This window comes from Anastrepha ludens, chromosome 6, assembly GCF_028408465.1.
Source record: "Anastrepha ludens isolate Willacy chromosome 6, idAnaLude1.1, whole genome shotgun sequence".
NCBI lineage: Eukaryota > Metazoa > Arthropoda > Insecta > Diptera > Tephritidae > Anastrepha > Anastrepha ludens.
The window spans coordinates 14,179,737-14,251,825 of NC_071502.1; the positions used below are offsets into that span (position 1 = coordinate 14,179,737).

At 39.3% G+C, this 72,089-nt stretch overlaps 2 protein-coding genes across 2 annotated transcripts; one reads left to right on the forward strand and one right to left on the reverse strand.

Moving 5' to 3' along the window:
* The first annotated feature begins 30,091 nt into the window (after positions 1-30,091).
* LOC128867920 (cuticle protein 1) lies at positions 30,092-31,135 on the forward strand. Its single transcript, XM_054109544.1, has 2 exons — positions 30,092-30,285; positions 30,426-31,135. The coding sequence occupies exons 1-2, from the start codon at positions 30,271-30,273 to the stop codon at positions 30,870-30,872; spliced, it is 462 nt and encodes a 153-aa protein (XP_053965519.1). The 5' UTR covers positions 30,092-30,270; the 3' UTR covers positions 30,873-31,135.
* A 5,981-nt stretch (positions 31,136-37,116) lies between these two features.
* LOC128866827 (histidine-rich glycoprotein) lies at positions 37,117-53,663 on the reverse strand. Its single transcript, XM_054107827.1, has 3 exons — positions 53,555-53,663; positions 46,484-46,551; positions 37,117-37,968 (listed from the first exon to the last, which is right to left on the reverse strand). Exons 1-3 carry the CDS (start codon positions 53,573-53,575, stop codon positions 37,740-37,742), a joined length of 318 nt encoding a protein of 105 aa, XP_053963802.1. The 5' UTR covers positions 53,576-53,663; the 3' UTR covers positions 37,117-37,739.
* Positions 53,664-72,089: the final 18,426 nt, after the last annotated feature.

A 72,089-nucleotide genomic window follows, 5' to 3' on the forward strand; every position in this document is an offset into this window, starting at 1 on the left:
GGAAGTATGTGGTATGGTTGGGTGAGTCCAGTCCAGATACCACGTTTCCCGAACCGATTCATGGTGCCTGGACTAGAGCCATGTCGTAGTTGACCCCCTCTAAATTTTGAAGCAGCTGAACTGAGGCTTCCTTGCTTTTGTGAAGGTTAATTTGAAAGACCTTCAGCATCAGGCTTTGGTTCCTTCACGGGGTTGGATACCTGCTCCAGCTCACCTACCTTCTCGTCCAAGATGTTAAGAGAGGTTTCGAGGATGTCTTCAATGCCATGATCCTTCTCCACCTCCCCAGTTTTGAGCGTGTTTTCGTTTTCATCCGTTGGGTTGCGTTTTTTAAGACGAAGGAACACGCTTCCAATGCCTCACGCCATTTTCCAAAATCGTTCGTACAAGATGTCCTGCGCCATTTTATATATCTGGAGGATGTAGTTCTTCTGACTTCCATCTGCGTTCGCTGATTTAGTCCCTTTCAACACCTTCCAGTTGTCGGTAGGTATATCTTTCTGCTGCATGTGTAGCAGACGCAGTGCATACTCCGGGTTTATCGTGCGCGGTATTAACACCTTCGCCTTTGGTATCGAAGGTACACAGCTGCGATCCACTATTTCAAGAGCGGCACCTTCCCATAGGCCTTGAAGCTTCTTCATAGCTTCCTTAACCCAAGTGAGGGAGGGGCCGTCCTTGCATTTTATGATTTTGCCGCCGTTGAACCATCCTGCTCCATCAAATGTAGGCACAGATGCGCTCAGATCGCCGTCCATTTCGAAGAGAGCTTCCAACAGCTTCATTTTGACTGCTTTCCATTGCTTTTGCCCATTTGCCCCAGCGGGTTACCACTATCAATAAGTGCCACAGTCAGGTGCTTTTTGGCAATCTCATTAGCCGCGCGCCTCTGCTTTGGACGTTGCCGGCTTATCGTCGTCCTTTTTGCTGTGCTTTACGTTTGGCTTTGCAACAACATTTTTGCACTTTCTTTTTGTGGTGGGTATCCTATCTTCACTTTCGGTCGATCGCTGCCTTTTTTCGGCCAGTCTCCCCTCAACCTGATTGGCGAACTTCGGGATTGATGCAGCACACCCAGCGCGATTTGAAAAGTGAGCACGGTCCCTTTCAACTTCCTTTTTAGCTCATGCCAATCGTTCCACTTCAGCTTACGTCAGATTTGTCATGCCACTAAACTGTTCGCAGATTTAGACCGCAGCCTTTTAGCGTACTTGCGCTTTTATCCCCTCCTTGGTTGGCTTAGCTCTGGGCCCTTTCTCACTCAAAGAACTAGCACCATCAAGTTTCATTATTGAGCGAAGTAAAGCTTCTTCCTCTTCAGTATTCACGTTTGCAACACTTTCCAGGTCAGAGTCTTTGCGGACTATGGCACTTGTGCGTTGCATACCGTTATTCGTCTTTTTGGCAGTAACATTACGACCACTGTAACCTACTCCCGTTATAGTAGAAGTTTGGTTTCTTGAGTTAGTATTTGAATTCATCTTTTTCGTACGACCATCTGCTCGACAAGGCAAGCGCAGTGGTCTAAGTAGTATAAAGGGGAATTCAAATGGTCCACCACGGCAGCGCCCCATGCCGTGACAAGGCCACAGTTACTCCCTAAGGCGGTCTGGTGGTGTTAAGATACAGCCTGTCTGGTAAGCCCCTGGCTGCAGAGGTCAAGCGTTTTACGTGAATCGGAGGGAATTTCGACAATTATTATTATTGTATTTGTTTGTGTTTGTGTGCCTTTCCATTGGTCGATATCTGCTGTGAACATAAAACATCAAACTACAGAAGAAAAGTTTTCTTCAATATCAGCGGCAACCAATGGTAAGCCTACGAGTGTATTAGTTAGAGCATTTCCTAAAATACCTTCAGCTCTTCGGTGGCGTCCTAGAATGGTAGGTACTCCATTGCAGTACAACACCAAGACACATACCACTAACATTGTCACATTGTTACACAACTGATAAGAAACACCCGCAACCACACCGAAAAAGGGCCATGGAACACACGCTGCTGTGACAGATTTTATGTCACGAAATGCAGCGAACATAAAATAAATAATTCGGAATAGAGAAAAATCAAGCGGAAAATTGCTGTAAGACAGCATAAAAAATAAATGAATTAATGAAATGCAACTGAAAATAGAAGAACAATAAAAATAAAAGTATAAAAGTTATGTAATGAGAATTAATTTTACAGCTATGGCTAAAGATATGCGCACATACACACGTACGCATGCGAGTGTACACATACACTTGCTACAATTTTCAAGCATACATACATACATACATATACGTGCTTAGGTATGTAAATATATGCTGAGAACAACTGTAATGCGCCAAAGCTAAAGAGCCAGTCTGTGAGAGGGTAATAAGCGGCAAGCGGCAAGCGGTGAGCGACAAGCACTAGCACCAGCACTTTTCGTACATATATGTATGTATGTATGTATGCGCATACATACAATACCAGAAAAAACGGAAAGTTACCATTGGAATCAATGCATGCGTCAGTCGCCACCGTCATCGTCAACGACACCGACACCGACACCGTTGTGGTGGCAAGAAAATTATAACAGAAAAAAAAAAAAAATTGAAAAATAAAGAGTGTTTTTCTCGCGCAACTGTTGCCAGTTACTGATATGGGCGACCACAATGGGACGTGAATATTTTTCCGCACTGCATTGATCAAGGCTAACAGCAACAACAACAAGAATTTAATACAATATTAAAAAAAAGTTATAAAAAGTCCAATAGAAACACCAAACTTGTTAACAGTCCCAGAAAGTCCACTCAACCGCATTACGAACACAACCACACACACACACATGCACACACAACCAACTGTTGCCACCTACTCGCTGTGGTTGCTGCTTGCCGATTGCTGGAGTGTGGTAAAGCGCCTTTGGTCAATCTCAATTAGATGTATGACAACATACTCACAAACGCTGGTCACAGCTTCAGCATCAGCAGCAGCCGCAGCAAGAACAACAATAGCGCCGTCACACGTTCGAGCTGCTGCTGCTGCTGGTGATGGCGACAGAGGTGTTGCCGCATGTGCCGTCCTGACCACCAGCAACTGCACGCCACTCAGGAGCAGCGTCGACAAGCGCGCCGGTGGTAATGGTGATTACAGCAACGCTACGACATTCTTTTGTTGCTGCGTAACAAATTGACCAGTAAGTGATCACCGAGCGGGTGAGCCCCGCAATTGTTGCTGCTGCAAGAATTCAATTTGGCTGACCGCAATGCGAAGTGTGTGGAGGTGGCAAGCGTGTGTAACCGTGTCAAGTTATTGCTCTGGTGACCAAATGCGCATGCAATACAAAGAACCACGGAATGGAGTCGGGGTGGGAATGTAATTAGAAAAAAAAACAAAATTGAAGCGTAATATTTGTATGCACTCAGTGTTCAATGGGATCCTGTATATGTAACTAGTCCGTTTTAGATGGCATTTGTTATATAGATGGAAAACTGCTCTACCTCAACTGGTAGTGTAGCTACTCATACAGATAGCTCAACGCTGGATGGCAGTGAGTGAGATGACCCAACTTTGAGGTACGGTACACTAGACACGGCTAGTTACTGGGGCGGCAGCTTTTGGCCGGGAAAAGCCCGAGTCATTCCGGTAACGTAGAATCGGTTGCCATGGGAATGCATGCTCCCTGTAAATAATAAACTGCTCAGCAAGCAGTTCCTGTTAGGGTGTTACCGCAGGTCCCACCTATGAACATTTGCTTGAGCCTGAGCCGCCTCCCAGGCACGTTAGGAGACACCTCCTCAATTACGTGGACGAGATCCAGCACAAAACAGACCGACAATTATTGGATCGGACAGTGTACAGACAGACAATTAACGACATTCATCGGGAGATTCTTACCTCCTTCTTAAGCTCTCGACCCCCGAATGCCGTCAGCGGAGTCCAACCACCTCCCATTGCCGACGAAGAGCTCCAACTTCCCCGAGAGTGCCGCGTAGGTAGGTATAGTGGTTGTCAGTTGACACACCTAGGCCTGCTGTAGGCCCATTGTGATACCACCAGGGCTGTCCCCTCTCCTCACTCTACATTGTCCTCATTGAATCAACCTGTGACTTTAATATATCTAATAAGGCGTGTTCTTTTTATATTGGCTACTTCTGCCAAGTTATTCAGGGAACTTTTTCATAAAATATTAAACCTTCTATCGAGAGCCATGCACCCGCATAGAAAGTGTTCTATAGTCTCTTCTTCTTCAATATCGTTACAGCTTCTGCAATAGTCATTATAGGGTGCTCCCAGTCTACTGGCATGCCTGCCAATCAGACAATGCCCTGTTACGACCGCAAGAAGGTTTCTCATGTTCTTCCTGTTCAGTTTCAACAGTCGGTTTATGCGGCCCATGTTCCATTCTGGCCACATCATTCTACTTGTTGCACAGATCAGGGACTGAGTCCATAGCCTGTTGGCAGCTTTGATAGTGTGTTGGTCTATAAGCATCTTACAAGTTGCTAAAGGTATAGGTATATATGTTCGCTTTGTCTGGTTGGATCGGCAATGTGGTACCCAATCTCGCTAGTTATCTGCTTTGCAGTTGCCTTCTATGTCCCTATGATCCGGCACCCAGAGCATGTTTATAACAAAGTACTGTGATAGTTCTGTCAAAACGTCGATATATTCTCTTACTGTCTTCGAGTTAATATTAGGCGATTGTAAAGCTTTCAGAGCTATCTGAATATATATTTATATCTCTTGTGGTGAGGACACTTTTATTTAGGGCTAGTAGGCCTTACCTGATAGCCAGAATTTCAGCTTGAAGTACACTACAGTGATCCAGTAGCCGGAATTAGATGTTGGCATTAATTTACTCAGAGTGAAGGCCTCCACCCACTTGTTCATTTGGCTTAGAACCATCAGTATAGATCCTGACTCCACTTCCCCACTTACCCCATTGTCCCAATCTTCTCTTATTGGGAAAGTTGTGGTAAAGGATGTGTTTACATGCAGCTCTACTGAGTTACAAATTCTGTAGTTTGATATAAGAAGGGGTATTCGTCTAGTATTCTTGCGTGGCCTCTTCTGTTAGTGGCTAAGCTAGAAGATTCCCTTAACCTTTTCTTCCCCAATTGACAGTGTGATTCCCTCAAGGGTAGGGGGGCTTAGAACAGGTATCCTTTGTTTTCTGGTAAACATGATTAGCTCTGTTTTGTTGGGATTTACCCCAAGATTACTCGATACAGCCCACCGGCTTACATCGTTCAAAGCATTTTGCATTATATTGCAGAGGGTATCTGGGAATTTTTATCTTATTAATAATGCAACATCATCTGCGTAACCTTGCCACAATTACGTTCTGGATATTGTAGCAGGTTAAACTTCTACTTATCCAGAATTGACACCGACATACTAAGCGTATTCCCCGCATGTGAAGGCACCCCACACAACACTAACCACCTTTTCACATGACCTATCAAACCCACTCATCTAACACTCCTCTCCCTCTGGATCCATCCTGTCGAAACAGCAAGTTTCCGGGGCCTACCGTTAGATGAGCTAGACGAACATGATCGGTGATTTACACTACACTGACAGGGCAAAGTTACTGCTACAAAAACAACAACAACAACATGACCCAACTTTATCCTCCTTTTTGGTTGCGAGATCAGTGAAACGTGTGCCAGTCTGAGGTCATGGTGTTTGTTGAGGCTTCAGACCAATTTGCTCTGACCGCTCGATCTTCTAGGAAGAGATTTATTCATCTTTGACCATAGTTAGACTGCAATAGGACTATGGGCTCGTTCACGTTTAATTCTGAACTGTCGCTAGGCTGGTTAAACATAATAGCCACCACCTCACTTCGGTCCGGGTATCTAAGTTAATAGAGGGGAAACTGCATGGCAGAAGAAATTATATGTGACCAAGTAGATTCTTTCTGGAAAATAATGCTTTGCTTTGTAAATTGCAATTATATAATTTATATAGATATTCTGCGTAAATATGGAGTCAAAATACTTGTAGGATCTACAGGTAAATGTACCTGGAATGGCAGCAATTGGATCCGAAACGAACACTAAGCTTAGACTTCTTGAAGAGGTCGATTATATACACTGACGTTGATGTTCTAGTGGCGCCGTGCCTAATGGGAAGTCAAATAAAAAGGCTGAGAGTGCCTTCTCGAAGATTATATAGATAGCGGCGATATCACAATGTGTATTTATTTTTGGTCTAAGCTAGCCATATTTTCCAGCTCCTGTTATTCCCTACCTTTTTACCCACCTTCTCATCTTCCATTATAATTCAATATCCGTTAGGAACTATTAGATCTCATGCGAGCGTAGTTGAACATAGCTATTGAATCTAGCACTGGTTCCGAGCTATCAGCGGAAAGACAATTGACACTTTCAAGTACATCACCGCGTGAAATTTATCTGCAATATAATGAGTGAAGGTCGCCCGCGAAGGCGACTAATGGACTGCAAAGAAGACGACCGACGAACACTCGAAGTAACTGACTGGAAATATTGTATCTAGAAAGAGGTCTGGAAGAATATCATACAGAAGGCTAAAACCCACCCCGGGTGGCAATGCTAAATGACGATGATGGCATACGAGGGCAGTTCAATAAGTACTAGTACGGGCATTCCTGAAGGAAGTTGGTGTTAGCATCGTGTACTGCCATCTATCAAGCGACGGCAAAACAAATTTCAGACTAATTGACAGGTTAGTTTGTATTTGGCAGCTATTCGAGTAAGACGTCTTTCGCTAAGATGGAAAAAGAAAAAAGGAGGAAATGTAATTCGCTTTTCGTTTTTGGATTGGAAGAAATACGAGGAGATGAAGCCAAAGTTGGATGCTGTCTATGGGGACGCTTTGCGATCGATGATCACAGTTAGATATTGGTTCAACGAATTTAAACGTGGAGCGAAAAGAACGCCCGGTAGACGTGGTTACCGAGGAAATCATTCAAAAAGTCAACATCTTGATTCTCCCTGATCGACGAACGAAAAAAATATTTTATATGATAAGTTGGCGATGAAAAAATTGCGATTGCTCAGAAGTAACAACAAGCGGATGCGGGTGTTAACTTCGAAGCAGTGCTTGGAGTAATTTAAGCGAGATCCGAAGGAATTTTTGCATCGAGTTGTCACCGATGAAAGCAGTTGTTGTTGTTGTTTCACCACGATAACGCACCAGTACTTGCATCCGGAGTTGTTGCCGCCAAACTGCATGAATTGCGTTATGAATTGCTGCCGCCCCTCCCGTATTCAACCGATCTGGCTCCATGTGCCTTTTTCTTGTTGCCTGCCTAATATGAAGAAATGGCTCACGGGAAAAAAATTTAGTTCAAACGTAGAAGTCATCGCCGAGACAGAGTAGTATTTTGGAGAGTTTGACAAATCCTATTTTTTGGAGGGGCTCAAAAAATGGCCGGAGCGTTGGGAGAAGTGTATCCTTGTAAAATGGGACTATATTGAAAAAAAATGGTGTCCTCATTTTTAATACGGGTACTTATTGAAGCCCCTTCGTATAACCATGTATTGAAAAACCGTTACTAACCTTGCACTGTTGTCACACTTTGACGCTAATTTGTAAATCATTTTAAAGACTTTACTTTTAGAAAATGGGCCGTAGAGAACTAGTCCTCACATAAGACTTGTCTACTTTTACGGCAGGGTAATGGAACACCCACCCATATAGTCAAGCGGGTTGGGAACCAGTGCGGCAGTATTGTGCAATCCGAATCTTACTTCAATGAATTTGTTAAGTAACGATGCTTTTATACATACATACATATGCGAGTATGGGCAAATAATACATATGAAGATACCTAAAAACGTATGTATGTACATATGTACGCATGCAAATCTGTAACTGAACTATTTCGCGAAGTGACACACAGTTCACCCCTTGGCTCATTATGTCAAATCGAGACACGCCACTTGAAATTCTTGCACTTGCAAATTTATTTACAAACATATATACATACATACTTACAAGCCTAGTATATGGTATATTCAATGCGTATACGAGTGTATAATTTTATTAGTAGTTACACGGTTAGATGTATATACAGTGAACTCTCTCTTAAGCGGACACCTAAGGGGCTGACAAATTTGTCCGCTCATAAGAGATGTCCGCTTATGAGAATATATATTTTTCTCATAAGAGTTCATAAAAATGTGTAATAGGAAGTTAACTTAACTTCAATCTTATTTTCTATTGTACAAAGTGAAGTCCAAAATAAACAAGACTGAGCTAAAATAGAAACGACAGGAGCTTTGTTCTGATAACTTCGAGTTTATTTATTCAAAATAGTCCCCTCTGGCTTCGATACACTGTTTTGTGCGATCTAAGACCTTTTCGAAAGAGTGTTTCAGGTCATTGGCCGGAATGCCCTTCAGGATATCGGTACAACCCTTTGGATGGCTTCTACGGACGAAAATGTTTTCCTTTCATGGCCAAAGGCAATTTCCCGAAAAGTTATCAGGTGAATACGGTGAGTGGTTGATGGTTGAAATGCGATTTCTAGTCAAAAAATCAGTCACAAGAGTGGATCGATGAGATGCCATAAGCGCCAGCTTTCTTCTTCGCGGTATTCAGGGAGAATTCGACGAATGCGATGCAACAAACGCTTCAAAATGCCGAGATAGAAAATTGCATTGACGGTTTGGCCCATTGGCCCTTGATCGACTTGATTTGTTTTTTGCTTCTCCAAACGCGATTTTTTGGGTGGTGGCTCGTCTGGAGCCTTCCATTCAGCACTTTGACGCTTAGTTTCGAGTTTATGTTGGAAACACCACGTTTCATCACCAGTTACACCAGAAGTTCTCGCCTTTTCCCGTCTCTTTTATGAGGTATTTCGAACGTTGTATTCCGAGCAATTTTTGGTCCTCAGAATGAAACGTGCACAGACCTTTCGTAAGCCCAAATGATCAGTTAAAATGCGATAAATCGATGTTTTGGAGATATTCAACTCCGATTCCATGAATTCTAATTTCAATGGAGCTTTCGGTGATCATTGTTCATTTTCATTTATGTCCTCACGACCATCTCTGAAATGTGTAAACTACTCATGAACTCTGGCACGAGATAGACAATCATCGCCATAAACTTGTTTCACCAATTCAAATGTTTCGGTAAACGTTTTACCGATTTTAAAACAAAATTTGATATGAGCTCTTTGTGCGAAACTAATTTTTGTACCGATAACACAAACTTACTGACACTTTAGACGCAATAGCTTCGCTTCCACTGAACCGAATGTCAACAAATTTTCACTGGAAGTCTGCTAGGTATGTAACTCCAACGTACTAACTCATTAAAAAGATTGCGCCATCAAAAACATTTCTATGACACCAGTCTTGTTTATTTAGGACTTCACTTTGTATTTCATCTTCAGACGAGATGGCCAACGATTCTTGGAAAACAGTTAACACTTCAGTCTTGACATTTTCCAAATCTTCATCATTAATGAATATTTCATTATCTAAATTAAGATAGTCTTCCATGTCAACTAAGATTTCGCTCTGAACTCGATTTTTAACGTTGGAGAACTGAGCAAGTGCTAATAGCGGAAGCTCATCTTCTGCGGTCCAACCGCTAACGTTATTGGGCATATCTGTTTTCCCAAACCCAGCTTTAATGACAAGTGTATTACCTGTGGGCTCACTTGCTCTCCCGTTTTGTGCATGAAATAAACAACATTTTGCCAACTCCATAACAGAATTTGTCTCTGCCATCTGAAACAAAATGTGTTTTAAAAATAACGATTTATATATGACCTTAAAGTTTCTTATAACGCTTTGGTCAAGGGGCTGACAAAATGCTTAAGCATTTCTTAGTACTGAAAAAACTGCCCATTTATGAGAAGTGTTCGCTTAAGAGAGGTGTCCGTTAGGTGGGAGAGTACACTGTACATATATTTGTTGAAGAAAACCAAACAAAAAAAGAAACACAAAAAAAAAAAACACAGATGTAAAAAGCATGAAAAATGCAAAATAAAATCACAACCAGCATCTAATAATTTCAGATTATTTGCACTTACTTTGAATGAAATGCTTGTGCTTAGCAATCAATAATAATGCCGTTAAATAGGAATACGAGCATATGCATTTATGTATATGGGTCTGCCCTTATATGTGTACATATGTATGTACATGTGTGTGTATTTATTCACATAAAAATGTATGCACGGCTGTTTGCGGGTGAATATTCAGGTAAGCGCGAGCATGATTTGCAGGTTTCTTTTCTTTTTTATTTACTTGCATATGACATTACATACACACATACACACACATATGCATACATGGATTGTATAATGCATAATAAGCACATACATTTGTAACGGCTTGTATAGAATGATTGAATACTCATTAAAATGTCACGGAACTTCGTTGAAATCAACATTTATGGCCGTAGTTTCTTTTAAATGACAAAACGAGATCAATAAGAATTGCCTTTATTTAAACATTGAACTAAAAGTAACAAATTCTTTCGATTTGGTGAATGTAAATAAAAGGCGAAGGTTAAGGTTTAGATTTCTATAATCATAAATACATACATATGCACAAAAAAAAAAAAGAAAGAAAAATCAATTATATTCATGCCTATTTTGTAGTGTCAAGCAGACTAAATAGATTATATTTTGTTTTCAAAAGAAGTGGTACAATAAAATCTGATTTTTTTATTACTATAACAAATAATAGAAAACAACATTGTAAAAATAAGTTACAAATAATACGTAATTGAAGCACAGAAGGCCCTAGTAGCCAGTGTGCTAATTAAGTAAGGGTTATATTGTATATATCTCCTGTAAATAATAATAATAATAATACATAATTGAACAACAAGTGTAATTATATCATATTTACATATAACATGGGCAAGAATATTTTGGTATCGCATTCACTTTCTTAAATAATATTTTATTGTTTGTTTTTTTCAATATACGAGCGTTTGTTGCTTATGGACTTAATAGTGAAATACAAGGTGGCGCTAAATTAACCTTGCGATGTTTTTTGGCTGTAATTAAAAAAAACATTAAAAACTTTGATTATTCTTGTGGATTATTTTAATTTGGTCTTTAAATTTTTTTTACATCAAGTCGAGAATATGATGTCATGTAAATGGCTGCCGCCACAGTTCATTGCCATTTGAGCCCTTTTTATAGCATTTTCCATCACTTTGGCTAAAACTTCCGGCGATAGGTCCTCACATTCTTGACGGATATTGTCTTTAAGAGCTGCAAGAATCTGAGGCTTGTTGACATAAACCCGCGACTTCAAAAAGCCCCACAAAAAGAAGTCTGAAGCGGTCAAATCAGGCGATCTTGTTGGCCAGTGCAAATCGCCAAAACGGAAGATTAGGCGCCCGGGAAATGCATCCTTCAGCATATCGTTTCCCAATCCCAATTCCTCAAGTTGCGGCAAAAAGAACTCGTTGATCATTGCTCTGTAGCGCTCACCATTCACAGTAACCGTTTGGCCCGCGACGTCTTCGAAGAAAAAAGGTCCGACGACTCCTCCAGCGAAAACAGCACACCATACAGTGACTTTGAGCGGGTGTAATGGCTCTTCGTGGGTTACACGCGGATTTTCAATGCCCCAGAAGCGTAAATTTTGCTTATTTACGTACCCGCTAAGATGGAAATGGGCCTCATCACTCATGATTATTTTTGATGAAAAATCATCTTCCTCTTGGTGGTGATTAAGGATGGCTTGAGTGTATGTTAGACGCGATTGGCGGTCAGCAGCTAACAGCTGATGCACCGTCTGGACTTTGTACGGAAACATCTTCAAATCTTGCGCCAAAATTCGCTGTAAAGACCGTCGACTGATACCCATTTGCGTGGCACGTCGTCTGGTAGATGTCGACTGCGCTTCCATGACATCTTCGGCTACAGCAGCAATATTCTCTGCAGAACGGCTACTCCGGGGTGTGCCACGCCTGACAGCATCTCGTGTTGTGCCAGTCTCTTCGAGGCGAGCGGCTAAACGTCTCAGTGTTTCACCAGTAGTCGTTGGACGGCGAGGAAATCTGCGCCGAAATTCACGTTGTGCCAAAGTCACCGACCGATTATTGGTCAAATAAATAGTCAGCAATATTCCGCGTTGGACCTTTGCACGTTGGCAACGGCGAATATCGCAGGCGATGGAACGATGAGCTGTATGAGCTTTACGGCGACATAGACATAGCGCAGCGAATAAAGATCCAGCGGCTTCGTTGGCTGGGTCATGTCGTCCGAATGGATTCAAACGCCCCGGCTTTGAAAGTATTCGATGCGGTACCAGCTGGTGGTAGCAGAGGAAGAGGAAGGCCTCCTCTGCGTTGGAAAGATCAGGTGGAGAAGGACTTGGCTTCACTTGGTGTGTCCAATTGGCGCCGGTTAGCACGAGAGAGAAACGACTGGCGCGCTTTGTTAAGCTCGGCCAAAATCGCGTAAGCGGTTATCGCGCCAATTAAGAAGAAGAAGAATATTCCGCGTTCTGGAGCAGTGTAGCGTAACATTGTTTATTAACGTGTATTTCGCATGTGTTTACTACACAAATGTCAAAACAGAACTGACATTAGGGGCCAATCGCAAAATTTATAGCATTTTCTGATAGGAGAATTACTTTAGCGCCACCTGTTATTTAACTCCAGAATTTCTGGCTCATAAAAAAATAGTTAACATTTTTGAGTGCTATAGGTTAGGTTAGGTTTGACAACCGCATCGCACATAGAGACTGCGATGCCACCTATACTACAAAATGGATCCGTTGTGAGTCGCAGGGGCAGGGCTACATTTCCCTCTTCATATTGAACCATCCTGAGCTTTTGACAAAGCGTAAAAGGTTGTTGATACCTAAAGTGTATAGATTTTCTATATTCATTACGAAGTAGGGTCGTAAATATCGGTTCCTGCTTCTGGCTAGAGCCGGACATGTGCAAAAAAGGTGTTGAATTGTTTCCAACTCTTCCTCATTCCTGCAGTTACGACAGAAATCATGCATGTAAACCCCTATACTCCTTGCATGATTTACTATGAGACAACGTCCTGTGAGAGCCCCTACTAAGGTCCTAATTTGAAGTCTACTCAATTTTATAATATTCTTGGACAGACGTAGATTAAGCCTTGGTCATGTTTGCCTAGCAATTTCACAGGTATTGGCACTAATCCAACTTTGATTTACAGAACTGATTAGTGCGTCCATAACAAGAAGCTTACAAGTTGCGAGAGGTACCCCCATAAAATTACTTATGCTTGGCATGCAGGTACTCTTGCAAGTTGGTCAGCTCTACAGTTTCCTGGTATATCTCTGTGGCCTGGAACCCAGCATAAGATGATACGATATTGTTTGGCCATAAGAGATTGGCGACAATGTAAGACACTCCAGGGCAATGCATCCAGGGCCCGTAGGGCAGCTTTGCTGTCTGATAGAAATCAGATATCTGTTGATGATATTCTGTTTACCTCTAACCATTTTAAGGCTTCATGAATAGCGTTTATTTCCGCTTGAAAAACACTACAGTGTTCCAGTAGTTTAAAGGATTCACTGGTGAAAAGCTCTTTGCAATATAATCCTGATCTTACACCGGTGCATATTTTAGATTCGTCCGCGTAGATCTTAACGGGTGTGTTGGGAGATGAATCTTCTTCAAGCCATTCTAGTTTAGAAGGGATTTTTATTAAGAAACTCCTTTCCAAGCAGAGAATGGGAGGGTGATAGTCACAAATCTTTCATGCCCGAAGACAGCACATCTGGATGGTAGTCACACACCTAACCATTCGGCAAAAGCGGCCGCTCGTTAGTTAGGTAGGTAATTTTGGCCATTTTTCGGCTTCAGCAGCAAAAAGAAAAATGGAAGACAAAATGCCCGATATGGGCAACTTAATCTTTAATCCAAGAAGTGCTATCAATTGAAGACGCGTTAAGTACAAGCAAATTAATTTGTATGTTCTGAGGTTGCCATAAGAATGTAGAAATTTTTAAAATTAAAAATAACTCATATCGCGGAAAGTATAAGTATCTCCCGAAATGAGCGTAAAATAAAGTATCTTCCGCAAACTGGCAAAAAACGGAGCACTTTGGAAGTATACGGATCAAAATAGTAACGCTTCTTAGATTATATTATTTGAGTAAAAACGATGATGCAAATATACGCGAACCCATGCATAGCAACCTTTGATTCGTCAAGCGTTAGCAAGTGGCATACTATATACAAGTAGATGAAGCAACTGGCATAATTAAACATATCGCACCCTAAATACAAAAGGGTCACAACTCAAAATGTATCTTCTGCTCAAATATGAACGAGACGTTATCAAAAAAACGGTCCCCGGATGACATATGGCAAAAATAAATTTTTTGTTTTTTGGTAGGTCTATTATAAGCTTTCATGGCAAATTTCAGCGTGATATATCACATAGTTTGTTTTCGGTGCTACTGTAAACAAGTCAAGCTCGAGTGTGGAAAATTTTGAGTTGTGACCCTTTTGTATTTAAGGTGCGATATGTTGCTAGCACGGGAGAGGAACTAAAGGAGCACCTTTTGTTGTTTTAACTCACTACTTGTAATGCTCGAGCTTTGTCAACATCCTTTGTGCTGTCATTCTTCTTAATGTTATGGATTGTTGACTGTAGACGAAAAACTAACAATTACAAGGAACTTGTTCACACACGACGGGAACACCAAAAGAGAATTCGCAAAATTGAAGCAACAAAAGCTTCTCTGTATGAACGCTGTCTAATGAAACTTGCCTAATATCAGTGTTGGCAAAACTGAAAATACCAGAAATTGGCAGAAATGAGCTATACCAGTTCTATGAGCTGTAACCATACTCGCTAGCGGCGAACCTTGCTCGAGAACTTTGTTGCTGCTTCCACATTCAACTGCCTAACATGTGACCATATTTTTGTTTGTTTTGTATTGCAAAAGCATTGTGTAACAGCAGGCGCCCCGATATCGGGGTTAAGAAGTTGTGAAACTCACCACCCCCGTTCCCTGAGGCTTGACCTCACGCTTTGTCGATCCAGGAATACACGGACGGATCGGCGCTCACCCGGAGTAATGCGAACTACTAGGAATACCCGAAATGGCTGGTTTCTGCTGCTTGCCGCTGCTAACACAGCACACATTTTTCGTTATTGGTTGGAAGGACCAGCAGCGAGTGTAGCGACTTCCAACGCTCCGCGACAAGGCAGCGGTAAATAAATTCATCTTCCTTTTTCGTTTCAAGTCAGCGTCAAAATCATTCTCGTATTCTCACTACATTCCAACCGTATACCAAATTCCATTTCCTTTTGCATTTTCGGTGCTTGTGACGTAGCTCCTTCTATGAAAAATAGGTGGCGTCTACTCGCTCGACGCATTAGCTTCTTAGCATTTTCTTTTCTTTGTTCACTTCTCTCGGGAGCATAGGGCCTCGACAAGACTCTGCCATCGTATACGGTTCTGTGCTGTTGCCTTTTCACCGTCCCATGAGATGTCGGCATCTGCTAGTTCGCGCAGCATCGACCTTCTCCAAGTGTTTTTTGGTCGACCGCGAACTCTGCTCCCTTGTGGGTTTCAGTCCAGAGCCATTCTCGTGATGCTATCTGGTGGTTTTCTCAATGTGTGACTTATCTATCGGCACTTTCTGCGTTTGATTTGCCTAAGGATGGGTTTATTGATGGTGTTTGGCCAGAATATTCTGCAGATAATGCGGAGGCATTTGTGGACGAAGGATTGTAACCTCTGTGTGATGATGTTAGAAACCAGCCATGTTTCGCCTTCGTACAACAACACGGACTTCACGCATTAGCCGAATACTCGTATTCGTAGTTTAGTGCGCCTGGAGATTTACGAACTCACCCATACTGTATGTATTCGCCCGAATGCCGCCCTTGCTTTGTTTAGCCTGCAATTGACATCTTCACCTGCTCCACCATCTGCCGTGATGATGCAGCCGAGGCATTTGCTAGACTTTTAATTTGCATCCTCCACTTATGCCGCATGTGGTTGGAGGCTGCTTATTTGTTTACTGTTTCAGATTCCACCCTCTATGACCACTCCGGAAGCCTGCGCTTAGCCTCGGAAAACATATAGCGAATATCGCTATATCGATCATCTCTATTACAAGTTGATCTGCGGGAATAAATGCACTTGGATCATTTAGTATATCATCTGCTGGTACTAAGCGCCAAATCATTTTATCTATATTAACTGGAAATCTTAGCCGCTTCACCGAAAAAAGAAAAAAATCAGCAGGAAAGCTGTAATCAACGTAAAATGAAATTTACCGATTCCTCTTCAAATATTTCAACGCTATGCTGCTTTTCAGCGTAAACAACCACCAGAGCACATATTCTGCCTTTCATACAAATAATTCACGTATGTACAGACATTCTCACTTTTTTTCAATTTTTGATTAGTCATTAATTTTGGATAATAATATTAAATACAATAATACATATTAGGTTATATGTCAAAATTCTGGTCACGGTTAAATTTGCATGGAATTCAAGCCAGCATATCACAATTCTAATCGCGCAAAATCCGTGCCATAAGAGCCAAAGCAAGTCTGCATAATCATAGGAGTTAAAAATTTCAGGGTAAAGAGTCGCAGAAGTAAAGTTAAAGTTATTATTTAACCGAAAGTAACTAGTTAGCAACAATAACCCGATTCAGTAATACATATGCGCACATACGTGCACTTGGAACGCATGGAGCTTAGCGCATGCGCGCAGCTACCATCCCAGCTGCCATTGCACACTGGTGCTGCCGCCGCTGCTGCTGCTGCTGCTGCGGTGTACTGCTTATTTGCGTGCAAATATGCCCGTTAATAACACGTTTATATTGATAGTAAAATTAAAATGAAATGCAATTGAGAAACTAGTGCAAGTTCGAAATGAGAAACTGGCTTGGAGCCACACCAGCGCAAAACCAGACCGCCGGGCTGACTGATAGGCAGACGCTTGGCGGTAGACGGCAGCTAATAGAACTACACAGTGTAGAGTGAATAAATGAAAACGTTTACCTTCCGGTTATAGCGTACAAGCACACACACACACACACACACACACACACACACACACACACACACATATGCATGTACATATTAAAATAAGTACATATATCAATTGGCTCACATGAGCACACTTCACTTAAGCAATGCTGCGATAAAAGAAGGTGAGGTTCACTCACTACGTACTCACATATTCACTTATATTTATTCGTACTCACCACTGGGGTGTGCACTAACAACAAAGTCATCGATTTGCAATCAAATTCGCGCAACCAAACATCGAATGACCAAACATCCAACTAATCAAGCGCTCGACTAACCCGACAGACATTCTTCATAATGCTGCCTTAATGCCAACCAAAGCACCAACAACAATAACACCTAACAAAAAGAACTAACAGCAATTGTAGTTTGGTATGATTTTGCTATGGTGGCTACATTACATATTTATGTTGGTGGTACCAAAAGAAATACTGCAGCAAAGTTTGCGATAAATGACACAAACAACCAAGTTAATAATAGTACAATGCAATATAAAGAATAACAAGAGCGAACTACTTAATAGGTAACAAATACTTGGCAATAAAAGTACTTAGGTACATAGGTATGTAAGTACTTGTACATATGCACACAAAAGATACTATAATGATTAACGTTCTGCTGCGCCGTCATACAATTCCATGAAGTCCGAAAGTACTTTAGCTCGTGTCAGAGACAGGAGCGGTGGCTAATTTTTTGGCGGTTAGCAGTTTTTGGCCGAAATGTGCATGTAAAAATAATTCATTGCGAAAATTTAGAGAGTGCGCACCAATTATTAAAAAACAATGTATTTAAAAGAAAATATTTATTTATATTTATTTAAAAAAAAATATTTGTTTTTTATTAATTAAATTTTAATTGAAAAATATATTTTTTTAAAAAACAATGTACTTATTTAAAAAAAATATTTATTTATATTTATTTAAAAAAAATTATTTGTTTTTTATTAATTAAATTTTAATTAAAAAATATATTTTTTTTGTCAATTAAATTTTAATTGAAAGATATTGTTTTTTTAAATTGGCGCTCACTGATCAAAATTTATTTAAAAAAATTATTTTTTTATTAGAAAAAAAAATTTTAAATTTACTTTATTTACTATAACAAAATTTATTAAATTATATATACTTATTAGAAAAAAATTAATTTAAGAATATTTTGTTTTATTAGAAAAAAAAAATATTAAAAAAAAATTTATATAAAATATATTTTTTTAATAGAAAAAACTTCATTTAAAAAAATATTTTGTTTTATTAGAAAAAAACTTATTAAAAAAAATTTTATTAGGAAAAAAAATGTATTTAAAATTTTTTTTTGTATTAGAAAAAAATTTATATTAAAAAAATATATTTTTATAAGAAAAAATTTATATAAAATACTTTTTTTTATTAGAAAAAAATTTATTTTAAAACATATTTTTTTATTAGAAAAAAATTTATTTAAAAAAAATATTTTTTTATAAAAAAATAAAAATTATTTTAAAAAAATATTTTTTTTGGTTTGCGAAAAAAATTATTAAATTAAATTTATTTATTAGAAAACAATTTATTAAATTATATTTATTTATTAGGAAAAAATTCATTTAAAACAAATATTTTGTTTTATTAGAAAAAAAATGTTTAAAAAAAAATAGTTTTTTATTAGAAAAAAATTTGTTTAAAAAAAGTTATATTTTTATTAGGAAAAATGTATATAAAATATGTATTGTTTTTTATTATAAAACAATTCATATAAAAAAATATTTTGTTTTATTAGAAAAAAAGTTATTGCAGAAAATTTTTTTTATTAGAAAAAAAACTTATTTAAAAAAAATATTTTTTTATCAGAAAAAAATGTATTAAAAATAATATATTAAAAATAAATATTTTTATTAGAAAATATTAAAAAAAAATATATTTTTATAAGAAAAAATTTATATAAAATATTTTTTTTTAATTAGAAAAAAATAATTTTTTTATTTTTTTTTATTTTTATACAAAAATAAAAATTATTTAAAAAAAATATATTTTTTTTGTTTGTGAAAAATATTATTAACTTTAATTTCTTTATTAGAAACAAATTTATTAAATTATATTTGTTTATTAGAAAAAAAATTCATTTAAAAAAAAATATTTTATTTTGTTAGAAAAAAATGTTTTAAAAAAAAATTTTTAAATAAATTATAATAAATAAAAATTTTTTTTTTTAAAACATTTTTTTCTAATATAAAATAAGTTTTTTCTTTTAAATACATTTTTTTTCTAATAAAAATTTTTTTTTTTATATTTTTATTAGCAAAAAAGTATATAAAATACTGTTGTTTATTAGAAAACAGTTCATATAAAGAAATATTTTGTTTTATTAGATAAACAGTTATTTAAGAAAAATCTTTTTATTCGAAAAAAAAAAACTTCAATGAAAACTTTCTAATATATTAGAAAAGAATTTATTAAAAATAAATATTTTTATTATAAAAAATTTATATAAAATATTTTTTTTTATTAGGAAAAAAAATTATTTAAAGAAAAAATATTTTTATTACAAAAAATGTATATATAATATTTTATGTTATTATTAATACTACTAAAAAAAAACGTTTGTTTTATTAAAAAAGAAAAATTATTAAAAAAAAGTATTGTTTTGGTGTGAAAAATTTTTTTCATACAAAATTTTATTTTTCATTTTGATTTAATTTAATTTTTGCATAAAACCTCCAATTTTTGAGTGAAATAAAGGGTGGCCGATTTAGGGGTATCGTACTTTAAATTGAAATAAAACAGGGAAAATTCAAATTGATTGGGTAATCTTTATTATTTTTGTGTAAAACCACTAATGACATTTATTTTTTTAAGATAATCCCTTTCAAATATTGACCGCAACTGCGCCGTAATTCAGGCATCCGTAAATACCCTAATTTGAATTACTCCCTGGAAGACTTCGGTCGGCATTTCGTGAATAACTTTAGTAATGTTGGCTTCTAAGGCTTTAATCGAAGCTGGTTTATCCACAAAGCATTTGGACTGTCCTTACCCGCACAAATAATAGTCTAAAGGTGTGATATCACACGATTTTGATGGTCACTGGTCCGAGGCGAGAGATTAATTGCTCTCCAAACCGCCAACGCAGTAAATCCATTGTTTCACGGGCTGTAAGGCAAGTAGCTCCGTTTTATTGGAACCATGCTGGAAATGTTGTGGAGAGTACCAGCTTCAATTTGTGGCATCAAAAAGTCATTTATCATGGCGCGATAGCATTCGCCATTCATTATTACATTGACACCAGCCTTGTTTTTGAAGAAATATTTTCCGATTTCCCATAGGCCGTACCTAAACTGTTGTTTCAATGGCTGTTCTTGAATGGGTTCAGGCTGCTCTTCAGTACAAATACGGCAATTTTGTTTATTTATGAAGTAGCCATTAAGCCAAAAATGGGCCTCATCGCTGTACACCATAAGTTGGCCTGTGAGCACGATGAGCACTTTACTTATTTCTGGAAAAAAAGCGAAGAAATACTCAAACATAGTTCATAAATGGAGTCTCAATAAGGATATAACAATTTTGTATTTACATACAAATTCACTTTTAATTATTTTTTCCATATCGAGTGAGTGATAGATAATAACGTTTAGAGCATTGAAGTTCCTGGTTTCATCGGAAAATCATCTTGAGTGCTTAATGTAAATAGGAAAAAATACGCGTTTTCTTATTTGTCAGCAAAAAAATAAAAAATATAACTGCATGACCGTGTGAAGAATATTTCATGCCGGAGATTTGATCGGATTTTTTCTTGATGAAAATGATAATTTTTTTTTTGTCCATTGAAGCTCGCTTTTGTGCTATATGGGTAATCCAGTTTTAGCCGAACTTAGCATGGACCTGGCAAAAGTGATATTTGTCATTGCTAAGACCAATTAAATACATTAGAAATTCCCGGAGAGGATACCAAACAAGCGAACATCTTTTTAACCTGTCTTCAATTATGCATCTAAACTTGAAGGCTAAGAAGAAAAGTTTTGCATTTTTTGTTGACTTCTTACCACCGCATTCGATATTAACTCGCGAGGTAAGCTTATTTATAAACATGCATCTTATGGTTTTTCGTGCCACATAATAGAAATACTAAAACTTTTGTACGAAGATACAACAAACCAGATTTGGCTGCAAGAAGAACTCCCACCCTCACATTTAGTAAATCAAGGGTGTCTGTTAAGTCTGATCTTGTTCTCCTTGTACTTAAATGACTCAAACGAATTTTTAAATGTGGCGAACTTTAATTCGATATTTTTGTCGAACAGTTTGGCATTTTTTAGCATAAAATTACATATAACTTCTTCACTTACTATAAAATTTAGTAAAAATGCATCTCGCTCAAACGATGGCATTAACTCGTGAAAATTTTCATGCTACGATTTATTACGATTTTCGGCGAGGATTATCGTGACAAGTGAGCACTGATCATATTTTAAAAATTTTTCAAATATTTCTCGTATTTTATTGCACACTTTTAATGAAAATTGTCATTGAAGGCCTGATCTTAAAACTTAGACAAAATTTTCTCCCATTTTCTCAGTCCATGCGACTGACCTACCAAATAATTATTTTAAACAGTTATTTTTTATTGGTTCATTTTCATTGCGGAATCAGCAGGCTTACAATCTCGCACTCACCATTAGTTTAATATATTGCGAATAAATAAAAATTATTTCATTTAAATAAAACTAATTTCAAATAATTACTTTAATAAATTTGATTAATTATAATTTCAAAATATGCACAAAAATACATTAACGGCAAATCATTTATTTTAATTTAGTGTAAAATAGTAAGCAATAATTAAATAATAATAATTATAACAAAACAGCATTGCTCTTGGCAATTCGCGGCAATTGCGCTTTTTTCTCAGCCTTCTTCGACTGGCTCATGGGCATACGAAATGTACTCATTTCAATACATCGATCAATTACTCAACCGTACGCTTAAATATTGGAAAAATAGATTTGTGCCTGTATTTAATCTACGATTTGTATTGCGTTGAAGCGCAATAATTTAAGTGAAGGGGCATCCAAATTTTCCTTTGTTATTTGTTTATCCACGTACGTTTGTCCATTCCCCAATTATTTTTTTGGAAACTCAGGCAAATTACTTACATTTTATGAAAGAAAATTAATCAAAAAATATAAATAAAATAGGAATAAATATTTATACACTTAAAAGACTTTTGGGCAACTGTTTTTTCACTCTATTTTTTGACTGCATATAACCCGATTTGAGGTTGGCTTGAGAAGCGAGAGCGAGACATAGTTTTTTTCCAACTTGAAAACACTGAAAAATGTTTTATTTTATGACTTTAAGACTAAGTCTCGCGGTCAATCTCTGTTACCTCTTGAGAGGCGAGGCATAAATAAGACATGAGCTGAAAAGTACCGGGCCTAGCAAGGAAAACACGTTGGTTTTTTTTGGTCTAAATTAGCTTTATTCATCAACGTAATTTCCATCAAGAACAACGCAACCATTCCAGCACCCTTCTGACATTTCAATACCGCTTTTGTAGAACGATTCATGGTTTGTCTCAAAATAGACCTCAGTTGCAGTGATAACCTCTTCATTCGAGCGAAATTTCTTACCGGTGAGCACTTGTTTAGGTCTACGAACAGTCAGTAGTGGCTGGGAGTCAAACTTGGCGAATACGGCGAATGTGGAAGCAATTCGAAGTGCAAATCTTTGTTTTGATTGACTTCTGACCCGGTGCATTGTCTTGATGAAACAAAATGATGAGTAAACGCAGCACCCACTTTGAGTAGAGTTTTCTCATAGTCAAATGATCATGCAATATAAAGCCAAGGCATTCTTTTAATATCTTTACGATGTCAGCTCACTCACGCAACTTTACTTTTCAATCATTCAAAACTATTTTGTGGATTTGTTTGATGTTTTCTGGTGTTACCGCCATATTTAGACATTCACTGCGTTGTGTATGTTCGGTGTCTCTACGACTACGTTTGAGGTCAGCAAACCATCGTTTTATTGTTGTTTCTGATGGAGCGTAGTCCCCATAACACTTTTCAAGACATTGCTTCACTTAAACAGTATTTTTTCCATCAAGAAGCAGAGTAAAAGTAAACGCGAATTTCTTTTGGGATCCATTTCTTTGAAAATAACAAAAGTAGCGTCATTCATTTTGCCTTTTAACAGCTGCCTTTTTAAGATTAGTACTAACTAAAAAAAGAGGTGAATGTAATAGAACTAGTGCCATCTAGGCGATAGGTTCTATTTATAAATGGCCATCTGAAAACTCTACGGTTCGTCGTTCCAATCGCGAACGTTTCAAAGTTAACATATTTCAAGCAAATTAGTTGCAAAGAAATGTTGTAAATTTTCTGTGCTGCTAACTTATAACTTTCTATTGACTTTGCTATATTTCAGTAGTTGGAATAATTTAAATTTCTTGATATAAGTCAGAAAACAATTTGTATATTAATATTTTCATTCAATATTATATACTTTTTTTGTTTTTTTAATAAATTTTCTTTGACTTCCTTATATTACTGCCGAAGGGTGACCAGTATTAGAACAACTTTTTCTATCATTTTGTGCTTCATGCACGGAAATGATAGTCATGCTTCCAAATGATAGTCACTCACCAGTCCATTAAGCGCAGTGTTGCCAATTTAGCGACTTTGTCGCTAAAATTGACGACTTTTGCTTGACTCTTGGCGACAAAAAAAAGTTTTGACGACAGAAATGATTTAGCGACTTATCTGGCGACTTTTGGAGAGCATCAAAATCGTTTTAGGCAATAGATACTTTTCTGTCAACTTGAATACCGGTGAATGCCCTTTACCTTTCATACTCTAGAGTAACAATTTACTGACTATAGATAAAATAACGCTCTACCTATTGGTGTGTTATCGTCGATAAATTATCGATCTATAATTGAAATTTTAAATTTATTTTTACTTTAAAATTTTGTATGAAATAACAAAAATCATACGTTGTATTAAGAAATAATAAAATATACACACAATTGTAATGAGTAACCAAATTATTTTTACCATTTATGTGATCAGAGCAATGCGGTCGGGGAATCCCCGGACTTTATGTTCTGTACTTCAAACAATTGAATTGATATCGGCTCAGTTAATTGTTTATTATCCTCTAGATTACTTACTTTTTAATTCATTTTAAGTAAATATAAAATATTTAAATCTATCTCGAGGTTGCTTAAATAATGGATTTACCTCTGAAAAAAAAGCAGTACGTTCAAAAATATCGAGATGTATGGGAAACACAGCTTGAATTCGAGGTATGCCTGAAACCAGTACTTCAGGAGATTGAAACTAACTTCCGTTGATCTCAAATTTCAGTAGAGTTGGTATTACTGGTTTAATTATTATTCATCTAAAAATTTTAAGTCCGCAGCTGGCCTCTTGTGCACCTCTCAGAATGAAATTTAGGATCCACCCCTGTTGGAGTTAGCGACTTTCTAGCGACTTTTGATATTGGCCCTAGCGACTACGATTTATTGGCGTTGGCAACACTGATTAAGCGACTGCGGTCGCCTTTCACACAATTTTAAAATTATCTATATATTTACTTCATTAGAAGCTTTTCTTAAAAGAACAGGGTTTAAAATAGCGGGAAAATTAATTATTTTTAAAGACCTTTTTTTCATTTATTTACAAAAAATTAGACTTTTTTTCATAAAAAATTCGTATTTTTTTAATGTTTTCTTTGTTAAAGATAGATTTTTTCAGTTCTTTCATAAAATAATTCGTATTTACAATACAAAAAAATTGTTATTTTTTGTTTAATTTTTTCCTTTCTAAAAATTTTTTTCATAAAAAGTCAATTTTGAAATACTTAATCAGTTTCTTAAAAACTATTAGGCCTACCGAAACGTGATGTACACAATCTATTTTCTACAGGAATAATGAAGGAAACGTGTCGTTTGGACATCGGCAAAGGCAGCAGCCTCTCTTGACGGTATTAAACCGAAGGCATAGTATAGTTCCGCAGTTGTGACAAGGAAGGTACTCTATGGCCTTCACTCTCGATGAAATAAAAAAAAATCTGGTTTGCGACCACTCAGTCATGCCATCAGAACTTTTAATATGACATGGGAACAACCACATCGTCTGGCATCCGGAGTCGGCTTAAATCTGTAGGCCCTTCCATTTGTGGATCAATATCAAGACGGAAGCCAAACAACCAATAAAGGATGTAGCATCAATTATATATACCCTATGATCTGAAAGTTCCGGGAATGTTTAAATAAAACAAAACAGGGTTAAATTTCAGACAAATTTATTTTATCTCCTTCAAAATAAGACCCGTCTGAAGCAACACACATCTGCCAATGTTTAACTCAGTCCTCCATGCGCCCTTGGTAGGCCAACGAAGGGATGACCTTCAGCTCCTTCGTCACATTGGGTTTTCAGCGTTTCAATCTTCTTCTCCAATTAGTCAAATTAATAAGACGTATTGACGTGGTTATTCAATCTCGTGGGCTTTTGCTGCGTTTTTTTATTGTGTCTGCTACCGAATCAATACTTATCTAAATCTGAGAAAAATCTGTAGTCCTCTTCGCGTAGGCGAGAATGAGTTCCGTATCCGATGGAACAGCGAGCTGTTTGAGCTATACCGAGATGTATACGTATTGAAGCGAGCGAAAGCGCTCCGGCACGGCAATCATTCGATAACGAAACCCACTGGTGGACGCCGAAGAAGAGAAAGACCTAATCTCCGTTGGGGATCTCAATTGACGCATAGCCTGGGAGCACTAGGTGTCACTAACTGGCGTCAGCAAGCATCGAACCGAGCTAGATAGAGCAATGTTTTAGATTCGGCCAAAACCAACAAACGTATGGTTTGCTTTAATGTAATATGCCGTTTATTGGTCCAGTCGTACGAGGTGTGTTCAAAAAGTATCGCGAATTTTGAATTTTCGCAGGTTACGTATATTCGAATTTCGATTTTTTGTGGCGATATGTTGGTACTCATGTCTCTCACTCCTGTCGACGAGTTCGGCCCTTTTGAATGTTCAGTTAATTGTTGACAGTGCTTTGCTTGCACGTGTTTCGGCTCGTCTTCGATTTTTACCTATTCAAAAAGATGGACCAAAGAACCTGTATCAAATTTTGTGTGAAAAACGAAATTAAGTGCGCGGATGCATTCCGAATGTTGACTGTGGCATACGGAGAAGCTACTTTGGACCAAAGCAACGTTTATAGGTGGTACCAAATGTTCTCAGAAGGACGAAAAGATGTGAACGACAAAAAGCGTGCCGGCGTGCGGACGCCCGAGCACTTCAAAAACAGATGAAAAAACTGATGAAGTGAAGAAAATGGCATTGGCCAATCGTCGAATCACCGTTAGAAAAGTTGCTGAGGACCTAGACATATCGATTGGCTCGTGTCATTCGATTTTTTTCAATGATTTGGGCAGGAGCCAGGTCGGCGCAAAATTCGTACCAAAACTGCTCAATTTCGACCGTTGGCACAAGTGCATAATATCTCATGGGGATTACTTTGAAGGGGACAAAATGGATATTAATGAATAAATAAATAATTTTTGAAAAAACACAAAATTCGCGATACTTTTTGAACACAATTCGTATATTTCCTTTATGGCTAATTGTAATTGTGATGTCGACGCGTTTTCCGTGTTTCCTATGGAACGAATAGTTGTATCGTCAGCAAAAGTAGCTCTTACGCAGCTTGGATTCCATGGCTGATCACATATAAAAAGCAAATACATTGTTATAAAGGGCCAAGGACGCTTGGGGAACCCTTGCTTTAATTTTTTGGGGCATGAATATGAATCTTCTTTTTTTACTCTAAAGTAGCGGTGGTATAAATATGAACGTAGGATAGTGAATTACAGCTTGGGTAGTAGGGCATTTAGTTTCTTAGTCCTTAGTGACATACTTTGCGAACGCCTTGGAGACATTAAGGAATACCGTAGAGCAAGTTTTTTTCAATTATTCGAACTATCCTATGTGCTTGATCAATAGTTGAATGTATAGTGCGGAATCCAAATTGGAGCGTCGGTATATTTTTTTCTTTTGATCCTCTTGATCAACAATTTTTCCACCATTTTCGACAGTAGTTGAGGGAGTGAGATAGGTCTGTATGATGTTACGTCGTGATCGGCTTTGCCTGGTCTATTAAATATATTGGCTTCCGTTGTTTGCAAATATATTGAAAAATATTTTAGCTTAAATGTGGTGTTGATGATATTCGTTAATACGTCAATTCGGTTATTCGGGAGCTGCTTCAGTATTTTCAGCTCGCAACTTGGCGAACTTTTCATCTTCAGTTTTGTAATAGTAATTCGTCTTTCGCTCATTTGTTAATTCTTGTATTGTATTTCCTGACTGAACTGTTTTTGTACGCTTTAATTTCGTCGCTAAGTTGTTTAGTTATTTTATTTAAAAGGGTTTTGTCAAGAGGTGATCGTGTTTGATGCGATCTTCATAGCGTTTTCTGCGTCTGCAATACCATTTCCTTTATTTCTTTGGTATACTTATGACCTGAGACGGCATTCTTTATGATAGGTGTACTCTGCCAAGTGGCGCGTTGGATTTTATTTGTCAATCGCAGTACTTCGAGGTTGAGCTGGTCGTTTGTGTTAATTATCGGCAAGTGGTCAACCGGGCCTTCCATAATTTGTTTAAAGTAGTCACAATCTGTAAGGTTGCTTGTCAGTTTAAATGGATGTTGCATTGTCAACTTCGGTAGGCTAAAAGGCAAAATAGATTAGCGAAACCAAAGTAAGACTGAGTCTGGTCGAGTCCCTATGCTCCCGAGTGGAGTGAACAAGGAAAAACAAAAAAAACGTCTTCGATGCCTTTTTTTCGATAGCAGAAAATCTCCAAACACGAAGAACACTTCACTCATTTATGCTTCTCATAAACAAACTAAACGGCTTTATTTATTTATTTGTTTATTTATTGTCTTTGAATGGATACATTCTTACAGACTATGTTAAGCTAATGTACAATAGTTTAGTAAATAGTTACTAAGAAAAGAACGACTTAAGACGGTTGACTAAGATGCCATACGGCCATGTAAAATCAGCACCAGAAGAGTTGAAAAACATATTTAAATCTGCACATGCCCTAGGAATCGGAGCATTCACCCCGTAGTTGGTTCTCGAGAAGTAAATTTTAAAGGTTTCGTACTGTCGGAGCCTCATATTGGCTATATTGAATTGAATTTTACTTAAAAGGGAAGGACAATCAATAGATCCAGAAATGATACGAATAATAAATGAGCACAATAGAATAGATCGTCTGCTATCAAGGGGTTTTAATTCAATAAATAAACATCGAGAGCGGTACTATGGTAAAAGTTCAGAAAAGTTTAAAGATCGGAGCGCAAAACGAAGAAAAACTCTCTGAAGTCTCTCAATCCGATTAGACAGACCTATTTGGTACGGTCTCCAAATAACAGCGGCATACTCTAATCTTGATCTAACAAAGCACAATACAATGTTTTGAGAGTGTGTGGGTTGGTAAATGCAGAAAAATTTCGCTGAACGAATGCTAGCATCGAATATGACCGCCTTATGACGTGGTTAACATGGCTAGTGAAACTCAGCTTAGAGTCGAAAATAACGCCAAAGTCTTTAATTTCATCAACGGTTTGCAGAGGTAAGCCAGCAATATGAAGTATTGTTTGATTTAGCATATTTTACGTGAAAGCATTTGCTTATATTTAGTGACAAACGGTTTAAATAGGACCAGTGCCGGACATTGTGCAAGTCGGTTTGCAACTTTTCAGAGTCACTAGCACTGTTAATCACCGCAAATATTTTAAGATCATCAGCATATAATATCAGCAGTGCCTATTGGACTAATATGATTGGATCCACGACAAAAACGTGGAGTGTATACCCAATGACGCAAGCTTCGACAAGAGTATTTCGATACTTTGTCAAACGCTTTAGAGAAGTCGGTATAAATTGTAACAGCTTGAGATCTGTTCTGGAAGGCTGAAATGCAGTAATCATTGAAAATAGACAAATTAGTGACAGTGGAACGACTTGCAACGAAACCATGCTGGTTGGTAGATATTAAGCCTTTGAGTTATCTCAAAAAGTTTTGAGACAGAAGAAAACTTCGAAAAGGTCTGTAATTGCTAACATCGTTTTTATTTCCACTCTTAAATATAGGCGTAACGGAAGTAAATTTCCAGTTGTCAACAAAGATACCGGATGACAACGATTTATTAAATAGTTCTTCAGCAAGATGCCCAAGATTGCTAAAACCGTGAACATATCTTTGAGACGAGTGTACCAACATAAAAAAAAAAAATAATAATCGAAAGTCGGATGTACATAGCCCGCGAAATTTAAAAATTCACCTTACTTTTTGAACACAAATCGTATGCTATTTTTTATTTTTCCAGAAAACCATTATTTTCTTCTATTAAATTACAAAAATAAATCTTTACATATTGACTCTCTGATACCTGAACTTCCGTCTTCGCCCTATTCTCCCCGTAAACGATTGTAATGCGCTCCTGGCCTTCTAGTTATTTTGGCCAAAATGAATGAAAGTTGAATGTCGGCAGCGAAGTACTGACGCGGAGTGTGGCAGGCCACTACTCAGCACGCCAAGCAGCGGCGCATGCGCAGACCGTGGGTTCAGCACAATTCGCCTTGTGCGCTCGCTAGAAGTGAGCCAACAATACGGTTCAATAATAATCTGTTGCACCAATCAAACAAAATATGCGATCAGTCAAATAGCTAAGCAGCAGTAACAGCAGCGGCCGCAGCTGCTCCGCCCTTTCCTGCCGCACCGCTTGGCGCGCCAAGAGCGGCCGCGTGCAAGGTGTCGCATTCTACATTAAGTATACGCCCGGGTGTGTTCACAAGCACCAGCGCTGTAACAGAAATATGTGTATGTGTATGTGTGTGTACGCTTAGAGCAAGTTAGCGTTAGCATTGCGATGGGCTTTGCGGTTTGCGGGCTGTTGGCGGTGGTGCGCTCGCATTCGCAGTTTGTTACATTTTTCCAACTTCTATGCCGCTGACGCGATATTGCACTGCCTTGGCTGGATAAGTGAGCGAACGCGTACTCGAACTCTCAAAAGCAAATTCTAATGGCACGGGTATATAAGTGTCAGCTGGGGCCAACAGCAGCCACAGTACGACGCAGTACGAAAGACCAATTGGAAGTTTAAAAATTCCTAAGACAACCAAAAATAATTTTTATAGTCCGATTGGGTTATTTCGTGTTGTTGTATATTTATACTTTTTTGTTTTGTTATCGTTGTCGTTTTTGCCATTAAGCAATAAAAAAATGTTCTGCAAATTGGTGAGTAAAAAAGACAAAAGTACAAAAATACCAAACCACAAAAATAATTAGAATAATAATAATAAATGTGACGCACAACTGCCTGCATTACTGCATTACTGGATTACTTAATTAATTGCGCTTGTTTGCTCATCCAACAGGTGCTCTTGTCACTCGTCGCCGTATCGATGGCCAAACCACAACATCAACAGGCCGCGCAGTATCCGGCTGGTGTGAATCCACAGGACTGTCCCGGTTTCCCGATCTGTGATAACGCCCGTCTGCACAACCCACAACCACACTGGGGTGCACCTGCTCCCTCTTGGCAGCCGCAACCACAATGGCAACAACCACAACCACAATGGCAACCACAACCACACTGGGGTGCACCTGCGCCCTCCTGGCAGCCTGCACCAGCGCCTAGCGCTGGCGGTGATAAATTCCCAGCTGGCGTGAATCCTCACACCTGCCCCAACTATCCGTTCTGCGATGTGAATGCTGGCCATCATGGCGCTGTCGCTGCGCCACCACTACCCGGCTGGACCGAGCGTCAGTACCCGGCTGGCGTGTCGCCACATACGTGCCCCAACTTCCCATACTGCAATTAAATTCACGCACTGGCAACAGCCGCGGCTACCAGCGCCTACAGACCGTCGGACGAAGTCCCGCTACCAGAATCCTATCTAAACTCACCATTCAACCAGTCCACTGCCTGCCCCCTCCCCACGTCAACAAACTTCAATACCACACCCACAATCTTTCGCTTTCTTCCTACAGCGCCTCAAGTTCTCAATGCTATTGTACAGATGGAGTTTGTTGTTGGTCCATAAGTAAATAAAATGTGCATTTGGAATTCTTTTTGTCCTTTTAATTGTTGCATTTTCTTTTATATTCTCACACTAAGAAAATAAATAAATAAAATTAGCAAATACTTTGCATGCCAACGACGATTTACGACTACAGTTCTTGACCTTCGTCTGCCCACATTCCTCTTTAGATGTCGGAAGCATTTTTTATTTGCTCATAAATAGCGTATATTCGCGCTCATATCAATCAAATGCAGCGTCGCCGGCTACCTCCAGCCCGAGTTTGCTTAATCAGTGCGTAGAACGCCCACAAAATTGTCAAGCCGCTGCATCGTCGTCATCGTTGTCGCAGTGGCCTATTGGCGTGGAATTGAAATAAACTACAACCACTTCGCCTTTTGTGAAAGTAGTTTTATTACTTCAATTGTGGCCGCTCTTATTTCTATTAATGATTTGCTTCGCCTATTACAACGGCCACTGCCACAGCGCTTTGCGCTTTGTTCTGAGCCTCATTCGTATAACTTAGTGCGCACCGCAGCTATTCATTAGCCATTTTAGCCGCTAATCTGTTCAAGGTCAAGTCCATGCGGCGCCCCTACCAAGTTGCCAGCTATTAAATGGCTCATTTGCTGCAGCTTACGCCGTACATATTCGTTTGGTCAACAATCACCGCACGATTGGGCTAAACATGTTTCATATGTGGTCGCTGCGTCCACTGCTGCTGCTGTTGCCGTTGTTGCTGTTATTACTGCGCAAGTACGGACGGCTTCATTCGCTTGGCAGCACTCCATCAAGCATCAGTTGTTCAGTGAGCAACTAAAATACTTAGTTGCACCATAAACGCTTTGTTAATGGCGTTTTTGAATTATCTGACCAACTTGCTTATGGACATTTATAGTTTCAAATTACCGTTATATAGCAATTTTTTTATGCAGCTGCCACCCACTGTGTTGTCGCTTGTAAATTGTGGAATTTTATTGATTTTAGTTTTAGTACAAGCACTTAAAAATAAATGTAGATCAAGTCTTGTAGCAAAACCCGTTCTGTGGTGTGAATCATAGACGAGTTTGCATTGTAATATCTTTTGTAAAGCTCATTGTGGTCATAAAAGCAACTATTAATCGCACTTGCAATTAGCTGAATACTCTAATGGCTCAGTTGTGATTTCCTTAAAGTACTAACTCACATTGTTGAATATGGCAAAGATTTACGCAAAGTTGGTGAGAGTGGAATAAATTAATATTTTGTTGCGAAATCAAACAAAAGAAGAAATAGCGCACAAAAGAATAAATCTTGTTGGCAGGCCCAAAGGTTCGCGGAATAAGCGGTAGGTAAACTTGTAACTATTTTGGCTTTTCCATATATTCTCCGCCTGGCCTGATAAACTTTTAAAAATATTCATAAGGTTTGTTTATATCACTAAAAAAGTATATACAAATATTAAAATGCTTTGTTAAGGAAAAAGACATCCAAGATATTATTAATGTGCTAAAGAGTCTGTTTATATTGTATATGTCGCCGTAATAAAAACAGGTAATTGGTGCGTACCTTCTGCTCAAATATGAACGAGACGTTATCAATAAAACGGTCCGCGGATGACATATGGCAAAAATACATTTTTTGTTTTTTGGTAGGACTGTTATAAGCTTACATGGAAAATTTCAGCGTGATATGTCACATAGTTTGTTTTCTGTGCTACTGTAAACAAGTCAAGCTCGAGTGTGTTCTTCGAATTCTCTTTTATGACTTCAATTGTCTCAAAATGTTTTCCACGGAGCGGCAACTTGAGCGTGGGAAACAGGAAAAAGTCACATGGAGCCATATCAGGCGAATACGGTGCTTGCGGAACGATATTAACATTATTTTTGTTCAAATAATCGCGAACAAGACGTGATGTGTGAGCTGGTGCATTATCGTGATGCAAGAACCATGACTTGTTGTCCCACAATTCCTTCCTTTTAAGACGAATGTTCTCGCGCAAACGCTTTAAAACGTCTAAATAATATTCAGCGTTAACCGATCGGCATTGCGGAAGGAACTCCGCGTGCACCACACCTTCGTAATCGAAAAAAAACAGTCAGCATAACCTTAATTTTTTGGGTTGATGTACGGCCCTCTTTGAACGATTTGTACCACTGGAAAACACGTGCACGCGATAGAGCAGAGTCCCCATAGGTTGTCTGCAACATTTTTAAGGCGTCTGAAGCCGAGAATTTGTTGGAATAACAAAATTTCAATCAAATTCTTTGTTCAACTTGAACTTCCATCGTTAAATTCGAAAAACACACTCGAGCTTGACTTGTTTACAGTAGCGCAGAAAACAAACTATGTGACATATCACGCTGAAATTTGCCATGTAAGCTTATAACAGTCCTACCAAAAAACAAAAAATTTATTTTTGCCATATGTCATTCGCGGACCGTTTTACTGATAACGTCTCGTTCATATTTGAGTAGAAGGTATACTTCTGTTAGGTGTTTTGCCGAGCTCCTCCGCCTATTTGTGGCGTGCGTCTTGATGTTGTTTAACAAATGGAAGGGACTACAGTTTTCAGCCGACTTCGAACGACAGATATTTTTATGAGGAGCTTTTTCAAGGCAGCAATGCACTCGGAGGCCCCCATAAACTGCTGAGGGACGACCGCTATTAGAAAAAACTGTTTCCATTATTTGATGTTATTGCACAGAGATTTGAACCTACGCACTCCCGAATGGTATTCCCGCATTCATCCATTCGGATACGGCGGCCGCCTTTAAAATTTGCAGAACTAACCCAATTCGCCTCGTAAATGAAGAAGACATCGACGATAATGTAATGTATTACAGAGTCTGCTTTTATCAGTCGTCGTAATAGCGACATCAAAACCTGTGACAGTGAAAATCGGCCCAAAAAGAAAAAAAATCGCCTTGTCACTGAAAAAGAGAGAATAGTAGACCTTCAGATTTCCTGCCTACAATTAGTTTGGGGGAAAAGAAATGCATTATTTTTGTGTAAAATTTTTGCCCAAATGGTTTAAAACTGTTCTATGGCCGATATTTAGCTCCTCAGCGATGCTACGATTACGAACATTCCGGTCAATTTCGATTATTTCTGCGATTTTATCGACATTTTCTTTAACATCAAATATACATGATCTCAGAAAACACACAGCATTGCCTTGCGGCCGAAGCGATTTGGTTTGGCCTTTGTTTTTGGCTTGCGGCCGGGCGGACCATACGATTGTTTACGCTCGGCATTGGAGAAATACACTCATTTTTCATCACCCGTAACGATTCGATGCAAAAAAGACTTCCCTTTAAACCGGGAGAGCAGCATTTCACAAGTGGTCTCACGATGTCCGCAAATCGTAGTTTGAAGGCACGAAATTCGACATTTTTAAGAGCGAAAAAAATGCATTATTGTATGAAACGTAACAAACAATGAATTGAATATTGTTGACAGATGACAGACGAAAAAAAAAGACATTTGGGAAGGTTTAAAAATACTCCTAGCGACATCTATGGACTAATAGCGGGAAGTCTCATTTCAAAGGTATAGGGTTGTTCAATAGGCGCGCTTCAACTTTTTTCCGATAGGCCCTCCCTAACGACGCAATATTTTTTATTTCTCGCTTGTCATTTGTAAACTTCATTAGTATACATTTCATCATGGATCGCTACACACTTGAGCAACGATTGCAAATCGTGCAAATTTTTTATGAAAATACTCGTTCTGTTGCTGCTACTTTAAGAGCATTACGGCCATTTTACGGTCCATTTAACAAGCCGTCCCGTTTTGGGGTTATGTGAAGGTGAAGTCATTGGTCTACAGTAACAAGCCGGCTACGATTTGTGAGCTCAGAGCCAATATTGAACGCGAAATTGCTGGAATTTCGGCCGATTTATTCAAAAGAGTGGTCGAAAATTGGGTTCAACGATTGGACTTCGTAAAACGTGCATGCATACGTGGTCATGCAAAAGAAATCGAATTTCATGCTTAAATGTATATGTTCAAACTTGATAATAAAAAAAAATTAGTTAAAAAAGTCAAACCGTTTGTGTTTTATTCAAAAAAGTTCAAAAGTTGAAGCGCTCTTACTGAAAAACCCATATATGCCTGGTAGGTTCCAAAGCCACATGAATGCACTGTTTATTTAATCCAAAAAATTCCGTGATTCTAACGTGCACCTTACAAAACTATTTTTTTTCAGGAGAACATTGCCTCAATTTACTCCTACCTATGCCACATTTAAATTATTGTTCTTCAAGTGCTAAGTAAAAAAAATTCCCCTCCCTTTTAAACTACGAAAACCTGGTAACATTTTGACCTTCTCTCGTATGTACAATCTACGGCCATACTAAAGATTTAGTCTTTATAGTAACTAACAAGCGAATGCATGCACCAATTATTAAGAAGCAACTGTGGAGTTTCTTACAGCAACAATGCACAGGCTCTCACATCTTAGCTGAAAAGTTTTCATTTGACCAAAAGCAACATTAATATAGCTCCGTAAGCTTCACATCCATCTAACATGGCGTTGTGTCAGTTCTGCCTGTTCTCGCGATTTAATTTACTATCGCAAAAACGTTATATAGGCAATGGAGAAGTATTCCGAGGAGTGGAAAACGATAGTCCCTTAATAGTCCTGTAAAAAAGTGAAAGAAGCGTTGGAATATACCATATACTAAAGGCGGCCGCCGTAGCCGAATGGGTTGCTGCGTGATTACCATTCGGAATTCACAGAGAGCTCGTTGGTTCGAACCTCGGTGAAAGCCAAATTAATAAAAGATCAATGGTTTCGTTGCTTTTGTGGCACGTAGCGCCGTCTTGTTGAAAAGAAACGTTGTCCAGATCAATACCATCCAATTCCGGCCATAAAAATTGGTAATCTTTTCTCGATAGCGATAGATAACATCTGTTAATGGTAAACCGTTTATTATCGAAAAATCGACGAAAGTATTCTGGAGGTTGCTTTGAGGTCGTGGACAGACAAGCATTTCGGTAGCAGATCATGGACGTTTCAATAGGATTCGGCACCGTCTCACATAGCTCGAGTGAACCAAGAATGGCTAAAAAATAACGTTCCGAAATTCATAACGTCCACACAATGGCTCTCAAATTCACCAGACGCGAATCCGAGGGTAATTCTTTTTGGGTCATTTTGGAGAGCAAATTCGGAACTAAAAGATTCACCAGTCTCGAGGCGTTGAAAAAAGCCGTTCTCCGCGAGTGGTCCAAAATACCTGCAAGTCACATTCGGGCAGCTTGCGATTAGTTTCTGCACCGTCTCAAGGCCATGGTAAAGGCAAAAAGTGGTCATATCCAGCAAAAGTAAATTGATTCTTAATTTTGTATTATTGTTAGACATTTTTTACTTTGAATTGAATAAAAGTAATTTTCCAAACTAAATTGATGCCCTTTTAATTGGTTACACTTCGAGTGCTGGACCCTGTATGTACATATGTATGAGTATGACCAGGAGGCAAAATCAAGTGTTGTGTTTGTATGAGTATTTAAAAAAAATGTATTTATTTATTACTAATAAGAAAAATTCCAAAAAAAAAAACACCTTGTGGCAGAAAACACTTTTAGTCATTTAGTTATTTTTATTCGCTATAAAAGTCCGTTATATAATTGCCAAAGACCACCAGAAGTCATTTGTAGATCACCATATTCGCTCCATTCAGGTAATGCGAAAATTGCAGCAATTACTTTTGAACTCGTCATCACGTCTGTCGTTTAGCGGTAAAAGTGGCAGTAAAAATACGCGCAAGTAAGTAAAAGTCCAATCAGTAACACAATGCTGACGAGCCACGCATGGAACGCAAATGTGCTGCTTGGAAATTTTCAAGTATTTCCTGCTGCCGAGGCATGGGGTGTACAATGTTGGCTGTGCACAAGCATAAAAAATATAACTAAAGCAACACAGACACATTTTCGCACATTTGCAAGTACTACTGAGGCAGCCAGCAAGCATATGTGGCTATGTGTGTTTGTGTGTGTGTGTATTATATCACCTTTATCTATACGACTGCCAAGTAGGAAATAAATTTTTACATTTTCACTCTCAACAAATAACATGATTTTTCGTTTATTTACGTTTCTTTTTTTCCATATTTCTTTCTTTTACATACATACATACATACGATTTTAGTGGCCTGCATATATGCCGTACTCGCATACTTCTGGCTACATAGTTATTTACAAATTATGAAACACCAAATAGAGTGGCGCGCGACTGATCGAGGTAAGTACGAGTAGTACAGTTATGAGAATATATTATTTATATATGTATGTAGGTAGTATTTAGATATGTATACGAGTATGTATGTAGAAAAGCAAGATAGACTAAGGGGGAAAATAAAAGTAATTAAAATTAAATAGACCAGAATAAAATCGTCAAAAGTATATAATTAAAATTAAATTCATGTCAGGTAAAATGAAATTTGTACACATGGACAAACGCGCGTGCGCTACTACAACACTAAAAACAAAAATACAAAAATTCAAAACCAAAAAAAAAGCATAAACAAAAGAAAATGAAAAACTACAAAACTAACACAATATTGCGGCTATACGAGTATGTCTGTCTGTACATATGTATTCCTTTACATAGCTTGGCTATATCTAAAAAATGTGTCTAGAGCACTGCCGCTGGCAACGCTTTTGCGGGTGAGCGCCCAACTCCCCCTAATACCAGCCGCCCTTGTGACCCTCCTCGATGTGATGATGCTCTTCCTCGTGATGGACATGCACTGGCACATGCACCTCCTTAATCACAGGCACGTGAACTTCCTTATAGATGGGCACATGCTTGATCACTTCCACCTCCTTGACCACGGGCACGTGCACCTTCTTGATGTGGTGGTGGTGAATGGTGTGCACGTGGTAGGGGACGTGAATTGTGTGATGTTCGCTTCTGTTGAGGGAAGAGAGTGGAGAAAAAGACACAACAAAAATGTTTAAATAATCATTCAAACTTATAATTATCTAAGAATAGGTATAATGGATAATTAGATATTTATATTTTTTTATCTATACTAATATTATAAAGAGGAAAACTTTGTTTGTTTGTTTGTAACGAATAGGCTCAAAAACTACTGGACCGATTTTAAAAATTCTTTCACCATTCGAAAACTACATTATCCAAGAGTAACATGGATCACATTTTATTTTGGAAAAAATAGGGTTCCGTAAGATATTTGGATTTTTCGGACACAAACTGAAAAAAATCTTATATATAAAATAAAGTCAACTTTTTGTGTGTATTCGCTAACCGGCCGTGTCTACACCGAATTAAACCAAACTTACACACAATGTTAAGAAGGTATTGAAGATGGTTTCCGTATAGTTTGGATACCTATTGGTGGATAGGGCTCGAGATATAGGTCAAAACGTGGACCCGGGTAACCTTCGGATGTGTATGTACAATATGGGTATCAAATGGAAGCTGTTGGTGAATGCTTTAGTTCAGAGTATTTTTCATGCCGCTCCGTGGCTAGGGTCCCGAGATAGAGACCAAAACGTGGACCCGCCGTGCCTTTGCACCGAATTAAACCAAACTTACACACATTGTTAAGGAGGTATTGAAGATGGCTTCCGTATAGTTTGGATACCTATTGGTAGATAGGGTCTCGAGATATAGGTCAAAACGTGGACCCGGGTAACCTTCGGATGTGTATGTACAATATGGGTATCAAATGGAAGCTGTTGGTGAATGCTTTAGTTCAGAGTATTTCCATCCGCTCCGTGACTAGGGTCTCGAGATAGAGACCAAAACGTGGACCCTAGAATGTGTTTGTACAATATGGATATCAAATGAAAGCTGTTGATAAGTGCTTTAATACGGGGTAATTTTCATACCTATTGATGACTAGGGTCTCGAAATATATGCCAAAACGTGGACCCGCCGTGTCTTTGCACCGAATTAAACCAAACTTATGCACATTGTTAAGTAAGTATTGAAAATGGGTTTCGTAAAGTTTGGTTGCAATTCGGAGCAGTGGCAACGGGTACAGCGTTCTTTTGAGCCAGCCATAATGTCGATTACTTTTTTAACGCTTGGGGCGGAACTGAACTGTCAAATTGACAGTGTGAGTTACAATGTGTCAATATTTCTTTCTGATTTGGATGCCATAAGGAAAAAACGTAAGTGCAACATGTAAAAATTGTTTGTGAATTTTTTTGGAGTGGATTTTGGAACAGTGAATAATTTCTTACCAAATTTGAGAATTTAATGTGAAATCCGAATGAAATTATGTGTTCGTGGAAAAAACAATTTTTTTCGTTTTTTTTTTTTAAATATAAATGGATAATGGTTAAAAAAGCTCCAATGCTTAATAAAACATATAAATTGAAACGAAAAATTCATGGATGATCAGGAAAAAAGACGATTGTTTCTTAGTTATTCATATGCGTTGATTTGAAATTTAAAAACAATCTTCTTTTTTCCTGATTTTCAATTTATATTTTATATTTACTCAAAAACAAATAGAAAAACAAAAAATATTGTTTATGCCAAAGCGCTTGAATAAAGAATAAAGAAATAAATAATATGAAAACCATATATTTTCTGTTCTAAACCATATCTATTCTATTTTAGTGTGCCCAGCGAAGGGGGCCGGGTTTGCTAGTTCTTATATATATATAAAGGGTTTTCCAATAACAGGTGTTATTTTGAATAGCCCGCTATTTCGGTAGATGTCGGGCAAACCTATTGTACATCAATTGTACTCCGAATGACTTGCACATCCACCGCATTCGCCAGATTTGGTTCCCAGCGACTACTGACTGTTCACAGACCTACAAAAAAATGCTCGCCGGTAAGAAATATCGCTCGAATGCAGACGTTATCACTGAAACTGAGGCTGAAACTAATTTTGAGGCAAAAGAAAAATCGTTCTACAAAAGTGGTATTGAAAAAATAGTTCGGTATAGGTAACTGCATCACGGATAACATTCTTCAAAAATACTTTTAAAACACTACGGGTTTCTTCGATGAATAAAGCTAAATTTTAGGCTCGGGACTTTTCAGCCCATGTATAACGAGCCAATATGAAAATACTCAAAGCAATGTCCAACTTTGAATGTTCATATATTATATTTAAGACAAGACACATTTTTGCACCCTAGGTAGGTAGGTAGGTAAGATGGCAAGAGTACCCCAGGTACACTTTAAGTAGCACTTACGTGCCATTTTGAGCCATAGTGTGGACCACCCACCACCTGTGAAAAGATTAAGAGAAAAGACCGTCTACAGCCATCCAGTGCTGTTGATGTATTGGAGGAGAGAAAAGGGATCTAGGCTGAAGAATTTCTTCAAGTCATCCCCAAAGGGCACGCTAAGGAATCTCAAGCGTCTAGTCGCCAGAGCCGGGCATTTGCAGAGAAAGTGTTCGACAGCTTCTGCAATAGGGGTTGTACGGAATTCCAAGCTTCTCCGCATGAGTACCGATCACCCAGGCACCAGTGAACACCGCAATGAGTTTGGAAATTGAATGGCGGGGGATTCCCATCACCTTAAGCGTTCTGTTTACATCGTATTGAGGTCATAGTGTTTTCAAAATAGCACACGATGAGACAAACCTCCATCTATCTTGCGCTTTTTCTAGAAAGAAATTATGTAGCTTCCCTTTAACGACGGCCAAGGGGACACCGATGTCTGAGAAGGGGACAGCTGGAACCAGTTCTGCCGACCTCTTTCTGGCAAGCTCATCGGCAATTTCATTTCCCTCTATATTCCTGTGCCCAGGAACCCAGATAAGGGAAATGTTTCCTGCACATTCGAGACGTTTGAGTTCCTCCTTACAGGAGTTCACCAGAAGAGAGCTGCAATACGGCGACGACAGGGCCTTGATCGCAGCTGGACTATCGGAAAAAATATTAATATCTCCCTCTAAACAGCGATCCCGAAGCATTTTGCATGCTTGCAGGATCGTGAAGACCTCTGCTTGAAACACGGTGTTTGGTTCTGGCAGTTTAAAGGAGACCGAAATGCTGGCTGATTTAGAGTAAGCCCCCGCTCCCACTCCATACTCCATTTTGGATCTGTCAGTGAAAACAGAGGTATCTATATCCGTTCCGACTCTCCCTTCTTTCCAATCTTGCCTGCTCGGAAAGATAGCCCTAGCACAACCCTCAAAGCATAGTTTGCGGATGGAGAGGTCAGTGCGAATAACAGAGAAGGATGGGCAGGTCTGCTTCAAGATGCTACTATGTCCTACAGAAAGTTGTCTCCAAAGGCCATCCTTGTTGGCATGATTCTTTAGGTCAAAATTTTCCGGTGCAGGCGAGTTCTTTGCAAAGGTCTCGTTTTAGTGACTTGGTAGGATTTCATTGAAATTCTCTGAAAGAAGCCTTGTCATTTCCATTTCTGTTTTCAAAGTACGCTCCGTGTGGCCGGAATAGACGTTAGTATTCGCTGCTACGTGTATTTTACGACCTTACCTAAACGCCAACAAATAAAGTATGATTTTTAGCTACACTCAGCCACCAAAGCTTTTTTACCTTTCTTTTTACGTTGCCTTTACTCTCAGTCACCACAACAAGTTGTCATACTAATTTTATACTGCACTTATATATAAAATTAATAAATCTTTTGCTCCTTCCTCCGCTTCTTATTTATCCTCCCTTGCATGTTTTGTATCACTACTATTTCAATGGAAATTAAGTCCAAATAGTACGACACCCATTTCCAAATTTAATACGACCGCGAAGCCTCAATTCCATAACTTGAAAATTATTGATTTACATAGTGAAGCGCAATAGCAAAAACTTGGTATTTATTTTGTATTTAATTAAATGCGTCATTTGTTACAAACGTTGTCCTATGTGGTCATTTTAACCCCAAGTTGCATAGGTGAAGAGTTTTTTTTTTACATTGTGTGTAGAAAATGAAGGAAAGATAGTCACAATGAGAGCACCGAATTTCAAATCGTAGTATACAAAGGTGAGCGAAAAATTATGAGGTCACCCCAGTATTGGCTCAATAAACACAAACGTCCAAGTGAAAAATAAAACAAACGACTTTGGTGGCGAAAATTTACATTCGTCATTAACCCGACCTCATTTTATTCCGCACTTTGCGTCTAAAATATTACTCAAATGTAACTTTTTTTTCTCAATTCCACTTACTTCACTTTCAGACTGCAAATAACTGCGTTACCTTTATAGATATGAAACTTCGAAAAATTGTGAAAGTAAAAAGATGCTATTATATCTGCATCTATATAATGTGGTCAGAAATTGTATATCAAAATCCACACGAGGGAGCCTGTAATCCCTAGAGGGCGCGTCGCCAGATATGGGGTTAGGAGAGTAAATATCGCCCGCGAACCACACAGGTCGAAGAAGTAAACTTCGTTCAAAAAGCTCCCGCAACCCAAGGTGTGATGCGACCCGTGCCTATTGGGTGGGTGGTTTGGCAGCCGGGGGACTAAATAAGACTGTCTTCTAATGGAGTCCTACTGATATCAGGCCGCCTCAGTTTGTAACGGTGGCCTTGCCGTGGTATGGGGCGCTGCCATGGTCGATCGGTTATTTCCCTTAAACCTCTTTGGTCACCACGCATGCCGACATGCTTAGTTCCCTTGGCAGGACAGGTGAGCATACGAACCAGATAACATGCATAAAACCAAAATTCGGATGACGGAAAAAAAGCTATAAAACAAACGGGCAAAACGACAGGAAAGCATTCGGTTGTATTGACAGCACGGACTGATATACAAACGGACAAATGGACAAAACCACAGAGCAAGCAAACATACAGATAAAAAAAACAGCGTACTAAACAAACAGTCCGACCAAAGGGACAAGACGCACGAGCAAGAACGAACTGAGGATGACTGAGTCACCCTTGCCCTCTAGCCAAGAAACTCTTGAGGGCAAAGCTGTGAGCCATAGCACGCCAACAACTATAAATCAACCAACAACATCTGCTAAAGCCATTGTGCAAAAGCGTGGAAACAAAGCTCCTTCGAGGTATAAACTCTACCAGAGGTCTCTTGCTATCCCTGACAGGATTCGAAAAAAAGAGACCGAAGGTAATGTTCATCCCAAAGATGAGACCATCGAGGCAAGATGTCAAAAAGTGGTTGACGAATATTTGGCATTCCAAGCCGCCAACAAGACAGATGCCAAAAAATGGAATCGCTCGCACGACGAAACTGGGAAAGTAACGAAGAAGCACAAGATCTCGGACCAGGGTGCAGTTGCCTCCAAACCTACCAAGTGATTTAGTGAGGTGGCATAGAACCATCTTCAAATAGCATTGGTAGATGAAACATCCAATCGCCGAAAACCAGTGCTTGACAAGTGTTCAGAGATTGCGGTACGGTTATCTCGCATAGTCGTTGACCATGACATGGCGATCCTGGAGGGTCAAATACCAGGTTTCGACTCGGTGGCGGTAGTTTGCGGTTACCGTGTCATCAAATGCGATGACTAATTCTCGCTGCACTTCCTAACAAAAGTTATTGGTAAAATCCAGAACAGCTGGGAGCGCTTGCATCTCGATACCAAATATGGAGTTTGAGGTCAATCAAGTGATTCTCTACCTTCAGGCTCATAACCGCTCAGTGCCGATGACCGACTGGTCGATCATCACAGCGGAGGATCCGCACAAGCAGAGCATGTCGATCCTCCTTCTAATTACAGAAGAGAATCAGGGACCATAGGAGAGTGTGGAAAACAAACTTCGGTTCGGCATTCGGTGGACAGGGCTCAAAATATTCCGTTCTGCTGATCCGGAAGAGGAGCAAGATGAGGTCGATGGTGCCAACAGACTGCAGACTGGCATGTAGCTAGATGACACCGAGTCCGAAAAAGGTAACCAATAAACATGACTTTAAAGGCTGTTCAAATTTATCTGCAGCACTCACAGACTGCCAAGGACAACCCAACCGTTTTCCTGGCGGCGGAGGGCGTGCACATCGCTTTAATTCAGGGACCCTGGGTGTGGAGCACCGAGCTGAAGGAGTTCACTGGGAAAAGCTACAATCTCTACTATAAACGGATTCAAGGTAGTCCCAATTAAATACATTTTTAATCCCATTATATAGTGCACAGGATGTGACGGCTGTTGAGGTGGAAGCCACTGACGGAATCAGAATAATACTCGCTTCAATAGCACATGATAGACCAGCACCGCCTGAGGAGACCCGCAGGCTTGTGCATGAAAATACAAACAAAACCCTGCTACTCGGATGCGATGCCAATGTGAGGGAGATGCGTCTTATGGGGAAGCTGTGAAACAAACGACCGATTTGGGTCTCTTTACGATTTCAAAATTGATACTAACTTGTCGGTATGTGACAAGGGTAATACTCCCACTTTCACCTTTCCTAGTACGGAGTACCTCCGGGGATGGGAGGAAGTGATCGATGTTACTCTATTGTCTAAAAATAGCTCAGTATGGTTAGACAATTGGAGGGTCTCTAATAAAAGGTCTTTTTCGGATCACAGCTGGATCTGGATATTAATGTTGATCCGCCCTTACCGTATAGAAATCCACTAAGAACCAACTGGAAGAGGTTCAGAAACATAGTAAATAAAAGGATAGGAGAGTTTCCCATCCACCAAATCACTCGCACCGAAAAGGGGTCCCAACACTGCAGAAGGCATTTAGTAGGGCCTACAAAACGTCCTGCCCCATAAAATTCAGCAAAAAATCTCACACTCTTTGGTGGAGCAGTGAGCTCTTAAAACTACAGTCAGAGCTGTTGATGTAGTGGAGCAAATTAATGGGATTTAGGTTGGCGTACTGCCCCAAGCTGTCGAATAGCACCCAGTGACCTTAATCGTCTAACTGTCAAACCCGGACATTTACAGAGAAAGTGCTCAACAGTCTTCTTCTCTGAAAGGTCCTCACAGCTTCTGCAATGGGTAACTCTAGCTTTTTCGCGTGTGTGTCGATAATCCAATGAGTGGTAAATACAGCTACGAATTTGTAAATTGAATGACGAGGAGTCCAAAGGATTTTATGAGTCCTCCGTATATTGTACTGGGGCCAAAGGTTTTTCGGAATAGCACATGAAGAAATGGAACTCCATCTTTTCTGCGCTTTCCTGAGAAAAAAAGTTGTGCAATTCCCCTTTAACAACAGTAAGAGGGATCCCGTTGACCGGGTAGGAGGTCTCTGAGGCCAATTCAGTCCGCTTCCTGACAAGCTCTTCAGCAATTTCATTTCCCTCTATGTTCCTATGTCATGGAATCCATATTAGAGAAATGTTACCTGCACACTCAAGAGATTTGATCTCCTCCTTACAGAAGTTTACTAGTTTCGTTCTACACCATGGCGTCGTCAGAGCCTTGATCGCGGCTTGACTATCGGAGAAAATATTAATATCTCCCTCGCTCCCGCGTTTCCTAAGTATTTTGCATGCCTGCAGGGTCGCAAAGACTTCTGTTTGAAAAAACACTAGCAGTATTCGGCAGTTTAAAGGAGATAGATAAGTTGGCTGATTTAGAGAAAACCCCTGCTCTGACTCCCGATTCCATCTTCAAACTGGTAGTTTATGGATTTTCTTAACTTATATATTTTTATTAAAAAAAAGTAGAATCATTAAAAAAAAGGAATAAAAACTGGCCAAAGTGTTGATACGCTACCGTTGGTCGTGTTCTGTATATTCGATTGGGATAGTAGGAAGTTTGCCATCTACTCCCCTCTAAGTAATAAAAGAAATTGCGGCCAACTAATAGAAACATATTTTCATTTCACTCAATCAAATTGGAACCAAATTAAAAGTGAAAACTATTCAATTATTCCGCCGCTAGTTTGTCTATTGCCGCATTCACAATAACAACAATTGTGTGATTGCCACATTATTGTATCACCGCAATAAAGTTGACAATTTACGCAAGACCGGGAGCTACGCATGCGCAACATTAGATGTTGCCTGGCCTGTTCAACGATTGACGACTACCTGACTGACGGCGTTTCTTTCTATTGCATTTGTATGTATGTGCGAGCATGCGATTGTAGTTAAATCATTTGGCAGAATACCAATGAACGCTATCTTCTATAATTTATGCTTATCACAGGTCATTATAATTATTTTTTGCAGCAGCGGCAACGGCTAACAACTGCTATAATAAAGTGAGTCCAAGAAATTCCTGTGCATGCAGGCATATAATACTTTTTACTTTTATGTATTGTATGTGACATTACATACATAAAAATATACGTAAAAATAATAGGAAAAAAATAAATAAATGAAAATCAATCGATTGCATTCAACGCGATTAGTTGACATTGCGCGGTGGTGTAGTTTCAGGCTGTTGACCAGTTCGATAAATCAAATAAAAATTGTAAGTCACAACTTTAGGTAATTAAAACACAATAAATGTAATTTTTAAAAAGCTGCACTGAATACAAATAGTTGCTTTATAAATATACGAGTATATATGTATGTGTTATTGCCGCTGCAAGTACTCACTGTTTGCCACCAAAGAAGCCGGGATGTGGGGCAGAATAGGCTAACGCGAAGAGCGCACTGAAGATCACCTGAAATTATGAATAAAGGAAATAGTATTAAGGCCAAAGTAATTATTATTAACTATTTTTATATGCGTAGATTTGTATTGATAATAGAAGGGGCGAGATGGCGCAAAAAGTATCACTCTCTGCATATTTCAAGACACTAAAACTTTCCATTTTTGGTTTAATATATTGGGTAAGGGAATAGGTTCCGCGCTCGTAAAAGAGGTGTCGCTGCTGCTGGTTCGTGCTTTTGGTGCTGACTCTAGTAAAATACTGGTGATTTGAAGGTGTGTATGTGAGGTCTCGATCGCACTGGTTGACATCCGTTTGAAGCGTAAAGAACCTCTTTTAACTGACGTCAAAAATGTCTACGTTCGCTGCGAAAAAACAGCAATTGCGGAAAGTCAAGCTTCCTTATTATCTTTTAAAGAAAAGTGCTGCTGAAACGTATCGTATATTGATCAATATTTACGGTAATCACGCTCCATCAAATGCAACTTGAAAAGTGTGGTTTCGACGCCTTCAAAGTGGCAATTTCGACGTGAGTGATAAAGATCACGAAGGCGCGCCGAAAAAATGCAAAGACGCATGTCAAACCCTTGATGATATGTCTAAAGAGTTGGATATTGACACATCAATCGTCGACAAACGTTTGCACGCGATAGGAATGGTCTCGAAAGCAGGTAACTGGGCGCCACATCAAATGAAGGAGAAGGATATCGAGAGACGTTTGTTGACGTGTGAGATGCTTCTTGAACGGCAGAAAAGAAAAGGTTTTCTGTATCGCATCGTCACTGGCGATGAAAATGGGATCTATTATGATAACTCTAAGCGTCGAAAATTTACAGGCCCTTTTAAAAAGAGTACCGACCGGCGTAGCTGAATGGGCTTGTGCGTGATAACTATTCGGAATTCAGAGAGAACGTAGGTTCGAGTCTCAGGGAAATACCAAAAATGAAGAAATAGTTGTTTCTAATAGCGGTTGCCCCTCGGCAGGCAATGGCAAACCTGCGAGAGTATTTCTGCCATGAAAAAGCTCTTCATAAAAAATATCTGCCGTTCGGAGTCGGTTTGAAACTGTAGGTCCCTCCATTTGTGGAAAAACATCAAGACGCACACCACAAATAGAAGGAGGAACTCGGCCAAACACCCAACGCTAATGCGTTTGAATCGAGCTCTCAAAGAAAAGCGGCCCGAATGGGACGGTGGACATGAAAAACTGATTTTGCTGCATGACAACTCCAGGCCACACGTTGCTAAATCAGTCCAGAAATATTTAGAGGAACTGAATTGGGGAATCTTGTCCCACCCGCCGTATTCGCCAGACATTGCACCTTCGGATTACCAGATTACCATTTATTCCGATCAATGCAGTCAGCCTTTATTGAAGAGCGGTTCACTTCTTACGAGAGCATCGCAAAGTGGTTCAATGAATGTCTCAAAGTTGTATGTAATTTTTTAAATAATTCGTAACTTTGGCTAAGAAAGTACGGAAACTTAATCCCATACCAAGATTTTTTTTTCAAAGTTACAAAATGAATTTATTTTGCATTATTTGAAGAAAAATTGGTTTTAACCTATTTCGTGAATGAATAATGGCTCAACACGAAATCGGAAATTATCTGATCGAGGCTGTCTAATAGACCACAAAGCGATAGCTTAAGAGCATTTTGGTTGGCTGGTTGGTTAAGTGGTTGTCCAGCATTCAACCGGCATGTCCACACTATTTTTTGACTATATTCGGCTAGGTTGGGTTGAAGCGGTTGTCGACTGTGGGTCATATTCAGGCTCTTAGTCCAATGTGATGCCGCAGGGGGAACTTATCTTTATCTCTCCTAAAACCAGTGTGTAGATTTTTAAAAGATCCCTGATTTCAACAGAACTAAGATCTTCCTGGTAGCGGCAGGCTAATCACCTACCCTATGCTCCCAAGTGGAGTGAGCAAGGAAAAAAAGATCTTCCAGTTCATTAAAGAACGATAAATCTACGTCTGGAAAGAGTTTGACAAAGAGATACAGCACCTGCAGAAGTCATGTGTTTGCATATCCATTCTCTGGGCGTGCCTGCCGATTCGGCAATGCCCTGTTATAACTGAAATCAGTGTGCTAAGACTATATCTCTTTTGGTTTGGCAGAGATTCCGTGCGTTTAGGATTGAGAGTCGGCCACAGTTGTCGAGCAATTTCGCAAGTGGTTTCATTACGCCATCTTTCATTCGCTGCTCTTACAATTTCCTCAAAGAAAAGCAGCTTACATGTTTGAAAGGCAATGCCTACATGTCTAAGTGCTCATCGGTCAATTTAGTGCCGAATTTTGCTAGTTCATCGACTCTGCAGTTACCTTCAATGTTACAATGGGCAGGAACCCATGTTATCTTTAGGTGAAATGACGCAGCCATCTCGTTAAGAGATGTGCGACATTTCGTGGCTACCTTGGAGGTTGTCGACTGTTTTGTGAGGGATTTTATTGCCGCCTGACGATCAATGAAAATGTTGATATCATCTCCAAGTATTGCATCACACTGTACCAGTGTTATGGCTTTCATTATTGCCATCAGTTCAGCCTGAAAGACACTACAGTAGAAAGAGTCTTTAGTTAGGGAAGCCGAAAACTGTGGGAGCTCTCCAGAGGTTCGGAATATACAACTCTGCCCACCCTGCCCTGGAGCTTTGAGCCATCTGTGTATACATGACTATATTAAGAACCTTATTAGGTGCTTGAGGTCCAAGCCTGACAGTTGTTTGAAACTCTCTAGCGGTGCTTTGCCAAGGGTTAATATTCTCCTTCCATAAAGCAGGACATTCACAAAGGAAATGGAAAATCATTTCCTTTTTCTCTTGGTTTTTGCAACTGTGACAGTGTGTGTTGTGAGGGATGCCCATTTTGGCTGCTTGTTTCTTGATAAACCAGTTATCACTGCTGTGAGTCTGCAGGCATCCCTTCGTTTCATATTTGTCGGTATTGACGTTTGTTTGACGTTGTAGGTGGGCCAAAACGTTCTGCTAACTTTGCATAATGTCTGGCATCTAAGTTGCGAGAGATACTTCCGTGTAGAAATTATCAACATCGCCATGTAATTAGCATTTTCCTGGCGGCCTCTGTAATAATTTTCGCTCAAAGATTTGAAGTTGCTTCCGCATGGTATTTAGATTGCGCCACAGCTCATGCAGACCGAATGCCAAGCACAACTGGTGTATAGTCAGAGGCTGTTACGAAATGTTAAATTTTTTCCAGAACGACTTCAAGAGATGAATACGTCGACAAAGTCAAGGAAATGCTGCTGGAAAACCATCGAACCATCATTTAAGTTTGAGGAAGGTAGCTTGTGACTTTAGCGTGTCTCAAGAATCAATTCGCAACATTTTACACCATCAAGTGGGCATGAGACGCGCGGCTGCTCGACTTGTGCCAAAAGAGTTGAATTTCTTTCAAAAAAATCATCGGAAGAAGGGGACTGAAGATATGCTCAAACAAGTGAATTCGGACCCAATGTTTATCCAGTGCATCACAACAGGTGCTGACACGTGGGTATATGAGTTTGACATGCAAACCAGTTAACAGGCGGCTGAATGGCGTTATCCACATGAGCTGAAATCCAAAAACCACGTCAAAGTCGGTCAAAAGTGAAAGTTCTGCTACTCGTTTTCTTTGATTATCACGGAGTTGTGCATTCGAAATTCATACCAAATGGTTTTACGGTAAATAAAGAATATTAATTGCAAGTTATGAGACTTTCGAGTTAGAATGTGTATAGGAAACGGCCAAATTTGTGGAAAGAAAACTCATGGATCTTGCACCAGGGTAACGCACCGTCTCACAAGGCTCTTATTGTGAACACTTTTTTAACCAAAAACCCGACAAATATCATCGAACAACCAACGTACTCAACGGATTTAGCCCCTAAATCTTAAATTGCCACTCCGCGGACGCCGCTTTGAGTCGATAGAAGCCATTAAGAAGAATTCGTTGAAGGAGCTGAAGAAGATCTCTTCAAACGCATTTAAAAGGTGCTTTGATGACTGGACTATTCGTTGGCATTTGTGTATTGCTTCGAGTGGAGCCTATTTTGAAGGCGACAAAATAAATTTTTAAAGATTAAACAATTATTTTGCGTTTTATTGAATATTCCCGGTACTTTTTTGACAGAATGTATAAAAAAATTAAAAAGCAATCTGCGAAATATAACAAAACCGGATTTCATTACAACAAAATGTGATAAAATTTAAATCTTCCAGTTTACAAGAACTATTTTTTATTTAATAGGTCTATTTATAAGTTCGTGCGGTTTTACAACAGATGGCGTAACTTGATTATTATTCCATCGATCCACATTTCCAAACATTCATTGGAGAGCTACTGTCGTAAGGCACAAACGTCAGTATAAGTTTTTTATTTGAAGCGTAAACAACAATATTTTTACCACACTTGAAAATGTCGAATTTCGTGCCAAATAATGTGTTTTTGCGGGGAATTCTTCTTCATTATTTTAATATGAAGAAAAAAGCAGCCGAAAGTCATCGTATCTTGGTGGAAGTTTATGGTGAGCATGCTCTATCTGAGCGAACGTGCCAGAAGTGGTTTGCACGCTTTAAAAGTGGTGATTTTGGCTTGGAAGACGAAGAACGCGAGGGTGCGCCGCCAAAGTTCATGGATACCGAATTGGAGGAATTGCTCGATCAAGATCCGGCTCAAACGCAAGAAGAGGTTGCAAAAACTTTGGGAGTTGATCAATCAACCATTTCCAAACGTTTAAAAGCCATGGGAATGATCCGAAAGGTAGGCCATTGGGTGCCGTATGAATTGAAGCCAAGAGACGTTGAACGCCGTTTTATGGCATGCGAACAACTGCTTCAACGGCACAAAAGAAAGGGTTTTTTGCATCGAATTGTGACTGGCGATGAAAAGTGGGTCCATTACGACAATCCAAAACGTCGGGCAACGTATGGATACCCTGGCCATGCTTCAACATCGACGTCGGCGCAGAATATTCATGGCCTGAAGGTTATGCTGTGTATCTGGTGGGACCAGCTGGGTGTTGTGTATTATGAGCTACTGAAACCGAATGAAACGATTACGGGGGATGTCTACCGACGACAATTGATGCGTTTGAGCCGAGCACTGCGAGAAAAACGGCCGCAATACGCCGATAGACACGACAAAGTTATTTTGCAACATGACAATGCTCGGCCACATGTTGCACAAGTGGTCAAAACATACTTAGAAACGCTCAAATGGGATGTCCTACCCCACCCGCCGTATAGTCCAGACCTTGCGCCATCCGATTACTATCTCTTCCGATCGATGCAACATGGCCTGGCTGACCAGCACTTCCGTAATTACGATGAAGTCAAAAAATGGATCGATTCGTGGATTGCGACAAAACCGACCGAATTTTTCACAAAGGGAATCCGTGAATTGCCAGAAAGATGGGAAAAAGTAGTAGTAAGCGATGGACAATATTTTGAATATTAAATTTGTAACCATTTTACGTCAATAAAGTTTCAAATTTCGAAAAAAAACCGCACGAACTTATTCATAGTCCTATTAGTTAGGTATAATTGAAACTATTTATGTTATTTCCTTGCAAATCAATTTTTAAATATTATTTACTATTATTTAAAAATTAAAATTAAATTTAAAAAAATTATTTAAAAACTAAAATTAAATATATTACAAAAAAATTTTAAAATTTCTTTCTTTTTGTTACATACAATTTTTTGGTCGAAAACACAGAGTTCATTTGGAAATTTATAGCCTTTGAAAAAAAAAATTGGCACCACTGCATCAACCATTACATTTACATTTTCGGTTCTAGCCATGAAACTCTAGAAAAAGCGGTCGCCTCTCGGCAGGCAATGACAAACCTCCGAGTGCATTGCTGCCTTGAAAAAGCTCCTAATAAAAACCATTTGACGATCAGAGTCGTCTTAAAACTGTAGGCCCCTCCATTTGTGGAACAACATCAACACGGTTCTGCAGGTGTTATTTTGGAATTGGTTGCGCTATCGAGAGATGGTTAACGATTTTTTAGGGCCGGAATTGGATGGTATTGATCTGGACAACGTTCATTTTCAACAAGACGGCGCTACGTGCCACACAAGCTACGAAACCATTGATCTTTTACGGGAAAAGTTTCCGGACCGTGTTATCTCTCGAAGAGGTGATCACAATTGGCCACCGAGATCTTGTGATTTAACACCTTGTGACTTTTTTCTTTGGGGTCACATGAAAGAGAAGGTCTACGCGAACAGCCTAGGGTCGATTCAAGAACTCAAAGGTGGAATTCATGAGGCTATCGAGGACATAGGACAGCCACTTTGCAATTCGGTTATGGAAAAATTCATGAAAAGGATATTGTCCTGTAAGCGGGGTCGTGGTGGCCATTTGCCTGATGTTATTTCCCACTAGTAACGGCATACCTTCCTCTTTATAATGAAATAATCATCCGATCATTTATTTAAAAAAATAGCATTTTTCTTTGAATATCAAATTAACACCCTATAGGAGGAGGAGCTCGTGCAAACACATAACAGAAGCAACAGAAGCGTTCGCGCCAATTATTATAATAATTATTATTTTTCAATCGAATCACGCAGCTCTATTCCCCTGATACAGCTTATTTCTATCCATTCCTTTTAAGTAAACGAAAATCCAGTATTTTAAAGTGATTTAACAACCAGTCTTTAACCCATTTTTGCACTTCTGAATTGGGCCACATTCACTTGAGTAATTAGTGTCTAGACACTTCATGTTCGCATACAAATACACATTTAGCACACAACTTGTTTTTGGCCTTTTCAAATCACTTATAAACCGTATCCACTTTCAATTTCCTTCAATTCCAATTGCACAACAAATATTCACTATTTGCCCGTTGGCTATTTAAAATTTATGACTCCTTGATTTCCTTGCCACAGGCCACTTTACTATGCACATACACACATACGCCAACGAGCCACGCTCACACAAGTGGAATAGCAGCAGTCCATGCGATGTAAAGGAAAAACTAGAAAAATAATTGCACTTACTAAAACTTTGAGGGCGGTCATATTGGGGCTGTGAGATAAGCTTCAAAAGCGTTTTTGTGGTAAAATCCAGTAACTTGTAACCGGCGTTGCAATGTGTACAGCGACTAAATTGAACTGATAACCGAACAGTGGGGCTGTGATGTTTTTATATGTTGCGCGCATGCGCACCGCGTCCAAAAACCATACAAATCTACACTCATGCATACTTATGCATGTATGTTTGTATGCAGTATAAAACAGCCGCAAAAGTGGCAGAGGTAGCGACAGTGGCGGCTATTATTAGTGACTGCAATTCTCCGTTTTTTTTTTTTTTGTTTTCTCTGCTCTTTTTCCGAGCTTAATTTGTTAGTTGTTGTAATGTAGCAGCTGCCATCGCTGCTCGGCTTGGTCTCTACATTGGTGGTACTTCAATTTCAAATGTTGAGCAAAATTTTCAATTCAGCAAATGCAGACTCGCATCAACGCAGCAACAATACAATAACAACAACATCAATCACAACGCCACACAATTTAAGCCAAATACAAAGCAGAAGAAACAGGAGCAGCGTCGCATAAAAATTGAAGACCTGTCTGTGCAAATATGGTTGAGTGAATACTCGCGAAATAATGAAGAGACAATTGTTTCTCGATTGCTTTCGTTGTTGTTGTTTTATGGTTTTGTATCATTATATTTTCATTTTGCAACGACTTGCTTACACACACTTCCATACACACATGCCTACTATGTATGCGTCAGACGCTGTTAATGCGCACGTGATTGCTGCGATGTGCAATGCTTACCATCAGCGTTGCTTGTTTGCTGCGCGCAGTAGCTGTGCTCACATTAATGTTATGTCCCACAACAATTTTGCATTCACTGTTGAAGCGGCTGTTACTCGCTGTTAACTGGCGGTGCTGTTGTTCGCTGCTTGGTAGCGCTGCCGCTGACAACGCAGCAGATGGCTCAATTGTTTACTGTTTTGCTGTCATCAAATTTGCCTAATAAAGGTTAACCTTGAGGTGAAGCTACTATATATACGCATATGAGTTACATACATACGCACATACATACATACATAAATACACACATGCACACATACGCGAACATAATTACATGCATTCATACATATAAACAGGCTTAAAACAAGTGAATTAAATTAAGTTTTCATTTGAAATAATTTTCCAATTATTTTCTACTCCTATTTGTTGTTGCATGTGTCTTTCTGTATGTATGTATATGTTTTTAAGGTATGGCTTTCTTTGTATTGCCCAAACTGGCCCATACTCGCCATTATTACTTTTTAATCATATACTTAACATTATTTTTTCCAGCAGCAACATTTGTTATTACCGGATCAGCTCACATTTGGTAGTTTGGCAATTAATTTAGGTCTTCAGGTGAACTTTGACTATTGTGCTCTTCAATGTAATATTTACATATAAACAATCATAGCTTCATATTGCATAGAAATATTGCGTGAACATAATCGCCTCTAGCAACAAAAGATGTGTCAACACCAACACACACAAAGTATAATGAAATATCTTTGCCACAAAAATAATAACATCTGACTTACGTTATTAATATATTACTCATATATGTATATATTTACATGTAACAAAAAAAACAAAAAAAAAACCCACAAACAAGTAGGAAAATTTTAAGTTAAAACAGATACAAATTATTTCAGTTGTAATGACTACAGAATTGGAACTTAATAGGCTACAGCTGACATAATTCGCTCACCAAGTTGCTGATCGTCCGCTTACCTTATCGAAAGCTCGAGAGCGCGTTATGAGTCTTCACGAATTGTAGGAAAAATTTTTGATCTACTATTCATATAGTAACTGCGACATCCAAGCTGGTTTTTGCATAGCATACCGGCAGTAGGCCTTTGTTTCCATGCGCGTTTGAAGCATTAAAGCATCCGTAAACAAAGAATAGGGGCATCATTCGGCGCTGAAACGAACTTAAAAGGCAACTTATCAGCGATGGCTCCCTGGCGAAGCAAGTAACGATAAGAGAAAGTTCTTGAAGACCTTGCTAGCGATGCCGAAACGGCAGCAATAGTAAACAACATGAAACAGCTCTACGCACATTTGGCCGCCTAACCAACCAACAGAGTAATAGCAACCAGCCGATCAGAGATCTGAATTGTGCTTTGCTGACGTCCAATGATGACCAGATCCGCAGGTGGAAGGAACACTTTGAAGCTACTACCAACATTCCTCTTCGCAGAATACCTAGCTTTGAAGTGGGCAGCACAACAACAACCAGCAATAAAATAACAAGATCATGCCTCAGCCTAGCGGAGATTAAGGATGTAATCAAGAAGCTGAAGCTGAACAATGCTGAGGGCGAAGATGGCATACAATACATCCTGATTTAATGACTGCCGACCCGTAAATATCAGCGAAAATTCTTTATCACCACATCACCGCCGTCTGGAGCAATGAAAAGCTGCCTCCGTCCTGAACAAAAGGCACCATAGTGAAAGTGCCCAAGAAAGTAAACCTGAGTGACTGCGGCAATTGGCGAGGAATAACCCTACTTAACACCATCTACAAAATTGTAGCCGTGATCATACAAAGCAGGCTAAAATATATCGAATGCTTCTTACGAGACGAGCAGGCTGGTTTACGCCCTCACCGAAGCTATGTTGACTAAGCCAACACACTTCGGATTATAGTAGAACAATCAGTTGAGTGGCGCTCCCCGCTCGACATGCTGTTCGTAGACTTTAGAAAGGCATTCGACACTATCAAATGAGACGCAATATTGGCTGGCACTGAGCAGAAATGGTGTTCCCGCCAATATAATCCGCCTCATCAAAGCCCTCTATGAGAATTCCGAACTGGCAGTGCTTCTTAAGGGCGATATCAGCGATCCATTCACTACCAAGGCGTAAGGCAAAGTTGTCCCCTGTCGCACCTTATCTTCGCCATAGTCCTTGATGACGTCATGAGCCAACTGACCCTGCACAAAGAAGGCATAGTATGGAGTTTCACTAGACATCTTGAGGACCTGGACTTCGCCGAAGACATCTGCCTCGCCTCTCACAAACTTTCTGACATGCAAGCGAAGGGGAACAAACTAGTCGTGCTGGCACGCATTGTAGGACTGGAGGTCAACATCGCCAAGACCAAGGTCATGAGAGTTAACCACAATAACGCAAGGCAGATATTGGTTGACGGATGCCCGGTGGAGTTCGTCGAAAGCTTCTGCTACCTCGGCTGCATCATCAGATGAAAATGTCAACTGCAGGCTAAAAAAAGCAAGGGCGACATTCGGGCGAATGCATGCAGTACGGAAGCGAAACATGGCTGGTCTCCAACACCATCACACAGAGGCTACAATCCTTCATCAACAAATACCACCGCATTATCTGCAGAATATTCTGGCCAAACACCATCAGTAATAACGCAAAGACAAACTTATGAGTGCATTTTCTTAATGAAAATGCTGTAAATCCCATTAGCAATCCGGAAAATTTATTTAGACTTTCGAACTAAACGATGGATTTAGTATATGAATTATATGGTGCGGTCCTTTGATAAACAAAAAATTAAATTAAATTAAAAAAATTATTTGTAAATCAGCGCAATGTTCTATTCTCCGCTCCGATCTCTGGCATCTAAGCTACTGCGAGATATTGAGCACAGAAATGCTAAAAGACGCATATCTAGGGGGATATACGGACTATAGAGCCACGATTATACCAGCCCGGAACACTGAGGCCGCTTGGAAGAAGGTGAAAAAAGTTATGATAAGGACGCAAATTTGGCTTGAGGGCAATGGTCTGGAACTCGTCAAACATAAAACCGAAGTCATCGAGATCTGCATGCAAATAGGCGGGCGACACGTCCCTGGTGACCCAAAAAGTAGCGAAATACCTAGGTAATCAACTTGATTGCAGGCTTACTTTCTGGGACCAGATACGGCATGTGGCTACTGCTGTAGCAAAGATCACAGGAAAGCTAAGCAGATTAATGGAAAACATCAGTGGACCAACACAGAGCAAAAGAAGGATAATCATGGCGCCCATAAACTCATTTCTCCTGTTTGGCAGTGAAGGTTAGGGAGATGCGCTAAACTGCAAAACCAAGCTCACTGCAGTGGAAGCTGTGCAACGATTAGCAGCACTCAGAGTTGCCTCAGCCTACCACACAGTCTTTGGCCTTGCAGGTTTTGTGATCAGTGGCGAGATACCCGTCGACCTTATGACCCGGGAACGTCTGGATGCGCAGGACTCTAAGAAGAAACACGTCATCACTGGCGTCGCAGAACGGAGATGCCAAACCATGCTGCAGTGACAAAGCCGATGGGATACACAACCGACTGGCAGATGGACGGCAAAACGCATTCCATCAATAGGCAAATGGAACTCCAAAGGAATTTAAGGAAGTGAATTACTTCTTAACCGAGTTCACTTCGGGCCACGGATACTTCCGGATATATCTATGTATACCGCATGGGCAAAGTAAGCGATCCTACATATACTCCGAAGATCTGAGCGATGACGCTGAACACGCGTTTTTTAGTTGAGACAGTTGGCTCGCGGATAGAGATGATCTGAGGAAGCAGATTGGCTACATCGCGCCGAGCAATATAATCAGTAAAATGCTCGAACGCGAGGACAGCAAGAACGCGGTAAAAAGATAAATCGAGGATGTACTACGAAAAAAAGATAGACCTCGACACAGTGCAACAAAACGAAGCCTCACGGACAGAGACATAAGATGTCGAGACAGTTGCATTAAAGCTCGCTACAAATGCGGTGTACCCAGATGTGGGTAAATAGAATTGGTCATTTATAGATGCCGTTCTGGGCCTTCAGAAAGTAGTCCCGGGAAGGGTGTTTCCACAGAAGAAGAGGAGGGATTGTTTTAGTGGCCACACCACTTGGGGAGTAGACGACGGTCACTGTAAGGGCGAAGGCATTTGAACCCCACCTCAGCCACAAAAAAAAAAAAATGCCGCTTACCACTGCGAAAACTAATCAAATTTTCGAACTGACTACACAACTGTCTCACCATTTCAGTAGTAGGTTTTCACAATTTCTATGCGTTGGACATTTGCATACTTTTTATGTCTACGATTGATACAAAGTAACTCCATTAAATTCAAAATAGACCAGCTAAATGAGGCCCCCTTTATATAAATTTTGGGATCTAACCGAAATAAAACATCTTACAGTTTCTGTTTTCCTGGCCGGATTTTTAAATTAATATTTGCTTAGAAGAAATATGCCTAAGCACCACGTAAATATTGTTCTTTGAAGGCGAATTAAGTTTGCCGAAATTTCGTAAATGAATGAAAATGCACTGTAGGTGCAACTAACCATGCCTTTGTGATTGTGTACACAATTTACGGTTTCAATGTAGGTTGTCAGTGGTCGTCCACATCAATTTTTCTACACATGTGCTTCATATACTGCACACATAATCATACATACATACACATATATAGTACACACATAGGAATGGCTAGCAGCCATGCATAAGTTAAAAAAGTTGCTGCTTGCTTAGTCTAGCAACACTTGGTGTTGACATGCCAACTGCAATTACTCCATCAAACTGACGCAAATGCATATCTGCGCATGCGGCAGCATTTACTTAGTTGCCAATTTCGATAGATGTTGCAACTAAATTTTGGTTCAATTTACTTTTGGTGGAGGTAGTTTGGAATTAATGTCTATTTTTTCATTTTACATGGGGTGAAGATTAGTTATCACATTAGCAATTATATATTTAGTAGAAAATTGTTAAAAAAATTGTTAGGAAATTTGTTGAAAACGCCGCTTACACTACTCAACAAAAACGGCTTATATGAGACGGCTCGGAATGTTTCATACCTATTTTTTAAATCACATTTAAAAGCGGAAATATATAACTTTTTACTTTTTCCTATTTTTTCCTTTAACTCCTACTGGAGCATAGGGCATGGAAATGTCATGCATGTCTTTAAACAGTTTTGATTTATTTTGTTGCACGTGCGTAGAGTTTACGCCAAAATCGATGAAAGCGACTTTCTGACTTTTGTTAGGTTCGGTGAGTTCCGTTGTGGTACTACTGTTTAATATGGTTTCTGGCACGACGACGGAGCTTCGGGGTACAGAGAAATCTTAAAGATGGTATATGAGCAGGAGTTCCCTATTTGTGGCACCTAAAAAAGACCTGTTATCCACAGTTTCATTTGGAATGAATTTTGATGTCAGCAATCCAGAATACATTCAAGGAGGTTTGACGGATATTTTCCAAGAATGAAATATTATCTGGAGCCAGAAGGTACTTAAACGATAGTAATGAGTATCACTAAGCTACACGATATTGTTATCAAGATTGAAGCCGGGCTGGAAGCTGACGAATACACAATGGGCGTGTTCGTGGACATTGAGGAGGCTTTTGATAATGCCACTTTCGGCTCGATATGTTCTTCTGCAGAACAACACGGAGTTAATCAAACCATTCTAAAGTGGATATGCTCTCTGAAAGGCTGTTAACCGCTGGTGGGAGCAGTGACGAACTAATCACAGTCAGGGCCAAGAAAGGATGTCCTCAAAGGGGTGTTCTTTCTCCGCCGCTGTGGTGCTTCGTCGTAGACTCTCTACTAGCGGAGATTCAAGGACTCGATTTTCTTGCCCAAGCATATGCGGGCGATGTCTGTTCGCTAACATCGGATAAATCCTTAAGGAGGTTTTGCACGAAAGTGCAGAGGATTCTTGACAAAATCGATGACTGGTGCATGAGACAAGGTATTTCTGTTAATCCGAACAAAACAACCATAGTCTTGTTTACGAGAAAACGGAAATTGGATGGACTCAGTGGACTCATTGAAAGGAGTGGCACTTGGTCTTTCCGATGAAGTTAAATATCGAGGAGTAATCTTGGATAAGAAGCTGACTTGGGAGACACACGTTTCACTGAAGGTAAATCGGGCATTGCAGATTTTTCAGCAATGCCGTAGAGCCTTTGGTAAAACCTGGGGTCTGAAACCTGCTGTGGTCCTATGGATATAAACAGCACTTATCAGAGCAATCATCACTTACGCTTCTATGGCCTGGTGGCGACGGAGCATGGTTAAGTCCACAATCCGGGAACTATACAGGCTACAAAGCTACAAAGAAGTGTATGTTTATGCATCACGGGGCCATGAATACAACCTCTGATGATGCCCTAAATGCTATGCTTGATTTGCTCCCCCTGGATCTTAAGATACAACAGGAAGCAATAAAAGCAATGTTTAGACTCCATAAATATGGTTTCTGGCACGAAGATGGCACTTCGGGACACAGAGAAATCTTTAGGTTGCTATCTGAGCAGTATCCTCTCTTTTTGGCACCTAAAGATGATAGCACTGAGCATTTTCTCTGTGAATGTCCTGCCTTTGCGAGAGCACGGCTACGAATTTTGGGTTCCGATGTCGTGAGAATGAGTAATATTCGTTCTCTAAAACTGGAGGATATTTACAGATTTGCCAAATAATCTGGAAAGTTCTCATAGGACTTAGTACCTTTATCTCTGTCTCTATTCTTTCTTGTCTCTTTTCTCCTTTCCTCTTTGACTATCTACCCTCTTTCCAGAGCTCTTAATACAATGGGCTTTTTAGCCTGAGTGTTTTATGAGTTTCCAAATCTCTTGCTGCTCCTTGGCGCGACCTATTCAAATTTGAAATTTTACTGTATAACACGGGTACCTTAATGTTTATTAATCACAGAACCTTTTAGGCGCTCTTATGAAGCATATAATAGGTTTTATACCAACACCAAATAGTTCCGTAAGAGAGTCAAGAGAGTATTTTCCTAACAACCTTGCTCTACTCCTAGCCAAGACTGGACAATTACAGAGGAAGTTTTCTACTGTTTCTTCTTCTTCCTCGCCTCTACAACTTCTGCAGTGTTCATCAGAAAATTCAACTAGCACAGAAGAGTGCCTACCTAACAGCCAATGCCTGGCAATGACCATCGAGATGTTTTCTCTTGAGAGGTTGGGCAATTCTCTTCTTATCTACTAGTATTTGCGGCCAAATAAGCCTGGTTGTAATACAAGTATGTTCTTCTCTCCATAACTTATTGTCCTCCTGGAGAATATTACTTTTTATCCTTAATTTGGAAGTTGCCGTAGGAATTCCCATATTCTGTTTTCAAACAGTGGAAGATTAGTATCCTTTCTGGCTAGCTCATCGGCCTTGCGATTTCCTTCAATCTCTCTATGTCCCGGAACCCATATAAGGATACCTTGAAGACGGTGATTATATCATTTAGAGCAGCCAGGCATTCCTGAGCAGCGTTTGACCTTAGTATAACTGCCCCCATTGATTTGGCGTGTTTTTAAAGGTACAAAATTATCTTCTTTAAAGTTAAAACTTCTGCCTGGTAGACGCTACAGTAGTTCGGTATTCAGATAGATAATTTTAATCATAATTCTTTTGGAAAAATCCATAGCATACCTTATTTTCTAGCTTGGATCTATCCCTGTAAGAACTTATTTCCCCCTCTTCTCCATGGTCTTTGTGTTTGCCACTCCCTCTTACTCTTCAATAGCCTATAGAAGGTGGGTTTAGGGAAAGAGTAGTCGATTTCTTGATTAAAACTACTCATAGTTTGAGGTATAGAAGCGCGGCCAAACTGTCGGATCTTCGATAGCGCGATACTATTAAGTCTAAGCGCTTAAGCGGCGCCCTGACTTGTTTAAACAGTATTTGTATTCGATAACAAAATTAGCCATCACCCAAATCAAGAGCGTAAGCGCCCAAAGAGCAGAAAAAGCAAAAGAGTTAACGAACGGAAAATTTTCCATGACTTGCAAAAACCGATGGAAGAAGAGATAACAGCTGCGATTATTTAAAAAATTTTGTATTGTCCAAAAAAATTACCATAAGTGTACTTTATCTTAGGTTTTTTGTTGTTAAATTTTCCATTGCATCATTTCTGACTATTAACTAAAAATTACAAACCGACGCAAGGGCAGAAGCGCACAAAAGGCCAGATTGCACATAAAATTAATTTGTTTGTTTATAAAAGTTCAATCATATGCTGTGGGATTATATGTTTTCGTGATGGATAATTTTTGGACTCTATACTACTAAAATCTAGAAAAAAAACGATTGGCTGTTTATAGTAATTTAAACAAAAGTTTACAATTTAGATACCAAATAAATGGGGAAGAAACCAATCAGCTGCTACTGATACTAACATTTTAATGTGCCTTAGTATTCCTTTTAAAGTTTCTCAAATAAATTATTATTTTGTTTAGAATTAAAAAAAAAATTATTAAAAAAGATTATTAGAATAATTAAGAAATACATTTTTTTATTAAAAAAAAATCTTTAAAAAAAAAAATTAATTAAAAACTGAAATTAGATAAATTTCCTTTTTTAATTAAAATTTGTTTTTAAATCAAGAAATTAAAAGGTTGAGTTCATGACAACTTATTTTTTGTAAAAAATGATAACAAAACAAATAAATTATTATAATAATTAATTATTAATTTTTTTTTTACATAAAAACTAAAATTAAGTTAAGTTTTTTAAACTAAAATTTGTTGAAAAATTAATGTAAAATTTGCTGAGTTCCTGACAACAAATGCTTATTAAAAAATTATAACGAAATAAATAAATTACAATATTATAATTTTTTTTACATAAAATCTAAAATTATGTTAAATTTGTTTTTAATTCAAAAAATTATTTGCTGAGTTCTTGAAAATAAATTTCTTAGTGAAAAATCATAGGAAAAATTACTTACAAATAAATTATTATAGCTTTTTATTAAAAAGTAATTTAAATATCGTAATTTTTTTTTTAACTACAATTTAACTACAAATTTTAATCAAAATATTATATGTTGAGTTCTTGTCAATAATTTCTTAATAAAAAGTATAACAAAATTATTTAAAAATAAATCGTCATTATTTTCATATATAGTTTTTTTTTTAATTAAAAATTTTTTATATCAATCTTTTTTTTTAAATAAAAACTAAAACTAAATACTGTTTTTATGCATTTTTTTATTGAGCTGAGTTCTTGACAACAAATTTTTAATAAAATATCAGAAAGAAAAATTACTTACAAATAAATTATTATTATTTTTATAATTAAAAAGTAAAACGAACTAAGTTTGTTTGTTTTAATTAAAATTTGTTTTTAAATCAATAAATTAAACTCTGAGGTCTTGACAAAAATTCTTCATGAAAAATCATAGAAAAATTACTTACAAATAAGTTATTATACAATAATTTTTTTAAATGTAAGTTTTTAATTAAAAACTAAAATTAAATAAATTTTTTTTCGTCATTTTTTTAAACCGCTGAGATCTTGACAACAAATTCTCAATAAAAATCAGAACAAAAATTTATTTCAAATGAATTTTAATTTTTTTAATTAAAAACTAAAATTAAATAAATTTTTTTATGTATTTTTTTCTTATGCTGAATTCTTGAAAACAAATTCCTTATAAAAAAGTCATAACAAAAATTACTTACAATTAAACTATTATTATTTTTTAATTAAATATTAAATTGAATATTTTTTTTTATTAAAATTTGTTTTTAAATCACAAAATTATATGCTGCGTTCTTGACAACAATTTTTTAATATAATATTATAACAAAAATTCCTCCAAAAAAATTAAAAGGAAATTTTAACAATTTATAATTCTAAATAATCAAGCTAAAATGTAGTAAAGTCACTTTATGATTAACATTTTATAAAAAATTATACTTTTATTAAATCAGTATCAAGAAAAAATAATCACATGGTGAGACCTCAGCTAAATCCGAAAGTTGGCAATTTGTTGAGTGGTGTATTTTTCAAAATGTGTCTTACAAATTCTTAAAGTGGAACTATCTATTCTATCTACTATTTCTCAACCAAGCACAACCAATAAACTACATTTTATAAGCATAGTTGTAGTGTACATACATTGCGTTTAATTTCTTATTAATATATTCGCTTACACATCGACAGCGTAACCAGGCATGAGAACGGCGATAAAATCTATTCCCGCAGCGAACTGTCAACGCCCCGCATGACCCCCAGGACAGCTTTGGATTACGTACATAGGTAGATATTTAATTTCTTATACAATATCTAAGTAGATACATACATACATACACGTCATATATACATAAGCACACACTAAGTCTAACAATAAAAATTAGCTTTGCTTGCTTGACTGGCTGCTAACCTGCCCTGATATGCGTGCGACACATTTCAATTGCCATAACTGCGCGGATTTCGTATGTTTTTGTGTTCACTTCATATGCAGAGTATTGGGTATTTCAATTCGTTTTTCTATTGTTTTCCTTTCTCAATGGATTTTATTAAGTAAGACAACAAAATTACAATTTAACGTAATAAATGACTTACTTCACATACGCACCTGCATTTGTATATGTTTGATATCTTCTGCTTCAAATAATATTCATCACTCCATTTGACATTGCATTTTATGTGTTTATGACATGCCCACATACGCACACTTACATGTATGTATATACTAAAATATGCATGTATGAGTGGTCAAATTACTTCTTTTATGTATTGTATTATTCATTGCATATTGCCCGTTGTGCTCATTGGCGTAAATGGCAAACAGAAATATAAATCGTTTTATTTATGTCAAGATTAATGATTTGATTAGAGGACATTGACAAGCTGTCAAATGCATTAAATTTCAATATCGTTAAAACTTTTCAGTCATATGACACGTAAATATTTGTAAGGGCATTCAATAGTATTAATCTGCCATTGTAAGCACATCTTCAGATAAAACTTTAATTTGGTTTTATTATTTTTATTTGCTGCTGTTAACAAACGATATGTTGAGTGCTGCGGTAGTGAAATACTTCGTAATAATCAACCAGCCACCTACAGGGAGTGACTGCGAGTGAAAATTAAAAAGAAGGAAACCTATTGTTTTTCATTACTTCTTTTTGAAAGAAGTCTTGCTGATATTAAACAAGCTCTTAATTTGGAAGTTACTACCCGTGTGCAAGAAATTTTGCAAGCGCATTATAGTCTTGAATATGAAATGGTGTAAGGGTAATGGGAATGGTTGTATGGGTTAGGCTAAAGCCTTTATGCACTGGGACCAGATTGATCTATTGTGCCCCCTAATTACTTAATTATAATTATTTAGTATACCGATTAATCGAACCAGCTCCTTAGGAGGGAGCAATCGGAGGTATTCCTCCTCTAGTAGGTACGAGCCCAGGATTCTGTGTCTCCTAAGGCCTCACAGTTGGTGATTAAGTGCTCCATAGACTTCTCTTCATCACAGCAGAACCTGCATAATCTTATACTAAATAAACTTATTCTGCCTCTTTTTGGCATAAAAGTCTGCCTCCTCGTTTCCTACGTGTCCCTCATGTTCTGGTACCCAAATCAGTGAGACCCGATTATGAGTGGCCCGTTTGTTGAGTGCATTGTTACACTCTATTAGGACTTTTGACTTGAATTTGTAGCTATTCAAGGCTTTGAGAACCGATTGGCTGCACGAAAGTATTTTAATTCTTACTTTCTCGAACCCTCTTTTGTATATGATTTCCACTGTTTCCATTATGGCGAAGAGCTCCGCATGGAAAATCGTGGTATCTGTACTTAGTGTCTGCTCTAGGCCCCCCTATTCCTGATTCTACTCCTTGGAGCGTTTTGGAGCCATCTGTGTATCATTTTTGTGAGTCATCATTTAGCCATGCTGGGTTAGTGTTCCACTCTTCTCTAGATGGAAAAATAATTTTGTATCTCTTTATAAAATTGAGTACGGTTTCCGTGTGATCATTCGCTTGGGTTAAGCATACTGCATGTTGAACCCTGATCAAAATATTGAAGTGTCCATTTTTTCTTTCATATGAAAAGAGAGAACTTGCATAGTAGCTTCCTCTTGTATTGCTCAATGTGGCGGTGGTAAATTTAAAAGCGCTTGGAGTAGTTTTCATGACCCCTGTTAATTGAACTTTTAAAACGAGTATCTAAGCCTAAGTTAACTACACGACACTGACCTGTTTGTGACATTTGCAGATAAGCACAAATTTTGCGAAGGTTAATGGGAAAAGGTAATTATTTCCTTTTCGAACGAGTTTTGGTGTATGAAATAAGGCTTCATCACATCACACCTTCAACCAAGGAACAGTTTAGACAGTAAAAATCTCATGGTGAATCGAAGACGAATAAGGCCAAACTGGCTCAGCTGGTTAATAAGATCATAGTGACGGTTCCTCCGAATGCGCGTTGGACCTTTCACATCGATTGCCTTGGCAAGCGAGTGAAGCAAAAATTGTCGCATTTATTGAGAAAATTCGCTATCACTATAACAAAGTTCCATGAAATGTGTTTTGTTTGAACCAACACTCCATCTAGATTTTCTGCAGAGTTCATCCAGATTTTGCTTTCAGATTAAGATTTAAAAAATATGAGGAAATGGTTCGGCGTTTGACGTCTTTTGAGGTAAGTGTGCCATATGGGGAGTATCAACAAATTTGAGACACGCTGCATGAAATTAATCGAGCTAAAATGATACTACATATGTTCAAACCTAAAAAAGTATTCCTTATTTTGAGACCTTTTGCATCACTCTTGCACTGAAGCATACTCACAAGGGCGATAGGTTATCATATTTGGCCATCTGAGGCAAAATTGTGGTAGTAACTTCGGTTCCATCAAGAGGGGAGTAGACCGGGGGCAACACCTGGGGACAGGGCTGGTTAACCTGTTCACGGATGGCTCGAAATTGGACGGTATGGTTGGAGGAGGAGTATTCTGCAAAGAGCTCCCCATCAAACTCAAATTCAGGTTACCGGATCACTGCAGTGTGTTCCAAGCAGAGGTGGCCGTAATCAAAGAAGCAGCTGACTGGCTACTTACTTGCGTAATAACTCTTAAGAAGATAAATATTTACTTCTAGGCTCTGTTATGGTGCACTAGAAACTGGTCAGGGAATCCCTGGTCACATTTTCAATTGCATCAGAATTCTTCGACATAACGATAATCTGGGTACCTGGTCATAGTGACATTGTTGGAAACTGCGAAGCTGACGAGCTGGCCATATAAGGGACCTTTGAGGTAGTGTGCCCGCGAAATGAGAGAATCGTACTCCACTCCGGAAAGGATGGGCTTTGCACCAACTTAGCGACCGCTGTGCAAATACACGAACGTGTAAAGAAATGCTTCTGGCCACGTTTGGATCGGAGGCCTTCAAGGGATATTCTGAGAATGACAAAATCTCAGCTCTCAAATTTTGTGGGCATTCTCACGGGGCGCTATCCGCGAGGTATACATGCCGTGAAACTCGGAATTACTTGGAGTCCTTTTTGCGTCAGCTGAATGGAGGATGAGGTGGAATCATCTCCGCACCCGCTCTTTAGCTGCCCCGCTCTCGCGGAACTAAAATTTAAGCATCTGCGCCTGCTGACATAGCAGGTCTTGATATCAAAAAACTGATGAACTTTATCAACAGCATAAAACGGTTAAAACAACCGCAAATTAGTTACCGTTCATCGTCTACAAATATTCTTTAATCTAGGAACCAGCATTAATACGATACGAATGTCAGCCTAGAAATCCAAGCAGAATCTCACTTGCCAACAAACGCTAATTTGGACTAAGTAAGCAACTGAATTACTCTTTACTTTACTTACTTTAGGACTTTACTCCTTTCTCGACGAACAAAACTAACTGCCCTCATCATGCCCTTCCTAGCGTATGGCGCAGAAGTGTGAGCGATGACAATATGCGATGTGGCGTGTTTGAGAGAAAGATTCTGCGGAAGATATTTGGCTCTTTTCACGTTGGCGTCGGCGAGTATCGTAAGCTTTGTAAGCTTTACGGCGACATAGACAAGCGTAGAGAATAAAGATCCAGCAGTTTCGTTGGCTGGGTCATATCGTCCGAATGGATACAAACGCTCCGGCTCTGAGAGTATTTGCTGCGGTACCAGCTGGTGGTAGCAGAGGAAGAGGAAGGCCTCCTATGCGTTGGAAAGATCAGGTGGAAAAGGTCTTGGCTTCACTTGGTGTGTCCAATTGGCCCCGCATAGTACGAGAAAGAAACGACTGGCGCACTTTGGTAAGCTCGGCCAAACTCGTGTGAGCGATTATCGCGTCAATCAAGAAGAATAAGAAGAAAGTTTGGTATTTCATCGCCGTATAACGATTTTAGTTCATCGATGCGTTCTTGTTTTGTTAATCTACATCGAAAATTGTGAAACGTAATAGGGCGAAAGTGTTTTTTTTGTTGAAATGAGTTTTTGAAACCACTGTAAACAACACTAGAAGGGCTCCTAAATGTAAATATTCTGAGTGCATTTTGCATAAAAAATGTAAAACTTTCCAATGGAAATGTGAGTTGACGCCTCATAACACTAGAAGTGCCCAAGGCTAGAAATATAAATATCAACCCTCGTATATCGAACTATGCATATACAGATGCGTACATCCACTACTACCTATAGTGGGTTTAAAATTCTTAGCGTCAGTATTTTTATTGGGTGATAAATGAAGGCACTTGCAGCGAGAGGTAGACGGGGATTTTCAGTATTTTCAAGGCATAAATACTAGGCAAGAGGGTTTTTTTGCCTAATGAGAGGCGCCCACTGTTTGAAAAAAAGTTTGACGCTTAATTTTTGGTGACTAGTGATGATGAGGAGGATGGTTCCATGTGTAGAAGTCCACGCAAGTGGGGAAAGTTACTGATCGCCATTCACTTGGGAGTGGCAGGACGATTCTTCTACATATGGTTCAAGCAGCTCACAACGTCCGGGATTAGCCCACGTATCCTCTGGTTAGCTTCCGAACACCCGTTCGGGAGTGAGCTAACGTGAGAAGGCGAAGCATCCCAGCATAGCTGGTTGTGCGCTGGGTTTGGGACCCGCCACTTAAAAAGCCCCTCCAATGAAAACAGCAACAAAGCCTCGGATGAGAACTTCTAACACTGATGACGACCCCTGCAAACGAAATAAGGAATACGATTTGAGGGCATGCACCTGGAATGTCCGGTCCCTTAATGGGGAAGGTGCCTCTGCCCGGCTGGTTGATGTCCTCGTGAGAGTAAAGGCTGACATCACTGCCATCCAAGAGATGCGATGGACGGGGCAAGGTAAGAAAAACCTAGGACCTTGCGACGTCTACTACAGCTGCCATGTAAAGGAGCGCAAATTCGGTGTCGGATTTGTTGTGGGAGAGAGACTTCGTCGCCAAGTACTGTCGTTCACTCCGGTGGACGAGCGTCTCGCAATAATCCGCATCAAAGCGCGATTTTTTAACATCTCACTAATTTGCGCCCACGCCCCGACGGAAGAGAAGGACGATGCGACCAAGGATTCTTTCTATGAGCGCTTGGAACGTTCCTATGAGCGCTGCCCCCGCCACGACATAAAAATCGTGCTTGGCGACTTCAACGCCAGGGTGGGCAAGGAGGGAATTTTTGGTCCCACAGTCGGAAAATTCAGCGTGCACAACGAAACATCCGGCAACGGACAGAGGCTGATCGACTTCGCCGGGGCCCGAAACATGGTAGTCTGCAGCACCAGATTCCAGCATAAAAAGATACACCAAGCTACCTGGCTGTCCCCTGATCGAAAAACGCGAAACCAGATCGATCATGTTGTGATAGATGGAAGACACGCTTCTAGTGTATTAGATGTACGTACGATCCGAGGAGCCAACATCGACTCGGATCATTACCTTGTTGCAGCCAAACTGCGCACACGCCTCTGTGCAGCAAAAAACGTACATCTACCTACGCAAAGAATGTTCGACATCGAAAAGCTGCAATCACAACAGACTGCCAGAAGATTCGCCACTCGACTCTCACTCCTGCTCTCGGAGAGCACTGCCCAACACACCGGCATGCGCGAGCAATGGAGCAACATTTCTCGTTCCCTACGTACCGCCGCCGAAGAAGAAATCGGATTCCGGCGAGCCCGAAAAAACAATTGGTACGACGAGGAATGTCATGCTGCCGCCGAAAGAAAAGATGCCGCCTATAGAGCCACACTGCGATCGGGCGCAACGCGAGCCATGTGGGATCGCTACAGAGAGCTGAAAAAGGAAGAGAGACGTATTATCCGACAGAAGAAACGTGAGGCCGAAATACGTGAGTGCGAGGAGCTTGAGATGCTGGCCAATAGGAACAACGCCCGAAAATTCTACCAGAAAGTTCGGCGGCTTACAGAAGGTTTTAAGACCGGGGCGTTTTCCTGTAAGAACAAAGACGGTGATCTGGTGACTGACGTACAGAGCAATCTTAAATTATGGAGGGAACACTTCTCGAACCTGTTAAACAGTGACAGCTGCGCATGTCATAGAGAAAGTGAAGATCCCGGTACCCCAATCGTTGACGACGGAATTATCGTTCCGTTACCCGACCATGACGAGGTGAGAATAGCAATATCACGGCTAAAGAACAACAAAGCCGCGGGCGCCGACGGACTGCCGGCTGAGCTATTCAAACATGGCGGCGAGGAGCTGGTAAGGTGCATGCATCAGCTCCTATGCAAAATATGGTCGGATGAAAGCATGCCTGCCGATTGGAATTTAAGTGTGCTCTGCCCAATCCATAAGAAGGGCGATCCTGCAATTTGTGCCAATTACCGCGGGATTAGTCTTCTAAATATCGCCTATAAGCTTCTAGCGAGCGTATTGTGTGAAAGGCTGAAGCCCACCGTCAACCAACTGATTGGACCTTATCAGTGTGGCTTCAGACCTGGAAAGTCTACCATCGACCAAATATTCACAATACGCCAAATCTTGGAAAAGACCCATGAAAGGAGAATCGACACACACCATCTTTTCGTCGACCTCTCCGAGCCGTTTGATACCAAACGAGGTTTCAGACAGGGTGACTCGCTGTCGTGTGACTTCTTTAACCTGATGTTGGAGAGCATCGTACGAGCCGCAGAACTTAATCGCTCAGGCACAATATTTTATAAGAGCGTACAATTGTTGGCGTATGCCGATGATATTGATATCATCGGCCTTAACAACCGCGCTGTTAGTCTGCCTTCTCCAAACTGGATAAAGAGGCAAAGCGAATGGGTTTGGTGGTGAACGAGGACAAAACGAAGTACCTCCTGTCTTCAAACAAACAGTCGGCGCACTCGCGTATCGGCACTCACGTCACTGTAGACAGTTATAATTTCGAGGTTGTAAAAGACTTCGTTTATTTAGGAACCAGCATTAACACCGATAACAATGTCAGCCTTGAAATCCAACGTAGAATCTCTCTTGCCAACAAGTGCTACTTTGGACTAAGTAGGCAACTGAGCAGTAAAGTCCTCTCTCGACGAACAAAACTAACACTCTACAAGACTCTCATCATGCCCGTCCTAACGTATGGCGCAGAAGCGTGGACGATGACAACATCCGATGAAGCGACGCTTGGAGTGTTCGAGAGAAAGATTCTGCGTAAGATTTTTGGACCTTTGCACGTTGGCAATGGCGAATATCGCAGGCGATGGAACGATGAGCGGTATGAGCTTTACGGCGACATAGACATAGCGCAGCGAATAAAGATCCAGCGGCTTCGTTGGCTGGGTCATGTCGTCCGAATGGATACAAA

What these genes read in the sequence shown, in the direction of transcription:
- LOC128866827 (XM_054107827.1), bottom strand. Translation starts at nt 53,575, where the DNA reads ATGACCGCCCTCAAAGTTTTA. An exon ending in TGACCGCCCTCAAAGTTTTA is followed by an intron (nt 46,552 to 53,554) that starts GTAAGTGCAATT and finishes TCATAATTTCAG; the next exon opens with GTGATCTTCAGTGCGCTCTT. An exon ending in GGCTTCTTTGGTGGCAAACA is followed by an intron (nt 37,969 to 46,483) that starts GTGAGTACTTGC and finishes TTCCCTCAACAG; the next exon opens with AAGCGAACATCACACAATTC.